This window comes from Rana temporaria, chromosome 13 (assembly GCF_905171775.1).
Source record: "Rana temporaria chromosome 13, aRanTem1.1, whole genome shotgun sequence".
NCBI lineage: Eukaryota > Metazoa > Chordata > Amphibia > Anura > Ranidae > Rana > Rana temporaria.
The window spans coordinates 78044514-78116602 of NC_053501.1; the positions used below are offsets into that span (position 1 = coordinate 78044514).

Sequence of the window (72089 nt, forward strand, 5' to 3'; positions counted from 1 at the left end):
GTTTTTAAAACTTTTTTTGCATTGATACATGTCTCCTGGGGCAGGACCCAGGTCCCCAAACACTTTTTATGAGAATACCATGCATATAAGCTCTTAAAATTAGCACTTTTGATTTCTCCCATAGACTTTTAAAGGGTTTGACTCGAACATCGGGCTCATCCCTACTGCACACGCCCTAAACACGTTAAAATCAGCTTCCCAGCTTGCAATCAGCTGATTGCAAGCTGGGAAGCTTCCCATAGACTGCCGTGTGTCTGCGCCCAGACACTCTGTTCAATGTTTTGTCCCGCTACGGATTTGGGGAATGCTTTTTGTCTGTCCTTCGAACGCTGTACGATACATCAACGGCATCATTGATGCTTAAGGAATATTCTTTCTGATCTCTTAATATTTGTAGTGGAACTTGACAGGGATGCCCTCTATCCCCATAAGTAGGCTTGGTTTTTTCCTTGGCATTCCCCAGGCCTTTGTTGATACAATGATTCTATGCCCCTCATTCTCCTTGTCCCTAGATATTTGGGATAGATTGTCGAGGACTCAGAAGTTTAAATCGCCCCATAACCCATTGGCTCCCCTTTTGTGAAATGGGGATTTTACCCCGGGCCTCACCCCCTCTGCTTTTAAATGGTGGTCCAACAAAGGCCTCCTACGTATTGCAGACCTCTGTGACCATAAGGGCATGCTATCCAAAAGATTGCTGATAGAAAAGTACCAACTACCGGATTCGGAATTCTTTACTTATACTCAAATATACCACTATATGCAAATTCTATCATGCAAAGGAGACCTTGCAACTATGACACCTAAGGAAAATATGTGTCGACAATTTGACAAACTTCGAGGTCACATATCTGCAATATATACCATTTTGACCTATGTCTCGGGTAAACTGACTTATATGAGTCAATGGGAATTAGATTTCCAGAAAACCCTGGAACTAGCGGAATGGCACTCGATGACTATAGCAGCTTCCAGATCATTGATTAACATCTCAATTATAGAAGCGAATTACAAGTGCTAATGCGGTGGTATTTAGTGCCGACTAGACTGGCAGCTTTTGTCCCCGGAGCTTCTAAGTGTTTTCGGGGCTGTGGTCAGGAAGGGACGGTATACCATATATGGTGGCAATGCCCCACAGTACGGAGATTTCATTTATACCCTCACCCAGACTAACCTGACCAAGTCCCCAAAACACGCACTCCTGGGCTGCAAGGTAGATATTCATATCGGCCAAAATCACAATAGCTAGGAACTGGAAGTCGGCAGTCATACCATTTAACCAACTTAAACATAAACTTTCTTGGATCATGTTAAACGAACGACTGACGGCAATTGTCCAGGATAAAATGAAGCAGTTCAATAGAATATGGGACCCATGGATCAGATACTTGACAAATGATCCCCAGATGATCACTGACTAGGGATTTCCCTGGTTGGTGCGAAGAAGAGTGTGGAGTCCTCCCTCCCCTCCCCGTCTCCTAAACCCTCTGATTCTCCTCCCTCCCTTTTTTATTCTTTTTCTCTGTTTGCCCTTCCCCTCCCTTTTTTTTCTCTATTCTTTTCTCTTCCTCTGAGACCTTGGTGTTGCCGGGCCCGGACTATGTCCCTCCAGGGATTCGGGGTTTCCCGACTACCTGATGGGGCGACTTGCATCTCCTGGCTTGGGGGGCTTACCCTAGAGCCCCCACAATTGAGTTAATATAAGGATGCAGGATATAGTGTGAAGCTTAAGATGGATGGCTCACTGCATAACTTGCTATTTGATTTCATAATCAAGACTATAGATAAGAAAGATAAGATAAGAAAAGGACTGTAAAAAAAAAAGATAAGAAAAGGACTATACTAGAAAACTGTTACCCTGCCTCAACAGTAGATGGTAAACTATCCTTGCTTGAAATGTATGTTTTATTGACTAAGAAAACTGTACACTGCTAAATAACAATGCCACGGTCCTTACTCTGTATTGCGAAAAAACTTGAATAAAAACTATTGGAAAAAAAAGTATAAAAAAAAGATGTAAAAAAAAAAATAGATGATTGAAACAAAACGTGCTTCCAATTCTACTGTGAAAAAAGAAAGTGCTTCTCAGATAAACCAACAATCTGTCACAAGTGCTCCCTTCACCAGGAGCAATGGCTGCTCACCTCCTTCCTAGACCCTGAAAGGGTCAAACTCGCTCACAGCTAATGATATTTCCCATCAGGAAAAAAGCTTCACACTGGTCTTTAATGGTTCCCACCAAGGTCCTGCAGGGATCAAACATGCTTTGCATCTTGTGTACTTATCCTTTAAAGTTTGCCGCTGTGATGATTACCAGCAACTCCAGACCGATATGCAAAAATATAAAGTGCCTCCAATAGTGCAGTACCAGGTGTTAAATGGAATAAGCCTCACCAACCCAGCTTCCTCTATTACACTCACATTTATTTTAATAAAAAACAACATATATACCAGTCCTGAAGGGTCTGGTATGAAATTTGGGGGGACCCCTACACTTTTTTTTTTATTTAAAGTTAATTTGTATTTATTTAATATTCATACCAGACCCAAAGGGCCTGGTAATGGACTGGGGGGACCCATGCTGTTTTTGTCAATGACTTTTATCTGTATTGCTGGGACCCGACAATTCATTATAGCCGCGAGTAGTTTTGAATTATTTTTTTCCTTTAGAAATGTAATTTTGTGCAGGGACTGTTCTAAACAAGGAAAAATTCGCCACTTTACAGGCATACTATCGATACCCCCCAGCTACTAAACATTTTAAGGAATATTTCATTTTTATTGTTTCACTTTAAGCATTACTAAAATCACTGCTCCCGAAAAAACTTTAGTTTTTAAAACTTTTTTTTGCATTGATACATGTCCCCTGGGGCAGGACCCAGGTCCCCAAACACTTTTTATGAGAATACCATGCATACAAGCCTTTAAAATTAGCACTTTTGATTTCTCCCATAGACTTTTAAAGGGTTTGACTCGAACATCGGGCTCATCCCTACTGCACACACCCTAAACATGTTAAAATCAGCTTCCCAGCTTGCAATCAGCTGATTGCAAGCTGGGAAGCTTCCCATAGACTGCCGTGTGTCTGCGCCCGGACACTCTTAAAGTGACCATCTTTTTTTGTCAAAAGCTTGGGGGGTGGCACCTGGGCGCTCCCTATGGATGGGCCGCCACTGTTGTGGCTTTACTGTAATATACAGAGCGGGTTTACATGGATGAGCTCCAGACTACTTAACATTGTGAGTGTAATTATTTTTTTCTTTTACAATAAAACTGCGATTATTCTTATTAATTTTTTTTAATACAAAAGGTAAAGTACACTACTCCTACTACAGCACTGTACAGTATTATTTTGAGATTTTGCTCATATTTTGGTATTTTTATATGAATAAATGGTTGTTAAACGAATTATCTGAATTTCCATTATTTCCTATGGGAAAATGCTTGCTTTGAGTGCTTTGGATTACAAGCATGCTTCTGGAACGAATTATGCTCGCAAACCAAGATATTACTGTATACGGGATGTGAGGTGGTTAAACAATATACTGCATATTACAGTACAATTTAGGCAAATATATCATGCTCTAAACATTATTTTCATGTGCAATAGTCGTGGTCTTAACAAGAGTCATGGTTTGGGTGCTAATTTGTTTTCAGGGGGCTATAGTAAATTTGTTTTTGAGAGTATTTTTTGCATCAGCACTGTAGTGAATATCGTTTTAGCGCTAATTACCACGATTAGCCCTTATTAGCTGTAATTAGCACTAATTAGCATGCAGCGCTATAGTAAATTTATTTTGTTTATAATTGATTTTTGTATAAAATAATTAAATAATTGTGTATATATTGTTAAAAAAAGATTGATCATGTAAAATTTGTATAAAATTTCTAAAGACATTTCTACTGCTTTTTAGATTGATGCATGTACTCCTGAAGAAGCTGAAGAAGTGTAACAAATTTGGTGAAACATGCCGAGTGGAAGCATTAATTGTCACATGAAATGTGATATATGTGTTTGTTGGAACCCATTAATTTTATTATATAAATTTTTAATGATGTACAATAAATATTCAAATATTTTATAACATATTTTGTGTTTACTTGCACCTTCCCCCAAATTCTCTATTTCTCTATTTGCAGGCAATTATTTTAGCATTAACCCAGAGTTTAGAGTCTCACTGTGAGCACTAAGACTGGCTACCCGATCGTTTCCTGTGTTAACAGGAAATGATTTGATGACTATTATATGTATAGAGGGAGTATCAATATAGCGGTTTAGCACTTCCGGTAATGGAACTTCCGGTTCCAGCAGAAACCGGAAGTGGTGAAATTATTACTCAATCAATGAGAGTATTATTAGAGTATTAGGGGGTACTGGGTGAAGTAGGCGGGATTTAATGCATATAAGACAACCAGTCACAAGTGCCTCTAGCTTCTGATGATGCCCAGTGGGAGGGGCAAAATGCATCAAGCTGAGGAGACCTTGTGACAGTTGTTTGCACGCCAAGGTGGCGTTTTTCTGCACATTTTCAAAGTTTTGATGTAAGTGTAAAATGTTAGAATTTTAGAAACAGTATTACACTATATACTCTTTTTCCCTTCATTGCCATATGTTTTAAATTCATATCCGATCATCGTGAAAGCTGGGAAGGTGATTACTAAGATTTGGATCTAGGATATTCCAAAAACAATGTATATACCGGTGGAAGAAAGGAGTCATTCCTATATTATATCCACATCCGGCAACACTGATCATTGATGGGAGATATCACCCTAACATAACAAACAGGCGTATTTAAAGATTTTTTTCTGGTGAGTGGGGATCCAGGAGAGGGGCACGGAGAACCACCTGACAACCACACTAAACCACACAGTTTGCACAAGCTCAGCACTTCATACTGGATGGACTTTATATGATTGCACTTTATTTGTTTGCACTTTAATTGCACTGAGCACTTTATATTACATTGCTAAGTAATGTTATGCTATTGAATGCAGGCATTCTAGTATCAGATATCACATTAGTGTTTTGTTTACACGAGCAGCGTTGAGTATAATTATTCATTGTCATTAGCGTTAACCTAAACTATAGCCATCAGTCTGACGTTTGCATTTTTTTCAAAATGTTGGTCTTTTTTTTCCTTATATTGTAAAAACATATAAAGCCAAGTGAATATATTAAATATGTAGCGCTACCCTCGTGAAGGACGCTGGTAGAAACTGTACCCCACTGGTTGCCCCGACTCTGCAAGTCCTCTGACACCTCTGACACCCTGCCATTTTTACCAACTATCTCCAAAAATAATGAACTTACATAATGCAGGTGAAACGATTTAGATTTGTTTACTGAGGCAAAAGTGGCACATAGAAAAGCATAACATAAGACTGTACGTCATAAAGGTAACTTGTTAGAAATAATACATCACTAGTATGAAATGTGATTGTGCAATCCAAAGACTTCTACTTAGTAATACCAATTATGCAAAGTAATACTATCCTTTAGGTCAGGGATCCTCAAACTACGGCCCTCCAGCTGTTGTAGAACTACACATCCCATGAGGCATTGTAACACACTGACATTCACAGACATGTCAAGGCATGATGGGAATTGTAGTTACTGAACAACTGGAGGGCCTAAGTTTGAAGACCCATGCTTTAGGTCACTGAGGCCTATGTGAACAGGCAGCAGAGGAGACTTCCATTTCCCGGGGGAGTGGCTGCTGCACGATGGAGTGAGCAGGCTCCAGGAGAGAGCTAGGAGGTAGCATGTGTACCCTCCAGGAGGCCGTTGGAGACAGGCACGAAATCCCTACAGCAGAAAAACCCAAACGGCCCATGCCGAGCCAGGGGAAGAGTACAGGAGTGCCATACACTCCCATCCATCCGTACCCCACTCACTATTTGGCCGGAAGGCAGGACCTCACACAGCGTGGGGAAGGAGGCTGTGGAAGTAGTCTGACACAGAAGGCTCCATCAGAATTCACGCCGGCATCGGCCCCGGCCATCCCAGCACCACAGAAGGTTCAGCTACACAGAGCAATGGAAGCAAAAGCAGCAACCACCACTGAGCTACAAGCAGTGACTTATGGAGACGCACAGCAATGCACCTCTAAGACCATAGGCCAACAAATACAGGTATGCCTGACCAATGTTTACAACACTCAGACACAGGAGCAGAAGGGAGAGCCAGATATAAGACAGCTCTTTCAGCTCATACAGGCATTAACCTACTAGAGAGGACATTCAGAAATTAATGGCAGAAGTAAGGGGTGCAATAAGAGAGGAGATACGCGCCAGAGTAGTGGCGGTGGATGATAGACTGCTTAAATTGGAGACAAAGCAGAGTGTAATGGACCCACATTTGAAACTTCTGGAAGAAAGGGTATACATACAAAATCAGCAATTAAGTATGTTACAGGCAGAGGAAACCGAGAATAGGAGCAGGAGAAATATTCGGATTAAAGGGATTCCAGAAAACATTGAGGGGCCCACACTAAGACACAGTGATGGGCATTTTAAATCAATTACTAAAGAACCCCCCAGATACTCTGATTGAACTGGATTGAGTACATAAGGTACCTACCATAATAAGTCACACTCAGATTAAACCACAAGATGTGCTCTGTAGGATACACTTTTACAGGATTAAAGAGGATATTCTCAGAGCTGCATGGCAATCGGGTCCGCTGACCTATGAAGGGAGTGGGATACAAATATACCCTGATTTATCTAGACAAACAAAAATCAGGCGTCGCATGTTAAAACCTCTTTTGGCCTATATACTCGCTAGCGGAGCTACATATAGATGGGGGCATCCATTAGTAGTATTTGTGAAAAAGGGGGGACGAAGTTTCAACCTACGGGCACCGGAGGAGCTTCCTGAATTTTTTAAGTTCCTGGGGGTAGATGCCATAGAGATCCCTAATTGTACTGAAATGTCAGTGCGAATGGACTACACCCCCCAACAACAAATACTGGGGACACTAGCGGAGAAGTAGTGAAAAGACCTCCTGAGTATTGCTATTGGTCGCTTATTAAAATGCAGGAGCTACAGTATTTTCCATATACATCTAGTGTTTAAAAACAAAAAAAAAGAAGTAAGGCATGAAGAAGAAAGAATTTATTTGAACGTGTTTTTAGATGAAGTTGAGCTGGAAGCGGAATTATTTTTTGTGGGAAGTGATTTTCATTTTGTTTTGTGATTTTGTGGGGGATGTATATATCATGGGGATATTTTGTAATAAGTATATATATATATATTTATAGGTCATAGTAGTACAAAGAGGAGAACAGGGATGGATGTTTTCTTCTTTTTTTTTTCCCTTCTCCCCTCCAACCCACCAAATGTCAGGGGCCCATCCTTATGGGTGGGGATGGAGAAAGGGGCATGGTAATATAATATAATATATTTATGATTTAATATAGGGTATAGAATGGGGCAAGAATATAAGACAAAGATAGAGATGGGGGGGGATGCATGGGGGGAGGTGCACGGATCCTGCTATGCTCGGGGAGATCCGCAGACTCAAAGTGGTACATAAGAAATCGCAGGCATTACAGACAGAGGAGGAATTACCTTGTTTAGGCGTGGAATTAAATTTGCTATTAATGGATAAAGCTAAAGCCACAACTCGGTGTAAACAAGCTTTCTATGAATACGGAAACTAACCGAGCAGGATGCTAGCTAATGCGCTCAGAGAGACGAGGGCACAAAATCATATTGATCGTATTAAAACTCAGGGAGACGTCTTAGTTAGCTTGTCACAGGAAATCACTAAGGCATTCAGAGACTACTATGCAAGCCTATATCAGATAGAGGACCTACAAAGGAATGGAGGGGATGGGGCTAATGAGTACATAGGGGCGTCGGGAATGCAGAGATTGCCGGATGAGGGAGCAGAGGACATAGATGGCCCAATTACTGCAGAAGAATTCGCAGTTGCCCTCAAATCGCAAGAAATAGGCAAGGCCCCCGGCCCGGATGGGTTCACCCTGCAATATTATAAGACTTTTTCTAAAAAAAATGGCGCCAAAATTTTTGGCGGCTTTTAATTCGATACAAGAAGGACATAGGATGCCCATAGAAACATTGATGGCTCATATAACAGTAATACCTAAGGAGGGGAAGATCCATCCCAAGTTATCACCCAATTTCATTGCTAAATGTGGATTTAAAGAATCTCACAAAAATACTTTCCAACAGATTATTGCCGTAAATCCCCTCCTTAATACATCCTGATCAAGTGGGATTCACCCCTGAGAGAGAAGGTAGAGAAAATACACAACGGGTCATAAGTGCTATACATTTTTCTCAATATCATCAAAAACCCCTAGTGCATATATCCACAGATGCAGAAAAAGCTTTTGATAGGGTAGACTGGACCTGAGAGCTACTATGCAACATATAGGACTGAGGAAGGGAATGCAAAACTGGTTCATGAGTCTATATTCCCTCCCCAAAGCTAGAGTCAAGGTAAATGACATACTGTCAGAACCTTTTTCCATATGCAATGGAACACGACAGGGATGACCATTATCGCCTATCATTTTTATCCTGACGCTGGAAACCTTTTTAAGATCAATAAGGGCTAATCCAGATATCAGATTTTAATGCTATGGCATTAAAAAAAGAAGGAACATAAACTTGCCGCATATGCAGATGACCTTTTGTTTTTCATAACCTCTCCAGTATTGTCCCTTCATTACTGAGATACACAAGTATGGGGGTCTGTCCAACTTTAAGGTAAATTACAATAAATCAATCAATGCAACATCAGTTATCGACCTTCTTTGCATTTAGATGGACATACTCACATATATGATACCTTGGGACCAAAATACCAAACAAATTAAATAGAATATTCAAACTTAATTTTGCCCCTTTAGCACGACAGATTAAATTAGATCTACAGAGATGGGAAAAGGAAGTTTTTACTTGGTTTGGCAGAATTAACATTATAAAAATGAACGTAATGCCGAGATTGCTATACCTACTACAGACCATACCTATCAGGATCCCTTTAGAGTTCCTAAGGGACCTGAGCAAGGTTTGCTAGGTTTATATGGGCCAGAAAACCAGCAAGAGTACTGTAACAGTCACCACCGTTTACGATATTCCCATTCCATCGCCCACGTCAGCTTATCCGACACTCCACAATCCGACAGGCACGATCCATCCCATTTCCCAGAATAACCGAGACTGACAAGCTCTAGCTCTCTGGTTTCAAAATGTGTGAACACTTTTAATGGCATTTTAGCTTTCTTATATACAGTACAAATATGTTACAGTAATCAAAGGGACAAAGAACTCTCCATCCACACATCACACAATGGGGCTTCACTCACATTCTTTTAGATAATGACATCCAGTTGAGCTAATCATTAGTCACCCCCAGACGTCCCGTCTCCGCAATTAGAGGAGGTAATTACTACAGCTTGACAAGTCACATTCCTTTACTAAACATAATTGACATGCTAATTCCCTACCCCTGAAAGGAGACATCTGACCCTTCAGACTTAGTTATCATCACACAATGGACAATGGAATGTCTAGGAGCAGCCCCAATTAACATCTCAAAAGCATGAAAACACTCCACTGACCTGGTGGGGTCAGAATAACCACCTGTAATATCTCAAGATATCCTGCAATATGAATTATCATTTAATGTCCCATCTCATGTAATTTATAATTAATATTTCTCAGTCACCCTATGCCCAAAAGGGGCACAGAATGACCCTAGACCCAAGAGTCATTAGTGACGCTGGCACAGGAGTACCCCTCATCCTTCAAAAGTCTCTGGATGTCATGGGTCATTCTGTTACAAGTACGTAGGGACATTTTGGCTCTACCAAAAGAAAAAGGTGGGGTGGGATTTCCAGACCCAGTCGGTTACCATGCGGCACTACACCTAACAAGGGTACTGGATTGGTGCGTGGCTCAAAAAGACAAGCCATGGATACATATGGAACAGGCAGCATCCAAGATACCCTTGGAGGGCTTAGTCTGGCTCATGGATTCAACGATACCACAGGTAGTAAAGCGACATCCAACGGTGGGTGCCACTCTTCGATCCCTTTAAAAAGACATTTAAAAAAACTAAGATATCGACTCACCTGAGCCCGATGATCCCAATCCTGGGAAACCCAGCATTTGTGCCGGGCCTAAATGATCAAGGTTTCACTAACCTAAAATGATGGGGCAGAAGTAGACTGGTACATTTTTTGAAGGATAATCGAGTGAAGTCTAGAGAGGAGATAGAGCATGAATTCTCAGAGGTGTAATCCGAGATTTCAGTTCTCAGTCACCCTATGCCCAGAAAGGGACTTCCGTTACATGGCTCCCTCTTTGTGGGACACTCTGGCAGACCCGGCTTGATCTTTTTCGGGTCAACTTGGGGATGTCCGGAACTAGGAGGCCGGGATGACGTCTGTTTGCCGGGATAACCCATCAGCATTGCCATCTTGCTTACCAGGTCGGTAGCTGATGGTGAAGGTGAATAATTGAATTCAGTTCTGGAACAGTCACTTGCTTTGCTCTCTCAATGGCTCCCAAAACATGTTGCTGGTGCTCTTGGGAGAGATAAGGCACAACCTGGGCACAAATTCCATTTAACCTTTTGACAATTTCAGCCTGTTTGTGCATTTCAATGTTCAAGCCACGGGACATCTCATAATACATGACGTAGTGTCGTTGCATCTCCGATTTCTCACTGGCCAACTTGTCACATTCCCATTTTAGACTGTGATATTGTGCCTGATCTACGGTACCTGTCGGGGGAGATAGTCTTACCCGAGTCTCAGCAGCAAGCGGGTTAGTTCCAGCAGCACGGGTCTGGACAAAGGTAGTCACTGTGTGGGCTTCAGTGGGGCACATCGAGGCGTAATCAGAAACAAGGGGGGCCAAATTATTCCCCAGTAGTACATCTGCTGGCAAATCCTTCATCACCCCCACATTCACATGTCCCGAACCAACCCCCCAATCCAGGTGAACCCGGGCGACGGGTAACCGGAAGACAGTGCCTCCCGCTACTCTTGCGGCTACAGTGTCTCCGGTGTGCTGGCTCTCTGGGATGAGTTTATTCTGTAGCAGGGTCATGGTGGCCCCAGTATCACGTAGCCATTGGCTACCTTTCCATTGACCCAGACAGTCTGCCTGTGTTGCTGCCTGTTGTCCTGGTCAGCTGCTTGTATTGGATCTGCCTCGTGCAGGACGCCCCAATGTTCTTCCTCCTCAACGCAGTGGGCCGCAGGCATGGATGTGTGGGGGTTCCCCCTTTCTGGCTGTCTCCATAACTATGACTGCCTGGGTGGATTCAATGGACAGTCTAGCTTTTTGTGTCCTGCTGTTTACACCCGAAACACCTGATGGGCTGTGAGTAGTCCTGGGAGTTGAACCTGGACTGCTGAGGATATGTGGCCGCTGAAGGTGGTGCTGTAGGCAATAGCCGGCGGGGGTGCCGCTGATCGATAATCCACCCGAGCTGTTGTCTTGACCACAGAGTTATCCAGTTTGCGGGCGTCTGTGTATTCGTCCACCAGGCGAGCTGCTTCAGACAAGGAGAAAGGGTTTCTGTCACGGACCCACTCTCTGACTTCCCAGGACAGTTTGTCAAAGAAGTGCTCCAGCAGGAACACCTGCAGCACCTCTTCCCCGGATTCTGCTTGGCATCCATTGACCCAGTGGGATGCTGTGCGGTGTAGGCGGCATGCCCACTCGGTATATGAGTCTCCAGTCTGCTTGCTCATCTCTCGGAACCGCCTGCGGTATGCCTCTGGTGTGATGGCATACCTGGCCAAAAGTGCTTCTTTTACCAGTCCATAGTTCATAATATCCTTGTCTGGGATGGCCCTGAATGCTTCACTGGCCCGGCCGGACAATTTCCCAGACAAAATGGTAATACATTCCTCTGTGGGCACCTGGTGTAGGGCACATTGCCGTTCAAAATCCGCCAGGTGCCCATCAATCTCCCCTTCAGTTTCAATTAAATTCTTAAAAGCAGCAAAATGTATCTTTCTCCTTTCGGTTGGTGCTGCTGTGACTTCTGCTGCTGCAGAACCTCTTTGTCGGAGCCAATTTGCGTCCACAGCAGCTATAACTTGGTCTATGATCTCCGGTGGAGGGTTAGGACCATAGTGTGCCAGTCTTAGTTTAACAGCCCGATCCTCGGGTGTCCCGTCTGTTACGCTGGGCCTTTCCGTTATGTTGGGTCTTTCAGCTCCATCCATTTGGACAAGTTCTGTCATCACGTCCATCTTCTTACAGTTGCTGGCTGGTCTGCCACGGTTCTCCAGTAAGTCCTTGTAGCTGTCCCTTAAGGCTGTGGGATCATCTCACTGCTAGCCAACAATTTTAACGGTCAGGGGTTAACACTGTTCACGATTTTCCATTCCTCCAACCCAAGACAGCTTATCCGACACTGTACTTTCTGAGTCAAACGAATGAATACTTTTAATGGTACCTTAGCTTTCTTATATACAGTACAAACATTTTACAGTAATCAAAGGAACAAAAACACCCTCCACCCACACATCACACAATGGGGCTTCAATCACATTCTTTTAGATAATGACATTCAGAGGAGTTAATTATCCCCCAGACGTTCAGACTCTGCCAATAAGCGATTAACCTGCATAATACACATTCCTATGTCAGACGGTTTGGCACCGGTCTGACATAATTAACATGACCTAATTACTAGAGTTGACAAGTACATTCCACACAAAAAACAGTATTAGCATCACACAATGGAATGTCTAGGAGCAGACTATATTAACACCTCAAAAGCATGTGTCCCCACATAAATGAATACTGTCCTATTGACCTGGTGGGGTCAGAATAACCAACTTGTAATATCTCAAGATATACTGCAATATATGAATTGTCATTAATGTCCCATCTCATGTAATCCGAGAAATCAGTTCTCAGTCACCCTATGCCCAGAAAGGGACTCCCGTTACACTGGGTATAAAAGATTTTTGGAAAATGGTATCTAAAACAATTAAAAGAAATTACATATGTGTCTCTTGGACAGAATCTGGCTGCCTTTTTGCTGTTTGATATCCCTTTATCATCCGAAAAATATAAACAATATTCGCTGAGACATCTACTTACGACAGCTAAAGCATGTATTCCAGCTCTATGGAAAAGTACTGTCTCTCCTACTTGACCACAATGGTTTGCTAAAATACCAGAAATTCAACAAATGGAAATTCTCACAATGACGCTAAGGGAGCAGGAGGACAACTATTGCAAAATCTGGACTCCCTATATTATATATAGGGAACAATTGACGTGTGGGGGAAGGAGCTGAGGGAGGGAGGGGAGATGTGGAGTATTTTTCCCCCTCTCTTTCTTCTTCTTTTCCTTTCTCTCTTTTTCTTTTATCTTTCTAGAATTTATGTTCTATGTTTTTATTTCTATGATACTTTTCCTTCTTGAATTGGAGGATAACCAGGGTGGGGAACAGGGTAATGAAAATAGAACAAAGATATGGGACTATTTTAGACCTACAGTATATAAAAGTGTGATTAAAATGATGAGATAGTTGAAGTAGAAACGGAAAACTGTTATTGTTGGTGAAAGAGTAACTAATGTTAAGGAAAAGAAGACGTTATGCTTAAAATAACAGAACTGTTGTATAGATTTATTTTATGAATGGTGTATTAATATCTTTGTGAAAGAAAAACTAAAATAAAGAATTTATAAAAAAAAAAAAACAGCAGCAGAGGACTGACACTTAATAGAACTATGTCAGACTCAGCCCACAGGCACTTAACATCAACTACTGACAAGCATTCGGCAAACTGTAGTATTTAGGTTGGCTGGCTCCTTTTAACCACTTGCCGACCGCGCACCGCCGTTCTACGTCGGCAAGTTGGCTCTGCTGGGCGAGAGCACGTAGTATAACGTCCTCTCTCCCAGTCGCCACTAGGGGCGCGCGCGCCCCCCGCTCGCCCCCGACTTCCGTGCGTGTGCCCGGCGGGCGCGATCGCCGCCGGGCACACGCGATCGCTCGGTACAGAGCGGGGAACGGGAGCTGTGTGTGTAAACACACAGCTCCCGGTCCTGTCAGCAGGGGAAATGCTGATCTTCTGTTCATACAATGTATGAACAGAGGATCAGTGTTTCCCCATGTGAGGCCATCCCCCCCCCACAGTAAGAACACACCCAGGCATACTTAACCCCTTCCCCGCCCACTAGTGTTAACCCCTTCACTGCCAGTGGCATTTTTATAGTAATCCAATGCATTTTTATAGCACTGATCGCTATAAAAATGCCAATGGTCCCAAAAATGTGTCAAAAGTGTCCGAAGTGTCCGCCATAATGTCGCAATACCGAAAAAAAATCGCTGATCGCCATTACTAGTAAAAAAATATATTAATAAAAATGACATAAAAATACCCCCTATTTTGTAAACGCTATAACTTTTGCGCAAACCAATCAATAAACGCTTATTGCGATTTTTTTTTTACGAAAAATAGGTAGAAGAATACGTATCGGCCTAAACTGAGGAAAAAAAACGTTTTTTTATATATTTTTGGGGGATATTTATTATAGCAAAAAGTAAAAAATATTCATTTTTTTCAAAATTGTCTCTCTATTTTTGTTTATAGCGCAAAAAATAAAAAACGCAGAGGTGATCAAATACCACCAAAAGAAAGCTCTATTTGTGGGAAAAAAAGGACGCCAATTTTGTTTGGGAGCCAAGTCGCACGACCGCGCAATTGTCTGTTAAAGCGACGCAGTCCCGAATCGCAAAAAGTACTCTGGTCTTTGGGCAGCAATATGGTCCGGGGGTTAAGTAGTTAAACAGACTTACAGAGAAATGTGAGCAGACCCCTTGTGCTAAACAATACTAGCCTCTTAGGAAGATGAGGAAAGAACAAAAAGTGGTTAATAATAACTCAGTGGAATCTGGAAAATCTTCAGCTAGCACTCAAAGTATGATGAAGGAAATAATTGTTTGGTGGTGGAATAGAGCAAATGTAGCTGTGTGTAATTAACTCCTTGTAGGTGCAACCATTTCTGCGTAACCTACAAGCACATGGTCACCATATATGTTACTTCTTTAATATTGTATCCAATAGTCACAGATGACAGGGATGTGAACAAAGAACAGATGTCTACATAATGGCCCAGATTCAGGTAGATCCGAGCAATATTTGCGTGGGCAAAGAGCAAATATTTTTCTCTGCGCCCACGCAAATATTGCGTTTTGCCCGCGATTCACGGAGCAGTTGCTCCGTAAATTGCGCGGGCGATATGCTAAACAGCCGGGCGTAAGGCTGCCTAATGTAAATGATCCCGCCCCCGGGGGCGGGAATCATTTAAATTAGGCGCGCTCCCACGCCGAGCGAACAGCGCATGCTCCGTCGGGAAACTTTCCCGACGTGCATTGCGGCAAATGACGTCGCAAGGACGTCATTTGCTTCTAAGTGAACGTGAATGGTGTCCAGCGCCATTCACGGTTCACTTACGTAAACGACGTGCGCAGGGCCCGCGCAACTTTTGTGAATCGGTGGTAGTATGCAATTTGCATACTATACGCCGATCACAATGGCCGCGCCCCCTAGCGGCCAACGCAAGAATGCAGCCTGGGATGTGAAGGCATAAGGAGGCTTATGTCTGTCACATCCTAGGCTGCAGTCGGTGTAACGAGGTTCCTGAATCAGAAGCACTCGTTACACCGGAGCAAGTAAGCACTTGCGCCGCGCAACCTATGGTTGCGCGGGCGCAAGTGCTTCTTGAATCTGGCCCAAAGTGTCTATTGGTGATAAAGAACTTGCTTCCTGTGGGACTACAAGTGTCAGAAATCTGAGCAAAGACAAAAATGTCTATATGCAGGGTCTATGGGTTCAAATGGGCAGGTGCCCGCTCACCGACCACATGCCTCCCAACATTTTGAGATGGGAATGAGGGACACCTACTAGCAAATGTATGTAGGGATAGGACACGCCCCCTATCACACCTCCTTAAAGGAGAATTAACCCCAAAAAAGGTTCATTAAATCCACAAGGGCTTTTTTGTTACCACTATTATTCCTTTACATTGGCTTTTAAAACTTACAAATGTAGCAATTTAGAATTTGGATGAAGGGTTTAGCACTGGGAAGCACTTTCTGAAAGATAAAAAGTGAATTTTATATACAACTATATAGATCAGATCAAAATGAGGGACAATTGAGGAGGAAAAGGGACAGAGGGACATTGCTCCAAATCAGGGACAGTTGGGAGGTATGCGATCACCACGGAAATTGCTGATGCAATGCAGATGATGATGATTTCAGGCTCTCTGGGTTCTGGCTCAGTGAATGGCGTTCGATCCACCGATCACACCGTGCCACGGCCTACCCGGATCCGATGTGCAGGTAAAACTGAAGGATCTGGATCAACCTCCGGACCGCTGCAACTAGGAAGCAATGCTGTCCACAGATGTCCCTCGATGCTAGGGTTGCCACCTTTTCTTCAAGCCAAACCCGAACACTTTAGCGGTGCATGGCAATTTTTTTTGTAGTATACACTATAGGATTGTAAAGAACTGGGACACCTTTGGGTGCACTAAGGAAAGCAATAATGCGGCACACTTTATTGGATTTCGTTACCTCCTATAACACAGGTGTCATTGCCACCCCCATTCATAAAATACGGGTCAGTGTTACCCCCTCCATAATTTAGGGGTTCCCCATAGAGGACCCCCATTAGGACCTCTTATAACAGAACCCCCCTTAGAGACCTCTAATAGATCAGGTAACCCCCCCATCAGTGACACAGGAATCAAAACACATCCGAACTTGTGCACTCACTCACAGGGCCGCTGTTAGGAACCATGGGGCCCTTGTTCCCTGAGGGGGGGAAAAGAGGTGGGGGAGCAAGGTGAGAAAGGGTGAGAGGAGGGGGTGAGGAGGCAGGAGATAGAGGGGTGAGAAAGAGGTGGGAGTGTGAGAGAGAGGGGGAGGGGATTGGGAGTGGGGTGAGAGAGGAGGGGTGGGAGAGAGAAGGGGGCTGAGAGGGAGGGGGTGAGAGAGAAAGGTGGTAAGAGAGGGGGTGGCCTAAGAGAGATAGGGGGAGGCTTACAGAGAGAAAGGGTAGCTGGCGGTGGGAGTGTCTGACAGAGAGGGGGGGTGGCTCACAGTGGAGGGGTTGTAGCTGACAGTGGAGGGGGGGTAACTGACAGGGGGGTGGTAGCTGAAAGAGTGGGGGTAGCTGATGGGGGGGGGGGTAGTAGCTAACTGAGGGGGTTAGTAGCTGACAGAGGGGTAGCTGACAGAGGGAGGATAGTAGCTAAATGAGAGGGGTAGCTGACTGAGAGGGGTAGCTGACAGAGGGAGGGGAGTAGCTGACTGAGAGGGGTAGCTGACAGAGGGAGGGGAGTACCTAACTGAGAGGGGTAGCTGACAGAGGGAGGGGAGTACCTGACTGAGAGGGGTAGCTGACAGATGGGGGAAGTAGCTGACTGAGAGGGGTAGCTGACAGAGGGGTAGCTGACTAAGAGGGGTAGCTGACAGGAGGGGGTAGCTGACAGATGGGGGGTTGCTGACAGATGGGGGTAGCTGACAGATGGGGGGGTAGCTGACTGAGGGAGGGGAGTAGCTGACTGAGGGAGGGGAGTAGCTGACAGGAGGGGGTAGCTGACAGGAGTGGGGTAGCTGACAGGAGGGGGGGAGTAGCTGACTGAGAGGGGGAGTAGCTGACTGAGGGGGGGGGTAGCTGACAGATGGGGGGATAGCTCACAGGTGGGGTGGTAGATGACAGATGGGGGGGGGTAGATGACAGAAGGGGTAGCTGACAGATGGGGGGGTAGCTGACAGGAGGGGGGTAGCTGACAGGATGGGGGGTTGGCTAACAGAGGGGGAGTGCGGGGGGTGGCTTACAGAGAGAAAGGGTATCTGAGAGGGGGGGTGGCTTACAGAGAGGGGGTTGGCTGGCAGTGGAGGGGTTGTAGCTGGCAGTGGAGGGGTTGTAGCTGGCAGTGGAGGGGGGAAGCTGACAGTGGAGGGGGGTAACTGACAGTGGAGGGGGGGTAGCTGACAGTGGAGGGGGGTTGTAGCTGACAGTGGAGGGGGGTAGCTGACAGTGGAGGGGTTGTAGCTGACAGTAGAGGGGGGGTAGCTGACAGTGGAGGCGGGGGGTAGCTGACAGGGGAGGTGGTAGCTGACAGTGGAGGGGGGTAGTGGACAGTGGAGGGGGGTAGCTAACAGTGGAGGGGGGGTAGCTGACAGTGGATGGGGGGGGTAGCTGACAGTGGATGGGGGGGTAGCTGACAGAGGAGGGGGGGTAGCTGACAGTGGAGGGGTTTTAGCTGACAGAGGAGGGGGGGTAGCTGACAGAGGAGGAGGGGTAGCTGACAGTGGATGGGGGGGGGGTAGCTGACAGAGGAGGGGGGGTAGCTGACAGAGGAGGGGGGTTAGCTGACAATAGAGGGGGGGTAACTGACAGAGGAGGGGGTAGCCGACAGTGGAAGGGGGGGTAGCTGACAGTGGAGGGGGGTAGCTGACAGAGGAGGGGGGGGGTAGCTGACAGTGGAGGGGTTGTAGCTGACAGAGGAGGGGAGTATCTGACAGTGGAGGGGGGTAGCTGACAGTGGAGGGGGGGTAGCTGACAGAGGCGGGGGGTAGCTGACAGAGGAGGGGGGGTAGCTGACAGAGGAGGGCAGATGAGAAAGATACCTCAGTGATGACGAGACATAGCAGAGCACTCAGCACACGCCAGGCAAGGAGGCGGGACTACGGGTGGCTACGATCACCCACAGTCCAGCCCCGCCTCCAATCACAGACCCTCGTATCGCGTGTCCACCGCCCGCACGTGACCTATTCAGCCAATTACAGGCTGAATAGGTACGCCTGCTGCTCATCGCTGAGCTCGGATGCGGAGCGCACAGGCATTACTGTTTGTGTGTGTCACATTGTAAATCTGAAGGCGGGCGCGGGAATCGGGTTGCGCCGCTTTAGGTTATATGTGCCCGGGTTTCAGGCGGCTTGAAAACCGGGCACATGTGTCCAAAACCGGACAGGTGGCAACCCTACTCGATGCAGCTGTATGGCTCCCTTCTAAGTAGGCTGTGAATCACCCGCAGCTCACACAGACACAGAGCTCCTGCTGGCAGATCCAGGTCGACGTCCGAAGAGAGCGATCTAGGCCTAAGCCTCATGTATTGTTGATGCACGGATTCACTTTATCACTCGCCTGGCGAAGAGGTCCTGTGTGAACCCGAAACGTTTCACTATTGTGATGTTTGTTTTGCATTACATTTTTGGACGTAATATACGATCCATGGTGTGCTGGCGAATATGCTTGTTTAAAAAAAAAGGGGGGCAACAAATATCTGCGCCAACTTAAAAGTAATAAAAAGAATACAAAGCAGCTAGCACAGTTTGTAGATAAGCAAACAAAAACAATATAATCCAATAGTGCAGCGCTCAAAATAAATGGAATAAAAAAATAATCCAAATAAACAATGTGTACATAAAGTCCACAAAATATGGCCCAGATTCCCAAAGACTTACGACGGCGTATCTCCAGATACGCCTTCGTAAGTCCGAATGAGCGCCGTCATATGTATGCGCCTAATTCATAGAATCAGTTACGCATCCATTCTGCCAAGATACGAGCAGCGTAAGTCTCCTACGCCGTCGTATCTTGGGTGCATATTTACGCTGGCTGCTAGGTGGCGCTTTCGTTGATTTCCGTTGAATATGCAAATGAGCTAGATACGCCGATTCACGAACGTACGTGCACCCGTCACATTTAGCTACGCCGTTTACGTAAGACAGACGCCGGCGTAAAGATAAAGCAGGTCTCTAGGTGGCGCAGCCCATGCAAAGTATGGACGTCGGAACAAGCGTATCTTTGTACGTCGTTTGCGTAAGTCATACACGAATAGGGCTGTGCGTAAGTTACGTTCACGTCGTAGGTGGTGTTCGACGTATCTTAGGCATCCTATCCGACGCATGCGCACTGGGATACGTCCACAGACGGCGCATGCGCCGTTCGTTCAAAACGTCATTTACGTGGGGTCATGCTTTATTTACATAAAACACGCCCACCTCTTCACAATTTGAATTAGGAGCGCTTACGCCAGCACATTTACGCAACGCCGCCGTAACTTAGGACGCAAGTGCTTTGTGAATACAGCACTTGCCTCTCTAAGTTGCAGCAGCGTAGCGTAAATACGATACACTACGCCCGCCCACACTTACGCCGCCCTACGTGAATCTAGGCCTTTATGTTCATCAATAAAGTTGAAGATATAGGACCTCCACCGAAGTTTCAGTGTGCAGACATGGAAAAAACACACCACACCACCGTGCAAACAATCCGCTTACCAGAACAATAGCGTTATGGGCATGTAATCAGATAACGTGCAGATCAGTGGCAATCGCACTTCCAACAGGGTGTACAGGTGAGAACGGTTATCCACAGGCAGCATCAATGATGAAATAACATCTCGAATGCCATGTTGGCGCCCTGTTACGATTGAATGTTACATGTTATATGACAGTACTGCTTATATTTTTTTATTTGATTGCATTGTTGGTGGGCTGGGGCCCCTCCTCTGGCCGTGTTTCGACCTGGGGGAACGGGTCGTGGCTCCGACATTTTATTGCTCCTTCTGTGATTTCCCTCACGGGTTTCTATGGCGTCTCTTGATGTCCTCTCCTGGAACACACAGGGCTTAAACTCCCCTATAAAGAGATCTCTTGTGTTTCAATTTATCAAAAAGCACAGCCCCCACGTTTGTGTGTTGCAGGAGACGCATCTGGTGGGAAGTAAGACCCTCAGCCTTAAGAGGCCATGGGTGGGTCATCACTACCACTCCACATACTCTAACTATGCCAGGGGGGTCAGTGTTCTGGTGCTCAAGTTACTCCCCTTTAAACTCCTCGATCTAGTTCTTGATCCTGATGGTAGGTTTGTGCTGGTTCACGCTTTGATTTACAACCTCCCGTGGGTGCTGGTAGGTTTGTATCTGCCGCCTCCTGCCTCCTTGGGGGTCCTAGATGCGCTCGCGGCCAAGTTGGCGCAGTTCCCCTGTGACAATGTGGTCCTGATGGGTGACTTCAACCTGGTCCCGGACACTGGCATGGACAGGTCCACCTCATCAGGCACTACCCGCCAAGGACTAGCGGAATGGGCAGACACGTATGGCCTCACGGACGTCTGGCGGTGGAGACACCCGACATCTCGGGCCTTCACCTGCCATTCGGCCATTTATAGATCTTTCTCCTGAATTGACCTGGCCTATGTGGGGGCGCCTGTCCTGCCCCGAGTTTGTGACATTGCCATTCTCCCCCGCGGGATTTCGGACCACGCCCCTTTGCTCCTATCCCTGACCTTGACAACTGACCCGAACAGCACCCTATGGAGACTTTCCAGGTTCTGGGTCTCGGACCCCAGGTTCCATGACATATTATGGTCCTACTGGACGGATAACCTGGGTACTGCTGTGGAGACCACGGTGTGGGATGCCTTCAAGGCTTCCTCCCGGGGCCACTAATAGTCGATAATTGCAGGGGTGCGGAGGGAGCGCAGGGCGGAGCTCACTGACGTGGAGGGGGAGGCAGTCAGGCAGGAGGCTCTGTATGTTCGCACCGTGACCCTCAACACTACTCCCGCCTCCAATCCCTGACGCAACAGGCTGTCCTTTTTCAGACAGCCTTGACGCAGAAGAATCTTCTTCATCAATCCCAGCGTATTTTTGAACAGGGGGAGCGGACGGGAGGCTTCTGGCCTGGTTGTCCAGAGAGCAGTCGGGTACGTCCGCCATCGCTCAGATCAGGGACGGGGAGGGGACTCTCCACTCGACTCCACTGGAGATCAATCAATGTTTTGCTGATTACTACCAGCATCTGTATAGCTCCAGGGTGGCCTACGAACTGCCCGACTTGGTGACTTACCTGGAGGCAGTGGATGTCCCTGTTCTCACTCCCTCCTCTGTGCGCAAGTTAGATGCCCCAATCAGACTGGAGGAGATACAGGCTGCTTTAAAAATGATGCAGGGGGGTAAAACTCCGGGACCGGACGGTTTCCCGGTTGAGTTTTATAAAGCTTATGTGGAAGACCTGGGCCCTAGGTTACAGTCGCTTTTCTCTCGGGCCTTGGAGTCCGGAGCTCTCCCAGATTCGATGTGCGAGGCAGTAATTGTGGTTATCCCCAAGGCCGGTAAGGATCCCACCCTTTGCTCATCATACCGTCCCATATCTCTCCTTAATGTCAACGCGAAAGTCTTTGCGAAGGTCCTCGCTAACAGGCTAAACACGGTCATCACGGCCCTGGTCCATCCAGATCAGACAGGCTTTATGCCGGGTCGCGGTACTGATATTAACCTTCATTGCTTGCATACCCACCTGGCTATTGCTGGTCCTGGCTATCCCGGGGTGGTGGCCTCACTCGACGCCGAGAAGGCTTTCGACTCGGTCAAGTGGGGCTATCTCTGGACGGTTCTGTCTCGGTTCGGTTTTGGTCCCCATTTTTTGTTCTGGATACAATTGTTGTATGCTCGCCCCAGGGCACCTATCCGCACCAACGGAACCTTGTCGGCCTCCTTCTCCTTGGAGAGGGGGACCAGGCAGGGCTGTCCACTGTCACCAGCACTGTTTGCCCTGGCTTTGGAACCGTTGGCTGCTCATATCCGACACGACCCAGGGGTCCGGGGGGTTAGGGTGGGTCCCCTGGAGGAGAAATTGTCACTCTACGCCGAAGATACCCTACTGTACCTGGCGGATGCTTCTTCCTAACTGCGCAACACGTTGGCGCACTTTGAGACGTTCGGCCAGTTTTCGGGTATACGAATTAATTGGGACAAGTCGGTGCTGTTCCCACTCCACCCGTCGATGATTCGTACGGACTCTCACCCCCCCTGTGCTGGGTGGAGGAATTCACCTACCTAGGGGTGAGGGTGGGCCTCGAATCGGGGTCATACATGGGAAAGAATATCCTCCCGGTCCTGGACCATCTGACCAAACGATGTGCGACGCGGCGTAACCTCCCCCTTTTACCGGTAGGACGAGGGAACCTCATCAAGATGGTAATTCTTCCCAAATTACTTTACTTCTTTCGTCAGACCCCTGTCCTTATTCCGAGGTCCTTCTTTCGAAGGCTTGACAGCATAGTGACGGCTTTTGTTTGGGCGGGTAGCCCTCCCTGGGTGGCTAGGCGTATTCTCTATCTCCCCTTTTCGGGGGGTGGGTTGGCCCTCCCGAACTTCCTTGCTCACTACTGGGCTTTGGTCCTAGTGACAGTCCGGTGGTGGTTTTCTCAACCGCAACAGAACCCGGCGGTCACTCTAGAGGCTGCCGTCTTGGGCTCCTACGCTGCCCTGTCTAACCTGGTGTTTCGGGGGTGCAGGGCTCATCCTTCCGTTACGGGGCCCATGGCGACCGTTGTTCGGGTGTGGGTGACGTCTAGGGCTCGACTTATGAAGCCTAACACCGCATCCCCGCACACTCCGCTTTGGGGGAATCCTCTTCTCCCCCACCTGAACACGGACCCCGACCCGGTGGTGTAGGCTCGGCGGGGCATCCTTACCCTCCGGCATGTGATGCCGGGTGGTGTGGTGATGCCCTTTCAGGAGCTCAGCCGGATCTACAAAGTTCCATCCTCCCTCCGTTTTAGATACACACAGCTGCGACATGCCCTTGCGCCCAGTTTCCAGAACCGGTAGCGCTTGAATCGGATTCGAGGAGGTTTGGGAGGACTGTGTCTCTTCCTACCTTTCGTCCATGATTGCCTCAAGAGACCAATTTATTCAATAAACATTTTTGCACAGGGCCTACTATACCCCGCAGAGGCTGGCTAAGATCTACCCCTCCAAGAGCCTGTTGTGCACCAGATGCTTGGTGGATACAGGTTTGTTATTCCATATGGTCTGGTCCTGCCCCAAGTTGGGCCGGTACTGGCGGGAGGTGGCAGAGGTGCTCTCGGTTCGCTGCGGGGTGGAGCTTGCGCTGGACCCGAGACTGTTCCTCCTTAGTTATTTTGGTGAAGTTGAGGGAGACAGGTATACCAAGTTATGCATCACATTTGCACTGTTCTATGCCATACGGGAGATACTGCTCCGATGGCGGGGCACTGACCTCCCCACTGTGTCCTCCTGGCTGGGGACGATTAATAGAGTGTTGCCACTGTATAGAATAACGTACGAGAGCAGGAACTGTCCAGCGAAATTTGATAAAATCTGGTCGAGATGGATTGACTCACCTGGTTGAAGTCCTGAACGTCCCCTTGTAATATGAGCTGTGCATTATGATTGTGTCTGTGGGTGGCTTGGGTCGCTCCTCCACCCTTTTTTTTTCTTCTCTCTCTCCTTCCCTTCTCCCCTCCCCTCCTCCTCTACCCCTCTCGCTCCCCATTCTGGGAGGGGGGGGAGTGATGATGCGGGGAGGATATCCGTGTGGTACCTCTCTGAAGTGCTCTCCCCTTGACTGGCGACTGTGTTATTAAAGATTTGTTTTTCACTTTATACATTGCCGGGTTGTCATCCCTCCACTGTTGTATTACATTTTTGCTGTTTGGTTATGACTCTATGCAATCGTTTTGTCTTCTTTTTTCTTTTTGTACTGTCATTGGTTTGTGTGTATGTTTTTTTGTCTTCAAAATAAAAATCTTTTACTGTAAAAAAAAAAAAAAGACTGTCTTTATATGTAAATGCACTTGAGTTCTGGTAATACTGTTAAGTCCTGTACACACGATCAGAATATCGTATGAAAAAACTGATTTCAGAGTGATCACACGATAATCGTTAGTACACAGCTTTCGAGAGCCAATACGGACAGTTCATCCAATTATTATTTGATCTGACATGCACAAAATGTAAAATGCCAGATCGTACAATTTTCGTTTAATCAGTACAGTTGTCGTTTGAAAATGAAATACAAATACACTACAACACATGACATCACTTCCAAATTTTTATTCTGTTGTATGAGATTTTTCGTGACTTTAGTAAACTCTTCAGGTTTTATCTGAGATTAGCATGCAAAAAATAAAAAACGGATGATCATTCGTCCGAAAATCTCATTGTGTGTACCAGGCACACATACTGCATGTGTCTCTCAGGCCCCGTACTCACGACCAAACATGTCTGCTGAAACTGGTCCGCAGACCAGTTTCAGCAGACATGTTTGGCTGTGTGTAGGCCCGAGCGGACCATTTTCGGGCGGATCAGACAGGTTTCCAGCGGACAACTGTTTCCTGGACTTGCTTTAAAACAGTCCGCTGGAAACCTGTCCCCCCGACATGTACGGTCGTCTGTACAGACCTACCGTACATGTCCGGCCGCCCGCCATCCCTCGCATGCGTCGAATGACTTTGACGCATGCGTGGAAGCATTTTAAAGGCAGGCCGCCCACGTCGCCGCGTCATTGTCGCGGCGACACCGCGTCATCGACGCCGCGACACCGCGGACACGCCCCCCGTATCGTTTACGCGCGGATCTCTGTTCGATGGTGTGTACAGCCATCGAACAGAAGTCCCCGGGCAGACATGTCCGATGAAAACGGTCCGTGGACCGGTTTCATCGGACATGTCTGCTCGTGAGTACTCGGCCTTAGAGTTATGTTGTCTTAATGATTGTTTCTATAAGTACTCTTGCTAATCTTTGATTTTTGGCTTTGCTTGGCCTAAGAATTATTTTGAAATACCTGAAGGTGTGTTGGTAACTGCTGGGAGGGCAAGGTGTGTCATCTTCAGATGTGCAGAGAAATCGCAAAACAATTCTGTGGCTCCCCTACCATAATATAGAAGTGGTCTGATAGAAGTGGTCATTTAACTGTAAATACATTTTCCTAGCTAAATACAAAACCTCCTTTTTCTTGCAAAATTCCAAACTTACTGGGAAACACAGGGCAAAGGCAAGATCTTGGTATGAAAATACTGAATTAGTTGGTATGCTCAGTAAGTATTTTATCACAAGTTATCTAGTTTATCCATTTATCTAGTGAAACTCCTGTAACTGTAAACATTATGTCACAGGATGTGAAACATTGTGCCAGTGCCAACGCCCATCGGGTGAGGTTCAGTATTCTTTAAAGCAAAAGCTTTCTTTGCAGCAGAATGAACAGGAATGAACAGGAAGCCTGTAAGCCTGTTTTGAAGAGTGTCATGGCAACCTAAAAAACAACAACTTTTTCGTCTGCTTGAAAAGGACAATAAAAAGGTCCAAGTTTAGTCATTTAAATGTCACCTATTTGTTAAGCCACATTTTCAAGCCACTATTTTAGGCATGTATTTTCCGTTTCAGCTCAAAGCTAAAGCTGATACAGGATTACAAAGGCATGTGTATGCCAGTATAGTGTAAATGTAAGAAGGGCAAATAGAATGCCAGATGTCTTTGGAAAACTTGCTTCCTGGCAGGAAATCTTTCCTACTAGTAATTAATAAACCAACTGTTCTGTTTTGCAAAAAAAAAAAGAAAAAAACTCCATTCAAGACAAAATCAAGTGAAATAGTTATTAATAGTATATTTTTTTAAGTTGTATTATAGAAGCCACCCTACATAGCGGTATTATACATAAAAAAAAGCTTATGGCAGTCATTTTTTGCACAGTAAAAAAAAATGTGATCTTTTAACTCTGCAAGCACTTTTGTATTAACCTCTAATTTTTCTTTCATTCACACCATGTTCTTTGAGCTGCACTGATTTTCATAATTCAATGCAGGCTCAACTTGAATACACATGGAAAACATTTATTTTCCTTGTGCCCTGTTCACACCATAATGCTGCAATGAGTTACTTTTCAAAAAATGCAGCCTGTCTCCACTTTTCACTGCAACTTGTCACAATATGCTACAGTTCTTACATTTAACTGAAATGAGAAATATGGCTTTAAAAAAAACCTGTAAAATGAACAAACTGTTTGTAAATTTCCACTGATTTACAGACTGTCCGTAACTGTCCATTATGGACAGTGGCCGGCCATAAAAAAATATGGTCATGGGCCGACTCTGGAACTGCACAAGCGCAATTTCGAAAAGCAGTTGGGCTCAGGCAACCTTGGACATACTCAGCAATTCTCCTTTGTTCTTGGGTGGGCGCATGCACAGTAATGTTTTGGCGCCATTTATGAAGAGCAGCAGTAGGCACGCCTCCCAGTCCTAGAGACCAGTGGGGCACAGTGACCATGGACGGCTTCTTCTACATACACAGCTAGAAAGGAAGATAGTTGGAACTGATGCCGTTATGGACTTGGGGAGGCACAGACAAGTAGATAGTTACATCGGACAGGAGTGTCAGGCAGCGGTGAGATTTAATGTCTGCAGCCTCTAATCATCTCCTGTACCATGTTCACAGCCTCTAATCATCTCCTGTACCATGTCTGCAGTCTCTAACTATCTCCTGTACCATGTCTGGTACTATCTCCTGTACTTGTACCTCTAACTGTCTTCCGTACCTGAAAAAAAATGGTGTGTGGTTCCCCCAGGTCTATACCAGGCACTTCGGGGCAGATCCACAAAGAGAGTATGCCGGCGTATCTAGTGATACGCCGGCGTACTTTCAAATTTCCCACGTCGTATCTTTGTTTTGAATCCTCAAAACAACATACGACGGCATCTGAGTTAGATCCGACAGGCGTACGTCTTCGTACGCCTTCGGATCTTAGATGCAATTCTTCGGCGTCCGCTGGGTGGTGTTCCCGTCGTTTTCCGCGTTGAGTATGCAAATTAGCTATTTCCGACAATCCACGAACATACGAACGTCCGTCGCATTTTTTTACGTGGTCTCTAGTCGGCTTTTTTTGGCGTATAGTTAAAGCTGCTATTTGGTGGCGTACGCAATGTTAAGTATGGCCGTCGTTCCCGCGTATAATTTTAAAAATTGTATTTCGTTTGCGTAAGTCGTCCGTGAATCGGGCTGGACGTAATTTACTTCTACATCAAAAAAATGACATCCTTGCGAAGTCATTTAGCGCAATGCACGGCGGGAAATTTAGGAACGAAGCATGCGCAGTTCGTTCGGCGCGGGGACGCGCTTCATTTAAATGAAATACGCCCCCTACTCGCCGATTTGAATTACGCGCCGTTACGCCGCGAGAGATAGACTACGCCGCCGTAACTTACGGCGCAAATTCTTTCTGGATTCGAAGCTAACAAAAGTAAGTTACGGCGGCGTAGCGTATCTCAGATACGCTGCGCCGGGGCAGATCTTTGTGGATCTGCCCCTTCGGGTCTAGTTTGGATTCAGAGGGGAACACCCACGGCAAAAAAATAAAATGGCATGGGGTCCCCCCCAAAATGCAAACCAAACCCTTATCTGAGCATGTTGCCCAGTAGGTCAGGAAAGGGAGGGGACAAGGCCGCATGCCCTTAACATGGGAGGGTGGGTGCTTTGCGTTTCCCATGTTGATGAGAACAAGGACCTCTTCTCAACAACCCTGGTCGGTGGTTGTTGGGGTCTGCGACCCATTCCCCAAAAAAACTATGGAATGTTAAAATACAAGAGCCATTTTTAAAGTCCTTTATTAAATAAAAAGCCCGGAGCAATCTTCTCCCAGTTCTGTCATCTGTCAAGACGGAGCCGTCTTCTTGTGCTTTCTTTTTCATCACTGCCGTCTTCTTCCTGCCCACTGCCTTCTTCTTCTTCTATTTCTTCTTCCTCCTCCTCACCGCCACATCTTCTTTATTGCCGCCAGTGACTCCCCTAAAAAAACAAAACAAGACAGTCTTGTCCTAAAGCTGTCTTTTGCTGTTGTGATGTTCCCTCTGTCCAACACCTCTTATATTGGCATGGTGAGTGGCCATCCAATAGAGTCGCCCGGAGAGCCCTCCCCTTGTGACATTAACGCACCCACCCCTCATGTTGAGGGCATGTGGCCTGGAATGGTTTGGAGGGGCACACTCGCTCGTTCTATCCCTTTCCTGACCTATACCGGGCGGCATGCTTGGATAAGGGTTTGGTATGGATTTTGGGGGGACTCTACATTATTTTTGGGGGTCCCTTCCGAATCCATACGAAACCCAAAGGGCCTGGTATAGACCTGGGGGGAACGCCACAACGATTTTTGTTTTACATTCAGCTTTCAGCGGGGAAGCCCACTGACAGCTGATGACTTACCGGTTGTTAAGGATGCGGCAGCTGGCTTCCTGGCCCCCTCCTTAGCAACCAGCTATATACAGTGTGTTTAAAGAGAAAAAAACGTAAAATGCGAAATGCATGAAAACTGCATGCAAAAACGCATAAAGAAACGTGGGATTAAAAACGCACTGCAAATCGTGCCTGAAAAACGCATCAAGCGCAGCCACATAGATGTGAACCTAGACTCAAAAATGATAGTTCTGAAACCCGCATTAACCCTTAATGCGAATCGTGTGTCACATTTTCCTATATACTTACAGTGACAGGGCCTCCCCCTGTCACACCACACATGCTGATGACTGCTACCGCAGCCATCAGTTTTTGAGTAGAGGTTCACTCTTTGGATGTACATAGTATGCCCAAAGAGCTGAACTGGTTGTAGATTGATATTTGCACTTTAAAATGACCATTTTATTCACTTTTTTGAAGGGTCAGTAAAAAAAGCACGTGGCTGTAAATCTGTCAGTAACTTTCATGATTTTTGTCAGTAAAAAATTGGTGCCAGTTGTAAATTTGTAGTGCCCTGTGGCAGCTGTGCCATCAATTGCAGCCATTGTGCCTCATCACTTGCAGCCACTGTGCCCCATTTAATGCAGCGACTATGCCCATCAAATGCAGCCACTGTCCCCGTCAAATGCAGACACTATTCCCTGTGAAATGCAGCCACTGTGCCCCATCAAATGCAGCCACTCTTCCCCGTCAAATGCAGCCACTATTCCCTGTCAAATGCAGTCACTGTGCCCCATCAAATGCAGCCACTGTGCCCCGTCAAATGCAGCCACTGTGCCATCAAATGCCACCACTGTGCGCATCAAATGCAGCCATTGTGTCTGTCAAATGCTGACACGTTCCCCGTCAAATACAGCCACTATGCCCGTCAAATGACACCACTTTGACTGTCAAATGTAGCCACTGTGCCATCAAATGACACCACTGTGCCTGTCAAATGCAGCCACTGTGCCTGTCAAATGCCAACACTGTGCCCATCAAATGCAGCCACTGTGCCCTTCAATTGCCGACAAGCAGGCAAGCTCCCGACCCGCGGCTCTGTGTGTTCATTCACACATGGAGTCATGCGTCGGCACCACCCCTCTGTCTCCTGATTGGCTCACTGGTTGTGATTGACAGCAGTGGGAGCCAATGGTCCCTGCCACTTACAAAAGCCAATCAGGACTGGGAGTCCCCAGAGAGGCAAGTCTCTCGAGAACATTGCAGGACTGAGAGGGGCTTGGGTAAGTATTATGGGGGGCTGCTGCACACAGAAGATTTGTTACCTTCATGCATCGAATGCAAGAAGAAAAAACCTTGTGCCTTTACCACTTTAACTCCTTACATGCCGATTAATTAATGGGGGCACATACAGGTTCATTTAACTCGTTACATGCCGAATGCTCTTCGGGGACACATGATCACTTAACTCCTTACATGCTGTATGATCAGTTGGGACACAGGCACAACACAACCTCGGGCACCTTGGCAGCCAAGTGGCGACAGACATTAGTCATCATTAGTAACAGTGCCAGTCCAAGGGGGAATACACAGTGGAGACAGGCTTTTACAGTGGCTGTAGATTGAAGATAGAAGGGGGTGAATTTCTTTCTCTTTAGTCAGTCTTTTGATTAAAATGCCATATTAGTTTTACTCGTATTTTAGCCTTTTTACTAAAATATCATTTCAGTTTTAGTAGTGTTTTATTTGAGGTGGGACTCGGCCTGCGGGTACCCTTGGATAACTAAGAGCCCAGAGATTCCTGTGGAACCAAGCACTCCTGTCTCCACAGGAACCACCCGAGGGCCACACGCTTACAAGGGTCCAATGAAAAAATTTATTGAAATTTCGGGCTAGCGATCACAAAATTATCTGGAGTGGCAAAGGAAGAACTCTTACCTTGTGACAAATTTGGGCACCCAGACTTGTTTGGGGCCTGAGCTGAGGCTCCTCAAATTTCCCAACCGCAACATCGACATAGATTAACATAGCGGGCCAAGCTAGCCTTAATGTAGTACTGTATACAACACCAAAAGGGAAAAGATCACTAACACACAGATAAACAAATAACACACAGAGTTTTAAAAAATTGTTTAATTGAAATATAATAAGTACAGAGAGGAGTGAGGAAACCTCCAAACCACAAAAAATTAAGAATTCCCCCCAACGCTGGCTACACACACGGAGAGATCACCACCTTCCAGACAGACACCCCCCACAACAAACTACTGACACCTCAGATTGACCACCTGTGACAGACCTTCAGTCACCCAGGGGAGATATGGATCTGGCATCAGAGTTCCTGGGGCTGCAGATCATCCTTTCAGCATACACCAGGTCTGTGTCTGCGAATGAATACCTGGAGGTCAGGCAGCAGATTTGGGTAAGACACTGGATTAGAACCCTCCAGGTTGCTGGTATGCAACAGGGAAAGTGCTTTCCAACCTCAGAGCAGCAGGCCAGTGAACAACAAGAGTTACGGATGCAATTCCTGGGAGAGTGGCCCCAGGAGCAATAGGTGACTGAGTTGGACAGGCTGGTCCAGCAGGAGATAGAGCTGGACAATTGGTATCAGGCTCTGCAATGGCATGTGGAGGAGGAATATTTAGGGGAGACAACAGAATGTTCTCAAGAGGGATATGACTTTGGTGGCCCTGGATTGCTGAGAGAGAACCTCACAGATTGTTTTGTGTTTAGCGATGAAGGGCAACCTACCCTTGAGGACCTGCAAGAATACAGAGAGGCTATGCTCAGTCTAGCAGGGGTCTTAGAGCTTAAACCTGATCTAGACTATTTGCTAAGGAAGGAACAGCATCTGGAAAGGGCATACAGGAAACTGCTAGAATGCATCAAGCAGCATGCCAGAGAATCGGCAGTGGAAACTCCAGAGACCTCTGCCCCACACATGCGGCAGTTCCAGCAGCCCAGGGTGAGAAGGAGATGGTCACTCCCCAACAAGAATTCATGCACCTGTAAGACAGTGACAGAGAAATGTCATCCCAGCAGCTAGATGAGGGAACGGAAAAGGAAGTACCTGGCTCACCTCCCCGATAGCAGCTATACCGTTTGAGAGTGGAGGAAGCCAGCCTCCTGCCACAACAGTTAACCAACGCGGAGGATGCAGAGTCCCCAGCTGAAGTGCTGGCAACAGGGCAGAGTGCTATCAACCTCTGCCCAGCACCGGCAACAACTGTGGAGTTCCAGGGAACCGGGGCAGTTGGCCCCTCTCTCCAGTGACAAGCTGAGGTAGTAAAGCTTCTACTCACAGCTGAATCACTGGCAACAGGGCAGAGATCCGCTGGCCTCTGCCTAGCACCTACAGTATCTCTACAGCTTCAGGAACCTGGGGCGATCAGCCCCACTGCCCAGCAGCAGACAGAGCCCCGGAATGTTAAAAACCACCCAGCTGAAGCGCTGGCAGCACGACAAAGTACTGCAGACCCCTGCTCCGGCGGGTACCTTCTATGAGAGAGGCAGAGGTTGGCTGGGTGAGTAATGCTCTGTATGGAACAATTTATTTGGGGTACTGTGAGGGTACAGGCATTAGGATACTGTAACTATGGACTAACTTCGGAGTCAACCCGTCTGGGGTCTCCTCCTGCGTTAGTCTCCTGCCGAAAGGGGAGATGTGTGACAGACCTAGCCGGGACAGAGGCTTTTAAAGAGGACTGAATGTTAGCCTCTTGTCTTCTGATGGGCCCTGGATTTTAAGGGAACAATGCTCTTTGCGAGGTGTATGCCTGGAGACCTTGAAGTAATGTTACTTTGGATTCAGGTCCATGTCCCCCCAAAACACAAAACTCTGGGAACCCTGTATATGCCATATTATAAATAATGACTGCTTCATAATGTTGGGGCTCATAGAAGATGCTGATGTCATCTACTCCAGCCACCTGTCTATTGTCTGCTATAATGTGTTTATTGTAAATAAAGCTAGTGTGGGCTCTAATGCCGCGTACACACCATCACTTTATGTGATGAAAAAAAATGACGTTTTTAAAAACGTCACTTTAATTGACTGTGTGTGGGGGAAAACGTTGTTTTATGTCTTGTAAAAAACGACCAAAAAAAATTGAAAATTGAAGCATGCTTCAATTTTATGTGTCGTTTTTCAAAAGTGCACTTTTTACTTCACAGAAATTGACCGTGTGTAGCAAAAAACGTCGTTTTGTAAGACGTTTTTTCATCCACGCATGCCCAGAAGCTACTTCAATGGTAAAACGTGGTGGAACGTAACCTCACTTTGCAAGAACATTGTGAGAAAAACGATGGTGTGTAGGCAACTTCGTCTTTGAAAATTGAAGTTTCAAAAACGTCATTTTTTACTTCACAGAAAGTGTCGTTTTTTTTCATCACATAAAGTGATGGTGTGTACGGGGCATAAGAGTATTTCACCAATTGTTGTTTGTGTTAATTAACTCTGCTATTGTGTGAAGTTTTCCTGTGTTTCTATTTATGATGATGTTGATTGTGTCTTCTGAGCCAAAAGACGACAAGTCTGTCCTAAAGGTCATGTCTCTGAGTCACCTAGGCTGTCTAAAGGATTAGATAATTAGCTCATGTTAATTAGGTTTTTGGTTACAGTTTGTATTGTCATCCTTGTGTATATATTTGTGTGAGATCTCGAATAAAAGGCTATTCCTGATGTACTCCAAGACTGGTGTTGTCTGGTGACTGGGTGGGTTAAAGAGTCTTGGATAGTGCTGGTTCTAGACAAAGGAAGCATTGACGGGGGACATAGTCCTGGGTTCATCACACCCCTGTCCAACTGAAACACCAGACTAAGCCCATGCCACTAATACACGTCACCCCCAACTAATGACAATGATAATTGTTAGTGGCTTTCTTTGGCAGTTGGGGGGTTAAATTTGTGTCCTCCCACAAAAGTACTAAAGCAAACTGTAAAACTGCGTAGCCCCTCGATTTCTGCACCGAAGATAATGCAGGCCGTGAAATTCAGTATCCCTCCTATAGTAATGCAGGTTGTGAAATTCAGTGAATAAATAAAAGGATGGCGCTAATTCAACATCTCTTAAATAAATCAAAAAAGAAAAGTCCCCATAACATCTTCAGAAGTGTTCAATATTGTGAAATGAGTGAAAATAAAAAGTCTGTCCTTCACCAACACTCATGTGAGAGAGAAAACTCACTAAGATGACATATTGCTAAATCAACAATTGCATAGATATCATAAATGTGAACAGGTAAGCAACATCAGAGAAAAATGGTCCATGGCTTGTCTGATATCAGCTGCTAGATCTTGCAATTCTTATGCAGGCAGACACTCAAATGAAGCAGAGTAGAATGACATAGCACAATACAGCCTGTACAAATATGCCAATAATATTGCCTGAAGTTTGCACTTACACCTGTTGGTGCTATAGGCTAGCACTTGCATGGACAGCTCACTAGTAGGTAAAACCACACTGTATCCCCGACTCTCGGCGTCCGTTCCACTGCTTCACCCCCGGAAGGATTTACCCCCTTCCTGAACAGAGCACTTTTTGCGATACGCACTGCGTCGTTTTAAATGACAATTGCATCGTCGTGCAACGTTGCACCCAAACAAAATTAACGTCCTTTTTTTCCCCACAAACAGAGCTTTCTTTTGGTGGTATTTGATAACCTCTGCATTTTTTTTTTTTTGCGCTATAAACAAAAAAAGTAACAATTTTGAAAAAAAAAAACAATATTTTTTACTTTCTGCTATAATAAATATCCCCCAAAAATATATAAAAAAAACGAATTTCTTTCTCAGTTTAGGCTGATATGTATTCTTCTACATATTTTTGATAAAAAAATAAATAAAAAATCGCAATAAGCGTATATGGATTGGTTATTGAAAAGTTATAGCGCCTACAAAATAGGGGCTAGATTTATGGCATTTTTATTATCATTATTTTTTTTTATTAGTAATAGCTAGCGATCTGCAATCTTTATCGTGACTGCGACATCATGGCGGACACTTTTGACACTATATTGGGACCATTGCTATAAAAATGCACTGATTACTGTGTAAATGACACTGGCAGGGAAGGGGTTAAACACTAGGGGTTAAGTGTGTCCTAGGGAGTGATTCTAACTGTAGGGGGATGGTCTCACTAGAACAGTGATGGCGAACCATGGCACCCCAGATGTTTTGGAACTACATTTCCCATGATGCTCACGCATTCTGCAGTGTAGGTGAGCATCATGGGAAATGTAGTTCCAAAACATCTGGGGTGCCAAGGTTCGCCATCACTGCACTAGAACATGACAGAGATCACTGCTCCCAATGACAGAGCAGTAGATCCCTGTCATGTTGCTAGGCAGAACAGAGAGATGCCTTGTTTACATAGGCATCTCCCCGTTCTGCCGCTCTGCGACACGATCGCAGGCCCCTGGCGGTCATTGAGTCCACGGAACCCACCAAAATGCAGGAAAAAAGGGGGGTGAGTGGCGCTGCCGCCCACTGGGTTAAAGGTGTGGTACTCAAGGTGCTAGGAGCATTTAGGCAATAGGATTAAAAATATATATATACTGCTTGCACTAATAAATCCTCCTCGCAACTCAGGTGATGCTTTAATCAACTAGATGCTTCACAGTGTAAGTGAATGTAACCAACAAATAAGCACATCAAGGCTAGATAAACCAAAACTAGATAAAGGAAAAGAAAAGGTAATAAAACAAAAACTGCCCCTGAAGTGAGAGCCACCCTGTGAATCGTTCTTCCCAGGTATGTATTGCTCTGATGTGTTCAGTAGGTATGGGTGATCTCACTGGGTTTAGGTGCCTATTATAATAAGTGGGGGTGAATTCCTTGAGGTTATGATAACCTGTGAATGTAAGTGCTAAGCTTGGTGAAATACTTCTAACGAATAATTGATGTGAAGCATGAACCTTTTGTGTACTATCAGAAAACACAAAATCGTGTCAAATTGCGCGATGCGACATATACACATCACAATCCCTCAACGGAGTAGTATGAAAAACAAAGCAGTAAAGAATTGTATAAATATTTTTTTTTAGAAAGTATAAAAAATAAAAAAATATATATGTAGGGGATCTGTCCTTCAGTTCAGGGACAGAGTTCCCTGTATAGAGGCCGTTTGGAATGTCCTGTGATGAGATCTCCTATTATGGGCTGTGTCCTGCCCAGTGCATACAAGGAAGAAAAACAGATATATATATATATAGAGATCCACAGTGTCTTTGCTTGATAGATATATAACAACTCTAATATATAATGTAATCAGCAGACAACAGTTAAATTAATCCATTTCCATCTCCGTTAATGTGACTTTTTGTGAGTATCCTGGAAACCTGGTGGTACTTCAACAAATCAGGGTGACTTTCGGTGCTCCCCCTTTGGTTCCCCATATAACAACTCTAATATATGATGTAATCAGCAGACAACCCTTAAATTAATCCATTTCCATCTCTGTTAATGTGACTTTTTGTGAGTATCCTGGAAACCTGGTGGTACTTCAACAAATCAGGGACTTTTGGTGCTCATCCTTTGGTTCCCCACTTTACCACATCCAGGTACCCCTGCAGGGGTGTCAGGCAGAAAGTGAAAGGATTCTCTCTCCTCACATGGCTCCTCTCGCTCCGCTCAGGGTCCAGGGATCCCAGTCCACCACTGTAGGCTCGCAGGTTCTGTGTCCCAGTTCCTGGTATCCTCACACAAATGGAAAGCTTTCTATTTTTGTGAGGATACCTGGAACTGGGACACAGAGCTAGGGAGGCATAACCTGCGATACACAAGTAAAATACGCAAGATACCAGAGCAACAGCTATCCAAACAGTATTAAAAATAACTAAGTGTACATGGTGATATGTACAGTCAGGGAAAATAAGGGAGAGTCCAGGCTTTTAATAATATGATATAGGGAGTCCGGGGGCTGGAGAAGGATGGTATAGCAGGGGTTAAAGTTGCATTCTCAGGGCTGCCATCAGAGGGGAACAGAGACCAAGTTTCAATTCTACAGGGGATAGCTTGATGAAGGAGTGCGGCTGCCATGACACACGCATCCTGTACCTCGCGAAACGCGTTGCATTCCCAGTGACCTCAGAATCCCTCGCCTGCCATTCCAACTGCGCTCCAAGCCTCATTCTGGAATTCCTCCTCCATCGCAGCCGGCTTCATCTCCATCTATCAGTGGTGTGAGTGAATTTTCAGCAGCACAGCGCCCCAGCAGGACCTGAAGTGGACTGACAGACTTGATGACCTCCCTCCCCTGTTTGGGAATTGTTTTATGCCTAATTGTCACCATCTAAATGTGAGTGGCCTATGTTTACTACTCAATTAAGATTATTTTAAAACTGCTACACCCAGAGGAGCCTCTTTGCTTTTGGTGGACTGGGATCCCTGGACCCTGAGCATAGCGGGAGGAGCCGCGTGAGGAGAGAAAGAACCCACTCACTTTCTGCCTGACACCCCTGCAGGGGTACCTGGATGTGGTAAAGTGGGGAACCAAAGGATGAGCACCAAAAGTCACCCTGATTTGTTGAAGTACCACCAGGTTTCCAAGATACTAGTACAAAAAGTCACATTAACGGAGATGGAAATGGATTAATTTAACTGTTGTCTGCTGATCACATCATATATTAGAGTTGTTATATATCTATCAAGAAAAGACACTGGCCCAGATTCTCAAAGGGCTTACAACGGCGCAGCGCCATGTACGCCGTCGTAAGTCCTAATCTGGGCCGTCGTATCTATGCGACTGATTCTTAGAATCAGTTACGCATAGATATCCATTCGATCCGACAAGCGTAAGTCTCTTACACCATCGGATCGTAAATGCAATTTTTTTCCCCGCTAGGTGGCGCTTTCCCCGTCGAGTATGCAAATTCGCTAGATACGCAAATTCCCGAACGTACGCGCGGCCGACGCAGTAAAGTTACGACGTTTACGTTAGGCTTTTCCCGGCATAAAGTTGCCCCTGCTATATGAGGCGCAGCCATTGTTAAGTATAGCCATCGTTCCCGCGTCGAAAATTTATAAAATTACGTCGTTTGCGTAAGTCGTCCATGAATGGTGCTGGACGTAATTTACGTCCACGTCAAAACCAATGACGTCCTTGCGATGTCATTTAGAGCAATGCAGGCCGGGAAATTTTGGGAACGGCGCATGCGCAGTTCATTCGGCGCGGGGACGCGCTTCATTTAAATGAAACACGCCCCCTACCTGCCGAATTTGAATTCCACTGGATGATTTGCGCTACGCCGCCGCAACTTTACAGGCAAGTGCTTTGTGAATAAAGCACTTGCCTGAAAAACTTGCGGCGGCGTAACGTAAACGAGATACGTTACGCCCGCACATTTTTTGCGCCCATCTACGAGAATCTGGGCCACTGTGCATCTATTTATACCCGTTTTTCCTTCCTTGTATGCACTGGGCAGGACACAGCCCATAATAGGAGATTTTATTACAGGACATTAGAAGATCTCATCACAGGACATTCCAAACTGGCTCTATACAGGGAACTCTGTCCCTGAACTGAAAAACAGATTCCCTACATATATATTTTTTTATACTTTCTAAAAATATATATTTATACAATTCTTTACTGCTTTGTTTTTCATACTATTCCGTTGAGGGATTGTGATGTGTATATGTCCCATCGCGCAATTTGACACGATTTTGTGTTTTCTGATAGTACACAAAAGGTTCATGCTTCACATCAATTATTCGTTAGAAGTATTTCACCAAGCTTGGCACTTACATTCACAGGTTATCATAACCTCAAGGAATTCACCCCCACTTATTATAATAGGAACTTAAACCCCCTGAGATCACCCATACCTACTGAACACATCAGAGCAATACATACCTGGGAACAACGATTCACAGGGTGGTTCTCACTTCAGGGGCGGTTTTTTGTTTTATTTCCCTTTTCTTTATCTAGTTTTGGTTTATCTAGCCTTGATGTGCTTATTTGTCACATTAACTTACACTGTGAAGCATCTATTTGATTTAAGCATCACCTGACTTGCGAGGAGGATTTATTAGTGCAAGCAGGTATATATATATTTTTAAACCTATTGCTTAAATGCACCTAGCACCTTGAGTACCACACCACTAACCCAGTGGGCGGCAGCGCCACTCACCCCACTTTTTTCCTTTATATTATCCAAATACCTAGACCCTGGTTTCAGGGACTTTGAGGGGAGGCAGCAGCTGAATTACGTCCTGAGCGCGGACATATTTAATTACTAATACCAAAATCCAATCCTCCAATGTTAAAGGTTCGTTTTTTATTAGATCAATTGATTGCTGTAAGCTAGAGCATTTAAATATCACTTACCTTGTTTTTCCTTTTGACCTCCAAAATACAGTAATCCAGGTTTGAAAATGCAATTTCCTGTCACTCCTCTTCTTGCTTTCCACCAGCATCTGAGCCGTTTTGCATGGTGGAAAGCAGAATGTGCTCACCCCCCTCCCTATGACTACAGCCCTGCCTGAAGATGCTCTCTTATCCCTCACAGGCATGGAGGCGAAGCCTAATGGGAACTGTAGCTCCCATTAGGCCGTGATGTAGCAAGAAAGAATGCGCACCGCAAACCAGGAAGTCAGTGAAAATAATGATTCAGGAGTGACGGAGGTGAATAAAACAGCTCGATTTCAACAGGTATCAAACTAGTTATAATGCAAAACATTACTTTTTACTTTATCAGCTACTGTCAGACTTTAATTTAAGAGGAAAATATTTTGGTCTTTACAACCCCTTTAAGGGAAAACGGAGGTTGGTATTTAAACAGCACCATCTAATGGTCAAAATATAACATCACACTCTGAATGCTTTCATCTTAGTGGACCACATCCTATAGAGCAGTGTTTTTCAACTCCAGTTCTCAAGGCACACCAACAGGTCATGTTTTCAGGCTTTCCATTATTTTGCACAGGTGATTTGATCAGTTTCACTGCCTTAGTAATCACCACAGCCGTTTCATCTAAAGGAAATCCTGAAAACATGACCTGTTGGTGTGCCTTGAGGACTGGAGTTGAAAAACACTGCTATAGAGAGCTCTGGAAAATCAGAACTCCTATGAAGAGCTCACAAGATGAATAGCATAAGTAGTGATGCTGATATTTAATCAGATTCTGATCACATGGGTGGGTAAATAATTAATAGACAATAAAAAAATATATAAAAAAATTATCTATAAAAGTTCTAAATATCCTTCCAATTGTATATATTATGTTGGCTAATGCCATATAATGCAATGGACAATCCATAATAAAAATCTATACAAAAAAAAATCAATATTCCATGCCGGCTAGACATTGTGTATTTGCAGATGTTATATAATGCAAATGAATTAATCCAGTTTCAATTAATATTAAAATAGGAATTTACCCCCGGAGCATATATATATAAAAAAGACCCCTCTAGACATCACCCCCTTAATTAATCCAATAGATGATAATTAAGCGGGTGATGTCTACAGGGGGTCTTCTTTAATTATATGGCCTGGGGGTAAATTTCTATTTTAATATTGATTAAAACTCACTAATAATTAGATACGTAGCAATTAAGTCTATATTAAGTCCAGGTGGAACTAAGGAACCAATCTGGTGTATCCACCATGTTTCATTTTGAAATATTTGTTTAAGGTGATCACTCCCCCTCCAATGACTATAGACCCCATCAATGCCTATAAATTTGAGGCCTGTGGCGTCTCTATTATGTTTTAATCTAAAGTGTTGGGAGACATTGGGGTTAATTTACTAAAGGCAATGAGCAAATACTTTGCTGACTTCCATCATATAGTCACATGCAAGCATAAATGCGGTTTTGTTTTATTTTCCTTGCACGTGATTGGGTACTCTTTGCAAAGTGAAGCCTTACCTCATTTACTAAGCTCTGGAGCAACTGCACTTTGCAAAGTGCACAGTCTATCTGCCTTTAGTAAATCAACCCCATTGTGTTTTATACATCCCTTTTTTTATAGTGCTTACATGTTCGTTAATTCTCTTGAACAGGGGCCGGGTAGTCATTCCTACATATTTAAGCCCACAAGGGCATGTAAGGAGGTAGGCAACAAACCTAGTGTGGCACATAATAAATGTGTCTATTTTGTATTTCTGTTCTGCACAGCCAAAAAAATCTTCTGTTTTTCTTCTCTTGTCCGGCCCGTGGGCCAATCGCGGCCTGTGGTCCGGTTTTGAACGGCCCGCCTGGTTATCTAAACATATATATCTTTTGTGGCCCCCCGACGATCTCCCAGCACAGGGGCCACAAAAGATATATAGGCTGGCTGCCTAGGAGGGAGGAGACGGGACGAGTGCTCTGCACACAGGAGGAGTATTTCCTGTTAACACGGCAGCCATTGGATGACTGTTCTGTCCATCAAAGGAGGCGGGACTTTCTATTAAGAAGGAGATTCTTCTGTAGGATATCTTTGGCGCTCGTCCTGCCCTCTCCATGTCCCCTTCAAGCCTGCACTGATGGCAATGGTGAGTGCATTCCTGGCAATGGTGGGGCTGTATTCCTGGCAATGGTGGGTGCATTCCTGGCAATGGTGGGGCTGCATTCCTGGCAATGGTGGGCCTGCATTCCTGGCAATGGTGGGGCCTGCATTCCTGACAATGATGGGTGCTGCATTCCTGGCAATGGTGAGTGCATTCCTGGCAATGGTGGGTGCTGCATTCCTGGCAATAGTGCGTGCTGCATTCCTGGCAATGGTGGGTGCTGCATTCCTGGCAATGGTGGTGAGTGATATACAAATTGAGGTTGGCGCCATCAGTTATTAAAACACACATCACATGAAATTCAGTATCCCTCCTATAATAATGCAGGCTGTGAAATTCAGGAGGGATAATCAATTTCACAGCCTGTATTATAGGAGGGATACTTAATTTCATGGCCTGTAATATTATAGGAGTGATACTGAAAGTGGAGTTCCACCCAAAAGTGGAACTTTCGCTTTAAGCACTCCTCGCCCCCTTACATTCCACATTTGGCATATCATTTTTGGGGGGGGGGGGAATAGGGGCATCGTTAGGAGTAGAACTTCCTGTCCCACTTCCTCCTTCCGCCCAGGCGACTCCTCCTCTCGCCTTAGGCGGCCCCTCCCTCTAGGCGATCTCCTGGGACATGTGACAGGCCCAAGAGATCGCCTGTCCACTCCGGGAGTGTAGCGTGGCTCGCGCTTACGCCGTACGTGCCCGGCCGTGAATCCGAAAGCGGTCACGGCCGTGTGCCCAGAGTGGCAATGGAGGCGCCGGCGGAGAGGAGCGACGCTCCGTTCGGCCGCATCGCTGGACCGTGGAACAGGTAAGGGTCTGTTTATTAAAAGTCAACAGCTACACTTTTTGTAGCTGCTTACTTTTAATAAACATAAAAAAACTGGAACTCCGCTTGAATTTCACGGCCTGTATTATAAGAGGGATACTGAATTTCACAGCCTGTAATATTATAAGAGAGATACTTAATTTCACGGCCTGTAAGAGGGATACTGGAATTTAGTATTATTGTTATTATCATCATACAGGATTTATATAGTGTGGTGCGATCGTGGACAGGCCAGCCCACGCCGCACATGACCCCCAATCACAGGGCGCGGGACACTGAACATGGTGGCCGGAGAGCAGGGACACAGGTAATTAAAATTAGGAGGAGGCAGCCAGTAGTGACACACACTGTCTCAAAAGTTTGCCGCCCTAAATGTGTGGCTAGAAAAATTTAACTCAGGTGTCATAAACCAGAGTTAAAGTGGATTTTTTTTATGTCACGATGTAGAGTATACGATTTCCTATCATCTGTGCCCAGTCTTGCCACACAGAGTTAATCCAGCTCTGAGCAATCATCTTTTATTGTTCAGTGAAATACAACAGACTTCCAGATAAAAACCAAAGTCCTTGCTTCTGGAAAAAAAAAGGGCACAATTCACATCCCCTCCCCTGTGTTTTGATTAAATGTTTATAAAATATGAGGTGAGGCACAGTTCAGTGCCATGAGAAAATGCAACAGCCATCAGAATATACATAGAGCTGGAGGGAAGAGGGGAGGGGGATGTGAATTGAGCACTTTTTACAGAAGCTGTGTATGTCTGCAAGCAGTGCACGAGATATGTAAATAACCTGTCACTCAAGCAAGGACTTTGGTTTTTATCTGGAAGTCTGTTTTATTTCCCTGAACAATAAAAAGAGGATTGCTCAGAGCTGGATTAACTCTGGATTAAATCTGTGCCCAAGACTGGGCACAGATGATAGGAAATCTTATTCTCTACATTGTGACATCGGAAAAAATTTTTTGGGGTTTACATCCACTTTAAGTTATGTTTTAACAGGGGGGGCAGGGGGCAAACACTTTTTCACACAGGGCCATGTGGGTTTGGAGTTGTTTTTCCTTAATAAAAACCTTCCTTTAAAAACTGCATGTTGTGTTTACTTGTGTTATCTTTGACTAATATTTAAATTTGTTTGATGATCTGAAACAAAGTGTGACAAACGTGCAAAACAATGAAAAATCAGGAAGGGGGACAACACGTTTTTACACAAATGTACATGCTGGTTCTGATGCTAAAATGAAATTCAGGATCTGCTTAGTTACATCTCCTTAGTCCTTTACCTGTTGGTTATCAATGTGTAATTGCTACTATTTGTGGTACACCACAGAGGAATAGGTGGTTTGCTGCTTGTAGTGGTTTACTACTGATGTTTTTTAACAAATACTGCCAGGTATGTCTCCAGCCTTTCAGCTTATCTGTGAGCCAGTAGCAATCAGCTTTCCCAGAGACCTGTAACATTCACTAAGGTGAGGGCAGGTAGGTATAATTTATCCTAAAATAGTGCACTCTATGGTCATAATGAAATGTAACTCTCTCCAGCCCTCAACACCAGCACCACTTTGCAGGTGGATGAGAGTCACCTGCGTCTACAACAGAGACAGGTCCTATTTGGCCCCAAAGGAACCACTATGTATTTAACTGCCAGAAGAGGCAGACTAAGGAAACCTAACTACAATAATCATCTGGGGCGATAGTGGACTGGTGGTAGCTGGCATGTCGGCCAAAATGCATGGCGAGTTGCCAGAGGTCGTGGCAAATGGGCAGAGACTGTAAAATAAATGGCTCAAGGAGGTCAACCAAAGCATTTTTCTAATGCAGGCTGTACAATACAAAACTTAGACGGGACTCGCTTAAAAGGAAAACAAAAACAATACAAGACCGCATGGCTTCACACACAAAGGAAAACAAAAATGGTGCCTACTAGAGAAAACGCTAACAAGACCAAAATTGCTCCTCTACAAATCATAATCACCTTTTTAACACAGAACAGATCGTACTACTTAACTCACACTAAACATTGGAATCTGTCCCTAAAGCAGAGAAATTCCACCAGAACCAAAAACACAGCAGACACGAAATGGAAGTTGCAACAAATGAAAATCAAGCCACGAGAAGATGGCCAACGAAAGCCGGACCACGACCACATGGTAGATGAAATCTGGACTACAGCAAAATAGCTGATGAAAGCCAGGCCACAACCACATGGTACAACAACAAAATGGCCGACGTTAATCGGGCCACATGGTGAATTTAACACAAGCAAATGCAATTGCTGATCCTGCCAAAACCATCACAAACCGAGATTTCTTCACTAGAAAACCAAAATGTATCCATACAAAAACTGACTACACAATTGAGACACCAAATGAACACTTAAACCATAGATAAACTACTAGGGCCCTTGGCCAACCAAACAACACAGGCTCTCCAATTAAACAACGTTACATAAAACACAAAATAACACGGCTCAAACATATACTCTTGTTTCCAAATAAAGCTCATATACTTACTCTGCCATCAGCTTCCACAAGAAACAAGACATTTGAGAAATACCCACAGGGCGTAGCCCTTTCGACAAACAGCTCCTATTGTAAGTGATGGAACACTCATGCCTGGTCGCCTTTCCCCCTCTCAGCTACATGGCAGCAGCCAGTTTCAAAACAAATTCAATCATCAGTTACTTACACAAACTGCTCAGTCACACACAACACACAGTCTGCCCACACAAACATTTCAGGTTGCATTAAATGGGTCCCATAGGGGAGGCAAATATCCCAATCAATACTGACAAATCATACACAACAATCAATCAAAATCCCACCATTATACCAAAGCATGAAAAACGTGAATCCGCTCTCTCCCTCCTCCTTGATCCGATGCAAAGGAGGCTCTCTTCACTCCTACATCTCTGGCTCACCATTTTGTTATGGAAATATGGCTATACACAATGCGTAATCCATATCTCCTGTGCTAATAAGCACTCTTTCAGTCTAATGGTATAATGCATCTTACTATCACTCCGTTTCCCGCATATCCCCAAATCAACAGACATGACCACAGCTTACGTGCTTACATCCTCAGGTCAACCAACTGGCCTGAACCTCAGAGTACTATTTATATAACAATAAGCCAATCAAGCACAGGCAATCCTTCCAACAGGAGTGGGTTATACAACAACCAATGAACAATGAGTAGGGGAGTCTTATGGGCGTGTCTGGGCAGGGACAGTGTGTACGATTTCCCTCCCCATGTACCTGTCTTCAACTAGACAAAGGAAGCCGCATGGCAGGGAAATCATGGATGCTCTCCCTGACAATAACAATTCAAAGGCTCCCATTTTTACAGTTGGCATGAATCCTTATTCTGCGTTGTTCAGAGAACAATGCATACCCAGATTAAACTACCGTTCCTGTGGATGGGAGATTATCTGCAGGGACACGCCACGGTCCCGCCATGGGCTGATCAGACACACAGAAAGACAAGCGCGTGCATCCCCCCATAACCGATAATGTCCTTGTAGAGTGAACACATCCCCCTCAGACGATTGTCCCGTGCATCGCACAGGGGCCTTTAGCTGGCAGACATATCTCCACTCTTTAGTCTGGGTGAAAGTTATAGGGTCTACAAGCTATGGTACCAATTACTGAAAATTGATCAATTTGATCACACCCGATGTACTGACAGCCTCTCTCATTTCTTGAGACCCTAACATGCCAGAAAAGTACAAATACCCCCCAAATGACCCCTTTTTGGAAAGAAGACATTCCAAGGTATTTAGAAAGAGGCATGGTGAGTTTTTAGAAGTTGTAATTTTTTCCTACAATTCTTTGCAAAATCAAGATTTTTTTTTTTTTTCACAAAATGTTCATATTCGCCGGTTATTTCTCACACACAGCATATGCATAACACTAATTACACCCCAAAACACATTCTGCTATTCCTCCCGAGTATGCCGATACCAAATGTGTGAGACTTTTACACAGCGAGGCCACATACAGAGGCCCGACATGCAGGGAGCACCATCAGGCGTTCTGGAACACCCAGACCAATTCTGACATTCCTCTCCTACATGGAAAAATCACCATTTATTTGCTAGAAAATTACATAGAACCCCAAAACATTATATATGCTTTTTTAGCAAAAACCCTAGAGAATACAATGGCGGTCGTTGCAACTTTTTATCGCGCACGTTATTTTCGCAGCAATTGTTCGAATGCGTTTTTTTTGGAAATAAAACGGTTTTGTGCTTTTAAAAAAAACAAAACATTAAAGTTAGCCCAATGTTTTTGCATAATATGAAAGATGAAGTTACGCCGAGTCAATAGATACCCAACATGTCACCCATCAATATTGCACACGCTTGTGGAATGGCGCCAAACTTCGCTACTTAAAAATCCCCATAGGCGACGCTTTAAATATTTTTACTGGTTACATCTTTTTAGTTGGAGAAGAGCTCTAGGGCCAAAAGTATTGCTCTTGCTCCAACGTTCGCAGCGATACCTCACATGTGTGGTTTGAACACCGTTTTCATATGTGGGCGGGACTTACGTGTGCGGTCGCTTCTGTATACGAGCACGCAGGAACAGGGGCGCTTTAAAAAAAAAAATTATTTTTATTGTTCATTTCACTTTATTTATTTTAGTTTGATACGTTTTTCCCCAAAAATAAATGTTTTGATCACTTTTATTCCTATTACAAGGAATGTAAACATCCCTTGTAATAGGAATATAGCATGACAGGTCCTCTTTACAGTGAGATGTGGGGTCAATAAGACCCCACATCTCATCTCTAGGCTGGGAAGCCTGAAAAAAAATAAAAAAAAATAAAACGATCCTGGTTTCGATCGTAGCGGTGAGTCAGAAGAGGCACCGGAGGGAGAAGGGAGGGGAGACGTCCCCTTTCGCCTCCCGTAAGAACAATCAAGAGGCGGAACAGCCGACATGATTGTTCTCATGGTGTAGGGAATCGCCGGCTGAAAAAAATGATATCTGAATGATGCCTGTAGCTGCAGGCATCATTCAGATATCCCTGCACAAAGTCAAGGACGTCATGACGGCCGGCGGGCGGGAAGTGGTTAAAACGCATTTTTTTCCCAGAGTATTTTCTGGGTACTGCAGAGTATTAGCCGGGGTATTGCAGAGTATTGGTGTTGGGGTATTGCAGAGTATTGGTGCGGGGGTATTGCAGAGTATTGGTGCGGGGGTATTGCAGAGTATTGGTGCGGGGGTATTGCAGAGTATTGGTGCGGGGGTATTGCAGAGTATTGGTGCGGGGGTATTGCAGAGTAATTGCGCAGAGTAATTGTGCAGGGGTATTGCAGAGTATTGCCGGGGAGTAATGCAGAGTATTGCCGGGGAGTAATGCAGAGTATTGCGCAGGGGAGTAATGCAGAGTATTGCGCAGGGGGGTATGCAGAGTATTGAGCAGGGGGGGTATGCAGAGTATTGCGCAGGGGGTGGTATGCAGAGTATTGCGCAGGGGGTATGCAGAGTATTGCGCAGGGGGGTATGCAGAGTATTTCGCAGGGGGGTATGCAGAGTATTGCGCAGGGGGGTATGCAGAGTATTGCGAAGGGGGGTATGCAGAGTATTGCGCAGGGGAGGTATGCAGAGTATTGCGCAGGGGGGTATGCAGAGTATTGCGCAGGGGGGTATGCAGAGTATTGCGCAGGGGGGTATGCAGAGTATTGCGCAGGGGGGGGGTATGCAGAGTATTTCGCAGGGGGGGTATGCAGAGTATTTCGCAGGGGGTATGCAGAGTATTTCGCAGGGGGGTATGCAGAGTATTGCGCAGGGGGGTATGCAGAGTATTGCGAAGGGGGGTATGCAGAGTATTGCGCAGGGGAGGTATGCAGAGTATTTCGCAGGGGGGTATGCAGAGTATTGCGCAGGGGGGTATGCAGAGTATTGCGCAGGGGGGTATGCAGAGTATTGCGCAGGGGGGGTATGCAGAGTATTTCGCAGGGGGGGGGGGTATGTAGAGTATTTCGCAGGGGGGGGGTATGCAGAGTATTTCGCAGGGGGGGTATGCAGAGTATTGCGCAGGGGGATATGCAGAGTATTGCGCAGGGGGGTATGCAGAGTATTGCGCAGGGGGGTATGCAGAGTATTGCGCAGGGGGGGTATGCAGAGTATTGCGCAGGGGGGTATGCAGAGTATTGCCGGGGGTATGCAGAGTATTGCGCAGGGGGGGTATTGCAGAGTATTGTAGGGGGGGTATTGCAGAGTGTATTGCACAGTATTTTGCACAGTATTGCAGGGGGTTTCAGGGATGGCTGAGCAGGGATGGATGGATCTGTGACTGCAATAGTCACAGATCCATCCACAGCGTTGCTGACACCCGCGCTCCCCCCTCTCACACTGTACCGCTCGGTACAGAGAGAGGAGGGAGGAACTGGCGTCATCAAAAGACACCGGTTTGTTTACATGTGATCGCTCCGTCATTGGACGGAGCGATCACATGGTAAACGGCCGCTATCAGCGGCCGTTTACCGCGATTCGTGATGCGCCGGGTCCTCTGGACCCGGCGGTCACGGATGTTCCCGTGTGCGCGCCCCAGGGGACGCGCGGGAGAGAGACTCTGGGAGGACGTACATTGACGCCCTCCTAGAGTTAACCACCCGCCCTGTAGACGTATATTGTCTATGGGGCGGTTACCAAGTGGTTAAACCCTACCTCCAGTAGGTAATAAGAGAACCCAACAAAACAAATGCAAGGAAGGGTTAACCTCCTCGTCTGGTGATAACAGAACATTCACTGCACACTCAGGCTCAGCCTTGTTTACTGAGGGGTTGGCAGTATAACTCCATAACTGGAGACAAGTTCAACAAACAGTGCAGTCAGGGCCGTCTTTACCACAGGGCAAATGGGGCAGCTGCCCAGGGCCCTGTCACTGTTGGGGGCCCAAAGCAACCCCTTTTAAAAAAATAAAATAAAAAAAAACTTTTTTTTTTTGTTTAGGGGTCCGAAGGTCCCCAGGGGCCCGGAGGCCCCCAGATGGCAACCCCCCTTTTTTTATTTATTTTTAAATAAAAAATTTTTTTTTTTAATATATTTTTATTTTATTTTTTATTAAAGGGCCATTTTTTTTAGAGGTTTTTTTATTAAAGGGACCATTTTTTTTAGGGGTTCCCAGGGGCCCCCAGATGGCAACCCCCTTTTTTATTTATTTTTAAATAAATAAAAAAAATAATAATATATTTTTATTTTATTTTTTATTAAAGGGCCAATTTTTTTTAGAGGTCTGGGGGTCCCCAGGGGCCCGTAGTTCCCCAGGGCCCCGGATGACAACCCCCCTTTTTTTTATACATTTTTTTTATATATTTCTTTATTTCTTTTATTTATTATATATATATATATATATATATATATATATATATATATATATATATATATATATAATATATGATTATTATTATTATTACCCAGAGGTCCCCAGGGCCCCGGATGGCAACCCCCCTTTTTTTATAATTTTTTTTCATATTATATTTCTTTTTTATATATATATATATATATATATATATATATATATATATATATATATATATTTTTTTTTATTATTAAAGGGCTCAGAGGTCCCCAGGGCCCCATGTGGCAAACACCCTTTTTTATTTTTTTTATAAATGTTTATTTTTTTATATATATATTTTATTTATTGTTTATTAAAGGGCCCAGAGGTCCCCAGGGCCCTGGATGGCAACCCCCCCCTTCTTTTTATATAAATGTTTATTTTTTATATATTTTTTGTATTTTTTATTAAAGGGCTCAGAGGTCCCAGATGGCAACCCCCTTTTTTTTGTAATTTATTTTTATAAAAAAAAAATTATTAAAGGGCCCAGAGGTCCCCAGATGGCAACCCCCTTTTTAAAAAAAATATATATATATTTTTTATATATATTTTTTATTTCTTTTTATTAAAGGGCTCAGAGGTCCCCAGGGCCCCGGATGGCTACACCCCTTTTGTTTATATATATTTTACTTTATTTTTTTTGTATTATTTTTTTTGTAAAGGGCCCCCCGCTTCTAAATTCGCGGCAGCCCCCCCTGCTTCTCAATTTCAGGCGGCAGCACCCCCCCAGTTCTCTGCTCCAGGGGGCCCATGCCTAAAGCGGTGTAAGTGGCCCCATAATTCCTGATCCCTGCCGCCCGTTAAGCCCCTGTGCTGCCCACAAATCAGGCTGAAAATCATCAGCGGCACGCAGCCAGTGACAGTACTGCTTCCCTTCCCAGTGTTTTAAAATGTACAGCACCCCTGGCTTCCCTTTAGACGTGCGCTTCTCCCTTTCTGCCACTGGGTGCTGCTTGTATATAAAAGTGAATTAGAATGTGATTTTATAACATCCCCAGTTTGCTCTTCCCGAGGCTGACTTCTTCATGTCCTGCTCCTCAAGGTATGTCACTGTTTGCTAATCTATATTGTAAATATAAGTTTTCTGTAGAGTGTGCCCATAGTCTTTATAATATTTGATGATTCACTGCAGGTCTGGTCAGTGTTTTAAAAAAGTTCCTCTATTTTACACATGGCATGGCATGGGGGTCACAGCACCGTCTGTCCATTCTGCTTTAGCACCATGGGACCCCATGCCATGCGTAAAATAGAGGAACTCTTTAAATCACAGACCAGACCTGCAGTCCAGGCTGAGTAAGGCCTCAGAGCACATGGCATTACTGTCTGTATTTAACTGCTTGATGGGCTTATTTTGCGCCTGGCTGGTTCACATGTATGTGTTTTGGCGGCCCACATTTGCGCAGGCACAGCAGCCATTTGAATGGGCCGCCATGCCTGCATTTCCTGCAAAGAAAAGCGCACACCTCATGTAATAGGCTGCGCACACGGCATGCCTATGCCCATCAAGCACTGAAATACAGCACTGTCTTTCCATTATGCTGTCTGCTGTGACTTATCTGCAGTTCCCGCACTGTCAAACTTGCTGCATTTTTAGACGTTTAGGTCACGCTTTAAAAAACACAGTGCGTTTGTGTGTGCAAGAACTGCAGGTAAGTAGCATGGTGCAAAAGCAGAATGGATTTCAAGGCAACTGTATTTTTAAAATGCTGAATGCACCTTTTTTCTGCAGGAAACAAAAGCATGGCAGCCTATTCAAATCAATGGGCTGCTGTGCCTGCACAAATGAGGACCGCCAAAACATACATGTGAACCAGCCAGGCCCAAAATAAGCTGGAGGGGGGCCCAAAAAAAATGTTTGCCCAGGGCCCAAACCATATTAAAGACGGCCCTGAGTGCAGTGATAGCTGAAGATAGCATAGATAGATAGATGCTCCGGCAACTTGTCACAGGGGAAGATCGGTGTCTGTCCAGCGATAAATAAGGCTGAGCCTAGTGTGCGGGGAGCTCTATTAACATGTGAGTGATGGCCCATGGGCTTACCTACCGATAAGGAGCCGCGCCGCTCAGGCCTTCCACACGGTCATGCTGGTTGGTCAATCCGAGTCCACTCCACACAGCAGTGAGCCAGGAAACCGTAAGTGACACGGGGTGTCGAAAAAAGCACCACCCACCGTCCTCTGATCCCCACTAATTAAATTACAGGAAAGGAGGCCAGAGGCAAATCAGTAAAGAGTAGGAGTGTTAGCTTGCTCCCCGAACACTCCCTAAACACAGGCAAATCAGCTTCCCAGCTTGCAATCAGCTGATTGCAAGCTGGGAAGCTTCCCACAGACCCGTGTGTCACTGGCACCTAGACACTCTTAAAGGGCATCTTTTTTTTAAAACTTGGGGGGGGGGGGGGGTGGTGAGACAGGAGAGTCAGGACGCTCTCTACATTGCAGATAGAGAAGGAAGCTGTGTGTTAGTGGGCGTCCTGACTCTCATGTAGTCCAAGGGTGGGGGTGAGCATGACACTCCACACCAAGGAGAAAGCCTTGCATTACTGTGTGGAGTTACAGACAGAACAGCAAGTGAGGATTTCTCAGAAAAAATAAGGACATTTAAAAGCAAAATCGAAGGATGAGGTAAGTGAAGGAGGACTGCACTAAGGTAAAGGGAGCTATTTAGGGAATAAAAATTACCTTTACAACCCCTTTAAAGTGTCTGAAGTACCACAAGCATTGGAAATAGATTAAAAAGTTGAAGAAAGACATGGAAGTGGCCCATCTTCAAAGGGCAAACAATGGGCTCTTCGGAGCTAGTAGCATCATTAGAGGACAATCCCTGTCCATTAAAGACAATCACAGTGTTGCAGATCAAGTTAGTCAAGGGGCTTTGATGGCTAGGATAAATCCATTAATCAATGCCAGAGACCGCTTTACCAGACGGACACAACTCAAGGGAGTCCCTCCAGAACTGATATGTAAACTGCAACCTGGTCTACATTCAACACGTTTGGGGCCCATTTTAAAGTGGACCCAGTGACCTTATCTACAATCATGGGTGTGCGCAGCTTATTCTTTTGGGGTGTGCACCCCAAAGCTCGGACACATGTATGCACAAATTATATATATATATATATATATATATATATATATATATATTATATATATATGGCAGAGCCAATCAGGGATTCTTTTCACCTCCCCACCAGCACAGTTAAAGAGAAGTGTGGAAGAACTTCTCTTATGGTGGAGCCATTTAAAGGGAGACCTTTCCTATCTCCCTGCAAGCACAGAGAGCGCAGAGCGATAATGTCAGCACACAACTATGGCTACAATACATTTCAGTCATTAGTGGGGGGATAGATCTAATCTTCAACTTAAACACTTCGGCATTACCCACCCTTGTCGTCTGGTGATTGCTACATCCCTACATCCAATATGTATATGCTGTCATGCTTGTGTCAGGAAAAAGGAACATTTTATACTTACCTGACGGTAATTTTCCTTTCCTGATGCAAAGCCTGACAGCATATAGGTCCCTCCCTAAAGGACTTTGCAGTGATAGTAAGTTACGAGAATGCTGCCTGCAGGGAGCAGATCTACTTATATAGAATAACCGGTCCTGGAATAGGGAAGGGGGTGGAGCCTACCCATATGCTGTCATGCTTTGCATCAGGAAAGGAATATTACTGTCATGTAAGTATAACATGTTCTTCTTACTTTCAATAAAGGAACATTCGGTTTGTTAAAAAAAAAAAAAAAAAAAAAATCACTTTAACAAATAATAAAGAAAGAAACTTGGCAAAGTATTTTATTAGTTTTTGCTTCTTTTTTAACTTCACAAAACTTATCAAAATAATGTAGTCCTATGGTGTCAACCAACCTCCATAGTAGATCTGCACATGCGCAATTCTTTGGTATTATTTATTTTGAGAAAAGTAATACAACTTTAAACTTGAATAAAGCTAAAAATAATCAATTTTGTTGATGAAAAATAACCCCCATGGGATCGTAGGGATTTGACAAACTTTGTTGCAGAGTCCTACCTGGCTTTGCTTTGAAGAAAAAGCTGTTTGTTGTCTGCAGAGTGATCTGAATGGAAGTGACTTTTTCATTATTAAATGAATGATGTACTTGCAGTGTTCTAATGAGAAAAATGTAGAGATTGCATCCCTTTAGACATTGTTAACCCTTTGGAAGTATCTCACCAAAAATGAAGTTTTTGTTGTAGAGGATGCCTAAAATCTGACTTGTATCTTAGTGCAGACTTCTGGAAATATCAATGAGCCAATCACACAGGCAGGAAATTACATTTCTAGGGGTGTTTCTTACAACAATGGTATATGGAACACGTCAAGGTTGCCATACTGCATTGAATTTTAGAGAAAAATACAGTGCTGCACATTGAAAAGTAAAGATAATTTCTAAAAACATTCCGTTACAATATGTCTTGTGTATCAATTGTAAATGCTGAATATTTTGTTTTGCTATTTTTCCCCACGAAAGTGAAATTACCCTTAAATGATGTGTGTTTAAAAGGTAGAAAAATAGTATTAAGGCATTAGGGTATTTTTAAAGTGCATGTAAACCCTAGCAATGAATGTCTCTTTTCTTTTGCTTCCTTTAAGCCCTGTTACCATTGTTATAATAGCTTGATATAACCAACAAAGCAAAAAAGAAGCAAAAACAAACTGTTGCTCCTGTTAGAAATTCAGAACATGTCCTCTGCATACTTCCTGCAAACAGCCATTCTAGTTCTCATCTTGGACTACCGAATGATTTAGCCTTTATGTTGTAAATATCAGAGAGTGGGAGTGGTTAAGTAAAACAGCAAGGACTGACACCACTCCACAGAAATGCTGTGTGTTGTCAGCCCACAAAAGAAGTTAGGAGTTGAAAGTATTTCTGGAAGATCAACAGGTATTATTCTGTACTTGCAATTTTTATTTGAATTCCCCAGCAACAAACCATATATCTCTGCAGTACATGCACATTTCCTGTGTGCTATCCTTTGTTATCCAAAAGGATCACACACAGGACATTTGCATGTACTGCAGAGATAAAGGGATTTTTAATACAGCTTACCTGTAAAATCCTTTTCTTGGAGTACATCACGGGACACAGAGCGGCATATTCATTACTATGTGGGTTATATGGAGTACCTTCAGGTGATGGACACTGGCAATCTCAAACAGGAAGTGCCCCTCCCTATATAACCCCCTCCCATAGGAGGAGTACCTCAGTTTTGTAGCAAGCAGTATGCCTCCCAAAATGTTTCCCATAAGAGGGGTGGGAGCTCTGTGTCCCGTGATGTACTCCAAGAAAAGGATTTTACAGGTAAGCTGTATTAAAAATCCCTTTTTCTTTCTCGTACATCACGGGACACAGAGCGGCATATTCATTACTATGTGGGATGTCCCAAAGCAATGCTTTACTGAGGGGAGGGAGAAATCTTCCCAAGACACAAGGATTTAATTCAGAGATACTCTCAAATAATAATAAATCCAACTTAGTCGAGAAAAATTAAACTTAAATTTAAATTTTAACTCAAGGGTGCCCCCGATTCTGAGGGTCTTAAATCGCAGCCCGCAGCACTGCCTGCCCAAAGGCTGTATCTGTATTCCTTCTTACGTCCACCTGGTAAAATTTTGTAAACGTGTGGACTGAAGACCAGGTTGCCGCCTTGCATACTTGAGCCATAGAGATCTGATGGTGTGCTGCCCAGGAGGCGCCCATGGCCCTGGTAGAATGAGCCTTTACTGACAAAGGAGGAGGCAACCTCTTCAAGCCGTAGGCCTGAGTAATTAACTGTTTAATCCACCTCGAGATGGTGGATTTTGCAGCTGCCTGCCCTTTCTTGGGCCCATCCGGTAGAATGAACAACACATCTGTTTTCCGAATCTTCTCTGTAGCTTTAAGATAGGCCTTCATGGCCCTGACAATATCCAAGGTATGCAGCAACCCTTCCTTTCTGGAAGTGGGCTTCGGAAAAAAGGATGGTAATACCAAGTCCTGATTCAGGTGAAAACTGGATATAACCTTTGGTAAAAAGGAAGGATGAGGACGGAGAACCACCCTGTCCTTATGCAGAATAAGATATGGCTCCTTACAAGATAAGGCTGCCAATTCTGACACTCTTCTGGCGGAAACTATGGCGACCAGAAATACCAACTTCCTTGTTAGTAACACCAAAGGAACTTCAGCCAACGGCTCAAAAGGTTGTTTCTGTAGAGTTGACAGAACAAGATTCAAGTCCCACGGACAAAGTGGCGACTTCACCGGAGGATTAATACGCAAGACCCCCTGAATGAAGGTCTTAACCAGCGAGTGGGTGGCCAGCGGCCTCTGAAACCACACTGACAAAGCTGAAATCTGTCCTTTGATTGTGCTTAATGCCAGGCCTTTATCCACTCCTAGCTGGAGAAAACTTAACACTCGATCAATGGTATACTTGCGGGAAAGCCATTTCTTGGACTCACACCAGCCTACGTAGGCCTTCCAGACCCTGTAATAAATCACCCTGGAAACCGGCTTTCTAGCCCTGATCAGGGTAGAGATTACCTGCTTAGACAGCCCTCTACCCCTGAGAATCAGGGATTCAGCCGCCAGGCCGTCAAATTTAGATGCCGTAATGCAGGGTGGAGGATCGGGCCTTGCGAGAGTAGGTCTGGCCGTAGAGGAAGCGTCCAAGGATCTCCTACTGACATCTTTAGGATTAGTGAGTACCATGCCCTTCTGGGCCATGCTGGAGCTACCAGGATGACTGGTTTGTGCTCCACCCTGATCCTGCATAACAGGCGGGGTAGCAACTGTAGCGGGGGAAAGGCATAAAGAAGTTTGAACTGATGCCAAGGGCAAACCAACGCATCGGCTCCGCAGGCCATAGGGTCCCGTGTCCGGGACATGAACCTGTCTAGCTTCTTGTTGAATCTCGATGCCATGATATCCACGTCCGGCATTCCCCACCTCTGGCAGATTATCTGAAAAATTTGCGGATGCAGAGACCATTCCCCTGGCGACAGAGTCTGACGACTCAAGAAGTCTGCCTGCAGGTTGTCCACCCCGGGAATGAATATTGCCGATATGCAGGGCACATGAGCTTCTGCCCACTGGAAAATCAAGCTCACCTCTCTCTGAGCTGCCTGACTCTTGGTTCCCCCTTGGTGGTTTATATATGCCACAGCTGTGGCATTGTCCGATTGTATCCTCACCGGGAACCCCTGCAATTTGGCTGTCCAAGCCTCGAGGGCTAGCCGAGCAGCTCTGAGCTCCAAGATATTGATGGGTAACTGCCTCTCCGCCTGTGCCCAAGTACCTTGGCGAGTGCAACCATCCAAGATCGCTCCCCAGCCCCTCAGGCTGGCATCTGTGGTCACTATCTTCCAGGCCACGGGGCTGAAAGATTTTCCCTTCAGTAGATTCTGAGGATTTAACCACCAGCACAGACTTTGCCGGACTCTTGATGAGAGTGGCAAAGGAAATTCCAAGGCCTGTGGCCTCTTGCTCCATGCTGACAGAATGGCTGCCTGTAGGATGCGAGTGTGGCTTTGAGCGTAAGGTACCGCCTCGAACGTGGCCACTAGCTTGCCTAGTAGTCGCATACATAGGCGAATAGTTGGTTTTTTGCTTAGAACCAGATGGATCAAGTCTTTGATGGCCTCGACCTTTACTAGAGGCAGGAACACTCTTTGCTGTTCTGTGTCTAACGTCATGCCGAGGTATTCCAACCGTCTTGTGGGTTGGAATGCTGATTTTTCTCGGTTTAGGATCCAACCGAACCTCTCGAGGTACTGAACCGTGAGGGCCACTGCTCGTTCCAGGCAAGGAGACGAGTGATCTATGACTAGGAGGTCGTCCAGGTAGGCTAGGACCGTGACCCCTTGGACCCTTAGGTTGGCTAGGATCGGAGCTAGGACCTTTGTGAATACCCGGGGGGCCGTAGCCAGCCCGAAAGGGAGTGCCACAAATTGGAAATGACGCTGGGCCACTGCAAAGCGGAGAAATCTTTGATGTGGCTGAAAAATTGGCACATGAAGGTAAGCATCCTTTATGTCTATGGACGCCAGAAAGTCGTCCTTCTGGAGTGCGGCGGCTGCTGACCGAACAGATTCCATCCGGAAAGAACGAACCCTTAGGTAAACGTTTAAACCCTTTAGGTCCAAAATTGGCCTGACATCGCCATTGGGCTTTGGAACGGTAAACAGATTGGAGTAGAACCCTAGCCCTTGCTCTTGGGCTGGTACTTCTACTATCACGCCCTGGCAAAGCAGATGATCCAACGCCGCCAGTAAAGAGGCCTCTTTTGTTGGATCGCTCGGTACCCTTGACTCCTGATAATGAGGTGGAGGAAACTTTAGCAACTCTAATCTGTAGCCTGTGGCCACGGAAGACCGGACCCATCTGTCGGGGATATCGGCTTCCCAAACCTCCGCAAAAAGACGAAGCCTTCCCCCCACCTTTGTGGGTGGGGGCGCCCCTTCATAAGGCAGACTTAGGGGCTGGCTTTGCTGGCTTACGATACCACTGCTTCTTGCCCCCAGAGGCCTGTCCCTGCGACTTATTGTTAAAGTTTGATCTCGCAGGAGGCCGTCGATACTGCCTGGAATTGGAGGGCCCCGGAACAGGGGAGAGCTGCCTTTTAAACGCAGGTCCCCGAAACTTCTTTTTGACCGGTAAAAGGGTACTTTTGCCACTCGATATAGTCTGAATATATTTATCTAGATCCTCTCCGAAGAGTCGACCTCCATGGAAGGGAAAACCTGCCAGAAGCTTTTTGCATGGGGGCTCAGCCGCCCAGTTCTTCAACCATAAGAGCCTTCTCATGTGTACTAAAAATAGTGACAAACGAGACGCCTGCTGAATGGAGTCCTTTATAGCGTCCACCGCAAAGCACAGGGCTCTAGGAATATCCGATAACTCTTCTGCCTGTTGGGCAGGAATGTCTTTAAGCATCTGCTTTGTCTGGTCTGTTAACGCTTGACAAACCCCAATAGCAGCCACTGCTGGCTGTATTACTGCACCTGCCGTAGCAAAGGATGCCTTTAAAAGTGTCTCAAAACGCTTATCCACCGGTTCTTTAAACATCTGTATGTTTTCCATCGGGCAAGTTAAAGATTTGTTTACACAAGAGATGGCGGCATCCACAGCTGGGAGAGCCCACCTCTTGGAAAATTTTTCTTCCATAGGGTAGATGGTGGAAAATCTTTTAGGTGGTAAAAAGATCCTATCTGGTCGTATCCAATCCTGAAAAATCAGTTCCTCTAAAAGAGGATGGACCGGAAAAACAGCGCTGCTCAAAGGCGCTTTCAATGAACCTAAGGATGATACCGCCGAAGCCTGAGGCTCCGGTAAGGGCAACTTAAATGCCAGGCGGACCACGTCTGTCAATGACTGAATCCACAAGCTCTCTGCATGGGAGGCCGAGACTGGCTCCTCATAAGTAGACTCCTCATCCCCTGAACCCTCATGGTCCTGGGAATGATTTTCCTGAGCTTCTAATTCTCCGAGGGAGAGAACCTCAGCATCTGGGGGTACACCCCTAGGTGACGGAGACCTAGTCCGCTTCTTGCCCGACATGGAATTGACTATCATAGTTGCCAATCTCTTCTCTAGTCCCCCTAAGGAAAGGGCTAGCATTTCCTCTGTGACAAACACAGGGTTGGGTGGATCTGAACTAGCCTCAACACCAGATCCCCCTAATGGCTCAACCAAGGCACCCACTACTGGAATAATTTGTGGGGAGAGTACAGGCATATCCCGACTCGAACCTTCAGAATCTGAGGGGGAACCCCTTTGTCCTCTGGCACCTCTTGCCATTTCCCCTGATCCTGATGCTTTGGAAGCATGGTACAATACCGAGGCACCCCTACTTAACAACTGACTGATGTAGGTAGGAGAAAAAACTATGCGGTTTTAAGGGGACAGTAGTAACAACTAATGCCCAAAAAAAAAACCCAATGGGGAGACCAATGTGTGTTCCCTATTTTTTTTTTTTTTTTTTTCAATTATGCATATATATTTTTTTATTTTTTTTATTTTTTAGGATTTTTTGGATCCTGAGTCCCTTTTTTCCCTTTTTCTACGGAATCACATTGTCTCCCCACAAGAGAAATTGCAAGAATCCACCTGCTGTAAGGAAATGTTTAGGCTAGATTGAAAAGCTAGTTCTGTTTGTCAGAACTGCAATACTCCCTTGCGCCACCGGGTGCCACTGTGCATCAGGCTTGCACTGCTGCCGCTCTGTGTCGTCCTCTCCTGAGCTCAGAATGAACTGAGCCAATACAGCACAGAGGAAGGGCCGCCCCTTCCTCTTATGAGATCCAACGTCCCGCCCCCCCCCCTTTAAAAACGGCGCGAATTTCGTCTTTTTTTTTTTTTTTTCTATAAATCGCTGTGCACGCGCCCGCGCGCGTGCCCGTGTCACGGGGGGGGCCATGGTGGAAGCAGCATGCTGCAGGACGCAGAAGAGAAGACAAGACACAGAGGAAACATCCGCACAGCACCCGGCCAGGTAAGAACCTTCAGGTAGGCGCAGACACCTCCCTAGTTCAGGGTAAAGAGTAGGGACACCCTAATACCCCACCTAGCGCCCAGCCAGATAGAACCTGCAACACATAGACCAGGGAGATCACACATATGGGGAGTAAAAACACAGACCATCCTGTCTTACACAGACATAGTGGCCCCAGACTGCCAATGCAAGAGCATACTCAGGCAAACTCCCCCAAAAGATCCCCCCTGGAGAGCCTGCTGCCGAACCAAGTTCCGCAGACCCCCCTTTCTTACCTGCTCCATGCCGCAGGACCTTGCACAGCAAGTGGTCCAATCTTCCCCCATCTCCGTGGGTGGCGTCTAGACCTTCAGGCCCTGGGGTCCTTTGAAGGAACCCACTGTCCTGGACCCATATAGCATCCTGGCAAACAGGGACTTTAGGCACCCCAAAGGGTTCTAAGTCCTGGGCCCAGGATCCAGCTCTCTGAAAGAGAAGCATTATGGGCAAAACCCCCTAGCTAGGGGCCCGGGTACTGTCCACTTTGGCTCTGAGGCACCTTGGACAGATCCGGTTAGCCTGCCTTGATCCCAAGGATGTAGAGACAAGCTATTCCATGACCAACACCTAAGACACTGGCGAAAAAACTGAGGTACTCCTCCTATGGGAGGGGGTTATATAGGGAGGGGCACTTCCTGTTTGAGATTGCCAGTGTCCATCACCTGAAGGTACTCCATATAACCCACATAGTAATGAATATGCCGCTCTGTGTCCCGTGATGTACGAGAAAGAAATACTGTTTGTTGCTGGGGAATTCAAATAAAAATTCAAGGTTAAAAAGGACACAAGTCCAACTAGTTTTACCAGTACAGAAAAAAATAAAAAAATAAATTGGAAACTCCCATAAACATAACCATATGCCTACAGTTGATCCCGAAAAAAGAAAAAAAAAATCTTATAGCATGGTCCGATTTGCTCCACAAGGGGAAACCCTTCTTGAACCCCTAAGGCAATTGGATAGTTCCCGAATCAACAATCAAATTTTAATTTACACTTGATTGGGATAAATCCAAGCAGAACTCCTTTTAAAAACTTTACCCCCCCCCTCAAATTTTTATCTCAGGAACTTAAAGCACACAAAACAGACAAAGACATTGAGAATGTTTAAATACCTTTTAATCAAAGTGCTTTTGTTTTATACAAATAGTATACTGCTGCAACGTTCTTGCATAGAAACATTCTGAACACAAATCACAACATGCAAGCTATTTCTATTCCATTTCTACCTAAAGGCTAAGTTCGCCTTTGTGAAAAAAATAACAAATGCATGTATTTTTGCAGGAAAATGCACATTATTTTTACTTCCCAGGAGCCTGAAGAGCATTAAACATGTGGGCAGACAGTTCCTAAGCAGTAGGCAGTATAAATGAACTACGAGCATGGTGGTCAGTGCGATCACAATTCATTGATACTGCAAGTTCGACAGGACTTCTTGTGAATGAATGACGTGGCTGTGTCCTGTTGGCCGAGTCCTGCACAGCCATGCCATTTTCAGAATGTGACAGTGGGTGTGGACACTCTGGCTGCAGGAGGTGGGTGCATAGGAGCATGTTACCCCTATATATGGGTGTAACATTAAACATGCTGCTAAAGGTAAACTTATCCTTTAAATAAGAAAATGTCATTTGCATCTTCCCTTTAAGAACAAAGACCTCCTTGAAAAATGCTTATTGAGACAGAAGAATGCCTGATATGACAAATCTACTGTAAAATGTTATGCTGGATTACTATTACCTACTTTCAGTTGCAGTCTTAAAGCTGAACTAAACTCTACCTGAGCAACACAAACTGAAAACATTCTTTGATTCATTTATTTTTTTCAATATTTAAAACAAACGTACACATCCATTGAGAAATCACTTTGAAAAACACCATTGAGCATTTCTAGTCACAGCCATCTTGAATAAGAGCAAGATGATTTGTGTAGCATTTACTTCCTTCGCTCAAGCAGCCAGACTAGAGTGTGCTTAGTTGAGAAAGTCGTTACTCCCAATGAAATAAATACATGCCTATGAAGACTCCTGGGGTGCATGGCATCATTTTTGCCTAGGCCAAAAACCAGAAAGCAACTGATGTAAACAAAAAAAAGTTGAAAACAAGTCCAAGCCTTGAAAAGGCATTCAGACCCCCTTGAAATGTACCACATTTTGTTAGGTTACAACCAAGAACGTAAATGTATTTTTGGGGGATTTTATGAGATAGACCAACACAAAGTGGCACATAATTGTGAAGTGGAAGGAAAATGATAAATGGTTTTCATTTTTTTTTTACAAATACATATCTGAAAAGTGTGGCATGCATTTGTATTTAGCCCCCTTTACTCTGATACCCCTAACTAAAATCAAGTGGAACCAATTGCCTTAAGAAGTCACTTAATTAGTAAATAGAGTCCACCTGTGTGTAATTTAATCTCATCTGTTCTATGAAGCCCTCAGAGGTTTGTTAGAGAACCTTAGTGAAGAAACAGCATCACGAAGACCAAGGAACACACCAGACAGGACAGCCTAAAATTTGTAGAGAAGTTTAAAGCAGGGATAGGTTATAAAAAAAATATCTGAAGCTTTAAACATCTCGCAGAGCACTGTTCAATCCATCATCCGAAAATGGAAGAAGTATGGTACAACTGCAAACCTAGCAAGACATGACCATCCACCTAAAATGATGGGCTGGGCAAGGAGAGCATAAATCAGAGAAGCAGCCAAGAGACCCATGGTAACTCTGGAGGAACTGCAGAGATCCACAGCTTAGGTGGAAGAATCTGTCCACAGGACAACTATTCGTCATGCACTCCACAAATCTGACCTTTATGGAAAAGTGACAAGAAGAAAGCCATTGTTGAAAGAACTAAGCCATAAGAAGTCCTGTTTGCAGTTTGCGAGAAGCCATGTGGGGGACACAGCAAACATGTGGAAGAAGGTGCTCTGGTCAGATGAGACCAAAATTTAACTTTTTGGCCTAAAAGCAAAATGCTATGTGTGGCGGAAAACTCACAATGCACATCACCCTAAACAAACCTCACCTTGAAACATACATCATGTTGTAGGAATGCTTTTCCTCAGCAGGGACAGGGAAGCTGGTCAGAGTGGATGGAAAGATGAATGGAGCCAAATACAGGGCAATATTAGAAGAAAACCTGTTAAGAGTCTGCAAAATACTCGAGACTGGGGCAAAGGTTCACCTTTCAGCAGGACAACGACCCTAAACATTCAGTCAGAGCAACAATGGAATGGTTTAGATCTAAGCATATTCGTGTGTTAGAATGGCCCAGTCAAAGTCCAGACTTAAATCCAGATGAGAATCTGCGCAAGACTTGAAAATTGATGTTCACAGACGCTCTCCATCCAATCTGACAGAGCTTGAGCTATTTTGCAAAGAAGACTGGGCAAAAAATGTCACTCTCTAGATGTGCAAAGCTGGTAGAGACATCCCCAAAAAGACTTGCAGCTGTAATTGCAGTGAAAGGGGGTTCTACAAAGTATTGGCTCAGGTGGGCTAAATACAAATGCACACCACACTTTTCACATATTTATTTGTAAAATAAAAATTTGAAAACCATTATTTTCCTTCCACTTCCACTTATTGTTGGTTGTAAATGACACATTGTGAAAAATTTCAAGGGGTATAAATACTTCTTCAAGGCACTGTAAATGCAATATACAGTATCTTCCTATCTATTTACCAATGCTAGCAAAATAAATTAGGATTAAAAGTAGTTAATGCTGATGAGAGAGTTCAGTTTGGCTTCAATTCATCTGTATTAATGTTGTTTACTTTTTTTTTATTGTAGCTGGAATGGTTTTACTTCTGAGAAATAAATTAAAAAAAAAATTCCTCTTGGGGTTTTCTTACTTTATTTGTTTACTAGGCAGTAAATGTAGAACACTTTGTGTTTGTATTTTTAATAAATTCCAGTGTAGCTTGTACAAATGATATAAAAGGTTAGTATAAAACCCTGTAATGTATGGATACTCTGAGGTAGAAATTTGTTGAGTAGCCACTAGTTTTATAAAGAGCAATCTAAACAAACTAACATTACCTGCAATATCACTAGTTGAGAAAACACCCTTGGGGAAAAATGCCCTTTCTCTGAATATTTACATCTTTCCAAATATACTGTTAGTTCTCTGAAAATTGCTCTGCAAGTTTCCAGAACAGAAAACCATAGCTTCCGGAGAAAAAAAAAAAATCACAAACAGGTCTCTCTTTTTCATAGAATTCTTGTCCATAGAAATCGTGTTCAAAGAATAAAGCAAAGTATTCATCTGTTTTGAAAGCAATAAAAAAATATTTCTGTATACCTATTATGAGCGATAAGTTCTATAGTCAGTATTGAGAGTCTTGATGATCGCACAAAGCGGAATTAACCAAAATGAAGTTCTGATATATGAGCACATTTATTTTCGTAATGTGTAATACTGCCCTTCTTGTGAAAGTGGGGGGTGTTCAACAAGCCACTTGGAGCAGATTCCTTGGACCACACTGTCATGCAAATTGTGTGCCACTTGCCAAACCTCCTGTACTAGTTGAATAGCTTTTTCCTGTTCTTGTTTAACTGCAGTTAAGTAGGCAGATCTCATCATCCGACAAGCCAAGAAAGCCTTTATCTAAGTAAAGAAACAGTAGAGCAACTTGAGCATAACATAATAAGACAAGAACATGAATCAAGCTATTTAGCTGCATTATACATAACAGTGTGCTAGAATTACACTACACATTACTGGCAATGTATGTTAGCAACATTAAGCCTGAGCTACTAAAGAGGGAGAGAATGTTCACTTAGTAATGTTAAATCCTATCTAAAACAAAAAACAAAAATATAGTATAAATCGCAGATTACCTGGCCATAGACGGATCAAAATTCAGCCCGTTCATCAAGGACCAGTTGAATTTCAATCCACTTCTAGTGGTGAACTTCCCTTGAGGCTGGGTTCACACTACTTTCATCCCACTTTGCTCTGCTACATTGGTCCTACATTTATCCTACATTGGTCCTACATCCATCCTACTTTCATGAACAGGATACTACTTTGGTCCGATTTCAATGATATTAAATGGGTTGAAGTAGGATCAATGTAGGACCAAAAGTAGTACAGGGAGCATTTTCAAAGTCGGACCGACTTGTGTAGGACCAGTTAAGACAGCTCTCATAGGGAAACATTGATTTTCACACGTCATGCTACATGAGGCTCCCAATGTAGGACCGTTTGTCGGACAAGTGTGAACCCAGCCTGAAGGGGAATGTTGGAGAATTTTCATTAATTAGCACCTGCAGCCAATTTGCTGCAATGTTGGTCAATGTTTTCTGACAGTGGGGAGGATTCCGCTTTCCTTGACGGCTCCATGTCAGCACAGCTGGGTATGGGACCTGCCCCCTTATGCTTTCAGGACCTAACTTATACATTTAAGCCCACCTCCAGCCTCTGCATTCCTCTTTTTTCCTCCTATGTGCAGGACCTAGGCGTGCTGCTCTACCTGGCTGGTCTAAAGGGCTGGCCATCTGTCCATGCTTGTGGATTTAGACTGGACATGGTCCCTGGTGTACCATCTAAATGACTCATAATCCAGGAAGCGCCGCTGCTGGTCCTTGGGGTGGCTTTTATCATGGCTAACAGGCTTGCCTGGGGTCCACGTGAAGTGAGCAGTGGTGTCAGTAGAGTCTCATAGCCTTCTCAGGCAAAACAACCCTCTTCAGACTCTACAAAGAGAAAGATGCGAAGCTGCATGATTATATGTATCCTGCTAGTTCAAGTAGCTAGGAATAGAGATGAGGACACCCAACAGGATGTCACATTCAATAAACACATTGTCAATACACTCTAAGGCCCCGTACACACGACCGGATCTGTCCGCTGAACTTGGTCCGACGGACCAGTTTCAGCAGACATGTTCGGTCGTGTGTAGGCCCGACCGGACAGATGTCCGGCGGATCGGACAGTTTCCAGCGGACAAAAATTTCTTAGCATGCTAAGAAACCTGTCCGTCGGACGTGTTCGGTCGTCTGTACAGACTCACCGGACACGTCCGATCGGCCGCCATCCCTCGCATGCGTCGTACTGATTCGACGCATGCATGGAAGCTTTGAACTTCCAGGGCCGCCCACGTCGGCGCGTCATTGTCACGGCGAGGCCACGTCCCCGCGTATTGTTTACGCACGGATTTCTGTCTGATGGTGTGTACAACCATCAGACAGAAATCTCCGGGCGGACATGTCCGTCCGTGTGTACGAGGCCTAAAGGAGTGGTTACCACTTACCACAGAAAAGGTTATCTGTAATAAGAAGCCGTCTAGCCATCCCAGGCGAAACAGCCCTATTCAGAGTTTCCAAAGAGGGCGATGTGGGTGGACATGACTGCATGAATACTGCTTTGTTCAAGCAACCAAGGATAAAGATGACAACATCTAACAGGTTGTTACATTAGGCTAATACACTTTAAGGCTGGGTTCACATCATTGCAAATTGGATGCGGCTTGCCGAATTCAGCCCAAAATTCAGGATGAAATCGGACCTGAAGCAGTGAACCAGGAGGCACCGGACCCTTGCTGTGAGCCGGATGTCACAATGGTGTAAACCCAGCCTAAAGGAGTATTTCCACTCTCCCTGTGAAAGGTGTACCTATTCTATCAGTAAACAGTCTCCTAGCCTTCGAGGCAAACAGTCCTTTTCAGACTCTTCCAAAAAGAAGATATGGGTGAGCATGACTGTATAAGCCCTGTGGGTTTAAGCAGCCAGGCATAAAGACATCGACACCTAACAGGTTGTCACATTTATTAAACATGTGGTCTATACATTCTAAAGGAGTTTCTTCCACTCGCCCTCATTCTGCCAATCAGCAGTCTCAGAACCATCTCATTCAAATCAACCTTTGTCAGATTCTTCCAAAGAAGATGTGGATGAACATGACTGTATGATTCCTACTTTGTTCAAGCAGACAGTGATGAGGAAAATGGTGGCCACATTGTTACAATTAATTGGGAATGTGGTCAAGATGCTCTAAAGCAGGGGTAGGCAACTTTTGAGAGGTGTTGATCTACCTGGACAACATAGAGGAGATCAAAGATTACAGCCCCTTTTCTGAACAAAATTAACTAGCAAGCCCCAAAAAAAAGTAAAGAGGGTATGAAGAAAACAAAGAAAAATCCAATAAAACTAATGTCCCTGTAAAAATAAAAAAAATATGCTTTCTTAACATTTGGCTTCCGTGAAAAAACCTTGAATTTACTTTAATTCACAAGTTTTTTTTCATGTCTGGAGAGTAATTGGTCTCCCCCACAAGGCTGATGCTGGAATCCATTATGCAATCCGAACATCTAGTACTGCAGGCTAATTTTCTTAACTAGTTTCAGGGCCTGGCTATCTGCTGATTAATGGCCAGTAAAGGAAGTATGTAGGGCAATGTCCAGGAGTTAATAGTAGGTAGGGCAAAGAAATCGTGACCATCGGTCAGTAGTATGTAGTGTCCAGCGGTCAGTAATATGTAGTAGAGTGTCCAGTGGTCAACAGTACGTAGAGCGGCATGCAGAGGTCAGTAGGAGGTAGAGTGGTGTGCAGAGGTCAGTAGGAGGAAAAGCAGTGTATAGGGATTAACAGGGCAGAGGACAGGGGGTCAGTAAGACATGGTGCTAGGGAGTCAGGAGATCATGGGGTGGGGGACAGGAGAGCATGGTACAGGGGGATCAGGAGGGTATGATATTGGGAGGTCAGGAGAGCACAGCACTGCAAGGGGGGGGGGGGGGGGTAGTATGGTACTGGGGGATCAGAAGGGCTGGGGTGTCAGGAGAGTATGGTATTGGGGGTCAGAAAAGTATGGTATTGGGGCCCAGGAGGGAATAGTACTGTGGGGTCAGGAGGGTACAGAAGCTTTTACCAGATGCAGAGTGGTGCAGGAAAGCTGCTGTGGCCTATCTACATGTTCTGGCACTGATCCCCACCAGCCCTCCACTCTCTTCCATACCACAAGAGCCTTGGATGGATTGTAGAGGATGCGGGTCGGTGACGATGAGATCACTGCACACATGACTCAGGGAAGGAGGTTGGGCATAAGACTGGCGCTACACTAACAGTGTAGCGCAAGCTGGCGGAGCAAAGTGCTGCTCTAGGCTTGGGCCTTGTTGGCCAGGATACAGCATTGATGGTGACTGAATGCTTGTTCTACAAGATTGGAGTATGTTGTCACAGCAGGATTTCAAAATGATGCCCTTTTGAACAAGGTGGTGTTCAGGGTTTGAAATCACCCCTATTATTGGAAAAACCATGCACACATTACGTAAAAACGTAACGTAACGTCACCTGCCACAAGTTGTGGATTGTCCACCTGCCACATCACCTGCCACGTCACCTGGCCACAAGTTGTGGATTGTCCACTGGCCACGTCACCTGCCACAAGTTGTGGATTTTAGCAGCCTTTTACCGTGTTTGCACCTACAAGCGTTTAGTTAAGAAACACCATAAAACCCTCCCTAAGCTCAAAAAAGTGCATTATTTAACCATTTCAGCCATTTTGTGAGACCAGAGTGAGCAGCAGTGTACTAGTATTTAGCGTGTCACTTGTCACATCACCTGCCACACGCTGTCGATTGTCCACTTGCCATGTCACCTGTCACAAGTTGTGAATTGTCACCTGGCCACGTCACCTACCACAAGTTGTAGATTGTCCACTTGCCACGTCACCTGGCACAAGTTGTGGATTGTCCACTTGCCACATCACCTGGCCACATCACCTGCCACAAGTTGTGGATTGTCCACTTGCCATGTCACCTGGCCACGTCACCTGCCACAAGTTGTGGATTGTCCACTTGCCATGTCACCTGACCACGTCACCTGGCCACAAGTTGTGGAATGTCCACTTGCCACGTCACCTGCCACAAGTTGTGGATTGTCCACATTACCTTGCCACGTCACCTGCCACAAGTTGTGGATTGTCCACTTGCCATGTCACCTGACCATGTCACCTGGCCACATCACCTGCCACAAGTTGTGGATTGTCCACTTGCCACATCACCTGGCCACAAGTTGTGGATTGTCCACCTGCCACATCACCTGCCACGTCACCTGGCCACAAGTTGTGGATTGTCCAATGGCCACGTCTCCTGGCCACATCACCTGCCTCAAGTTGTGGATTTTAGCAGCATAGAAACACCATAAGACCCTCCCTAAGCTCAAAAAACTGTATTATTTAACCATTTCAGCCATTTTGTGAGACCAGAGTGAGCAGCAGTGTACTAGTATTTAGCGTGTCACTTGCCACATCACCTGCCACACGCTGTCGATTGTCCACTTGCCACGTCACCTGTCACAAGTTGTGAATTGTCACCTGGCCACGTCACCTACCACAAGTTGTGGATTGTCCACTTGCCACGTCACCTGGCACAAGTTGTGGATTGTCCACTTGCCACATCACCTGGCCACAAGTTGTGGATTGTCCACTTGCCATGTCTCCTGGCCACATCACCTGCCACAAGTTGTGGATTGTCCACTTGCCATGTCACCTGGCCATGTCACCTGCCACAAGTTGTGGATTGTCCACTTGCCATGTCACCTGAACACGTCACCTGAACACGTCACCTGGCCACAAGTTGTGGAATGTCCACTTGCCACGTCACATGCCACAAGTTGTGGATTGTCCATGTCACCTGCCACAAGTTGTGGATTGTCCACTTGCCATGTCACCTGACCATGTCACCTGGCCACATCACCTGCCACAAGTTGTGGATTGTCCACTTGCCACATCACCTGGCCACAAGTTGTGGATTGTCCATGTCACCTGCCACAAGTTGTGGATTGTCCACTTGCCATGTCACCTGACCATGTCACCTGGCCACATCACCTGCCACAAGTTGTGGATTGTCCACTTGCCACGTCACCTGGCCACATCACTTGCCACAAGTTGTGGATTGTCCACTTGCCACGTCACCTGACCACGTCACCTGCCACAAGTTGTGGATTGTCCACTGGCCACGTCACCTGCCACAAGTTGTGGATTGTCCACTTGCCATGTCACCTGACCATGTCACCTGGCCACATCACCTGCCACAAGTTGTGGATTGTCCACTTGCCACATCACCTGGCCACGTTACCTGCCACAAGTTGTGGAGTGTCCACTTGCCACATCACCTGCCACAAGTTGTGGATTGTCCACTTGCCATGTCACCTGCCACAAGTTGTGGAGGAGCCAACCCGGAGATTTTGATTAGGAAGAGGAGTGCTGGGAAGCCGAAGAGAGTAAGAGAAGAGGAGTGCCGAGACGCTGGTGTGAGCCACTGGACCCAAGAGCTGCTGTGGCCAGATGGCTAAAGGTCAAAGCAGGAGCAAGAGGAGAGAACTCAAGGGAATCTGTGAGCAGTGAGGGGGAACAAGAGGCTAAGACACTGAAGGCTGTGTGTGCGCAGAGAGCAAGAGGAAGGGGCTGCCAGAGACTGTGTGATCAGTGAGCAGGCAGAGCAGAGGAGGAGGAGGAAGAGGAAGCCGGGCGCTGTGAGCAGTGAGCGGGAGTAAGAGGAAGGGAGTCACTATCTTGTTACATTCCCAGAAAGTTACAGGAAACAATTAGCACTCAGAATAAAATTAGTATGTAAAGTTAACAATATTTTTTTTTTTTCCTGCATTATCCCCAAGATTAGTGTGTAATGTGCAACAGGAGTGGTGATGCGACTCGTTGCACATCCTGTGCCATGTATACATTTCTTGAATAACTGTTCAAGGGTAAATACTGCTGCACAAAATGTGAACAAGTTGTTTTGTTGAAAACCCAGATCCTGAGTCTAAGCCTGGTCATACACTATACAATTTTCTTGTCCAACTTTCAATTAGATTTACCAAAACCATATAATAGGAGGTTAAACCTAAACACTTTCAATTTGTATGTAATTAAGCAGGCCCTTGCACTACATAATTGAAGGTAAATCTAAAGACCGGTTTTCCCGTCAGATAAAAAAAACTATGATTTTCCCGACGATATTCCTCTCAAGCCTGCCTTGCATACACACGGTCACACAAAAGTCTGGTGAACTTTTGAATGCCAAAAACGCAGTGATGTAAGAGACTACGACGAGGCGACAAAATGAAGTTCTATGCTTCCGAGCTTGCGTCGAATTGTTTCCGAGCATGCACATTTTTTTCCCTGTCGGAAAAGCATACAGACGAATGGTTTACCCGCTAGGATTTTTTCCCCGACGGGAAAAAAACAAGATCCTCGGATCCGTCGGAAAAACTGCGATGGAGCGTACACACGGTCGAAAATTCCCGGCCAAAAGCTATCATCGCAGTTTTTCCGACGAGAAAACCGGTCGTGTGTGCGCAGCATTAGAAATCAACTGGCAAATACTGTAAAGTATCAACAACCTGTAAAGGAGTTTGGACTGTACCTATTAGGTGCTGGCTGGGATCAGTGTAGAGGAGGGTGATGATATGAAGGTGCAGGCACAAGAAGAGAGTATTTGGGTGTCAGTTATAAGACAAGGTAGAGGGAAAAGTTTTAGAGAAGCGAATCCTCAGTAGTCACATCCCCATAAATGGGCCCGATTGTGTGATGTGGGGATATCAGTACAGGAGTGGCATTGCTAGAGCAGAGTACCTCAACTAGCTGCCAGGTGAAAAACTCTTCCAGTGAAGATGGGGACAAGGTTACAGAAAAGGATAGACAGATACTGGTGGTAGAGGACTCTAGAAGGAAAGATAGGGCAATCTGTCACAGAGAATGTGATCACCGAACAGTATGGTGTTTAGCAGGCACTTTGTAAATTAGATGAACAGATTGCTGGTTGGTGCTGGTGAGGATCCAGCTGTCAGGGTATATATTGGTACAAATGACAAAGTTGGAGGAAGATGGAGAATCCTAAAAAATAATTTCAGGGATTTAGTTGCTATAGTAAAGGA

At 45.3% G+C, this 72089-nt stretch overlaps 2 protein-coding genes across 2 annotated transcripts in view; both read right to left on the reverse strand.

Moving 5' to 3' along the window:
- Positions 1-6323: 6323 nt before the first annotated feature.
- LOC120920063 lies at positions 6324-11095 on the reverse strand. The gene is made up of 3 exons (XM_040331976.1): positions 10489-11095; positions 6584-6691; positions 6324-6370 (listed from the first exon to the last, which is right to left on the reverse strand). Exons 1-3 carry the CDS (start codon positions 11093-11095, stop codon positions 6324-6326), a joined length of 762 nt encoding a protein of 253 aa, XP_040187910.1.
- Positions 11096-64392: 53297 nt separating this feature from the next.
- ZFYVE26 (zinc finger FYVE-type containing 26) overlaps positions 64393-72089 on the reverse strand; it is a 499004-nt gene continuing 491307 nt past the window's right edge. Inside the window, exon 39 of the mRNA XM_040332529.1 lies at positions 64393-64821. Within this exon, the coding sequence (XP_040188463.1) occupies positions 64612-64821 (210 nt within the window). The 3' untranslated portion in view covers positions 64393-64611. The remainder of the gene's footprint in view (positions 64822-72089) is intronic.

Bases quoted from the DNA above. Each gene is read 5' to 3' on its own strand.
- LOC120920063 (XM_040331976.1), bottom strand. From the start codon at position 11,095: ATGACCCTGCTACAGAATAAACTCATCCCAGAGAGCCAGCACACCGGA. The intron at 6,692-10,488 runs ACCATCAGCTAC...CTCCCTTCATAG, and splicing joins GAATTCAATTATTCACCTTC to GTCAGCGGACCCGATTGCCA. The intron at 6,371-6,583 runs GTAGGTACCTTA...CCTTTCTTCCAG, and splicing joins TCTGAGTGTGACTTATTATG to AAGTTTCAAATGTGGGTCCA.